The 72089-nt window shown below is 32.6% G+C and overlaps 3 protein-coding genes across 9 annotated transcripts in view; all 3 read left to right on the top strand.

The window, feature by feature from the left end:
• The window catches only part of LOC127709840 (sodium-dependent multivitamin transporter-like), a 50553-nt gene extending 48957 nt beyond the window's left edge, over positions 1–1596 (top strand). For all 7 annotated transcript variants that reach the window (XM_052215509.1, XM_052215508.1, XM_052215510.1 and 4 more), the window contains exon 15: positions 1–1596. This exon is cut by the window's left edge and continues 462 nt beyond it. The gene's annotated coding sequence lies outside the window, so the exon portion shown is untranslated.
• A 25965-nt stretch (positions 1597–27561) lies between these two features.
• Positions 27562–56077, top strand: LOC127707421 (alpha-L-fucosidase-like). The gene is made up of 8 exons (XM_052211928.1): positions 27562–27947; positions 30228–30334; positions 31371–31501; positions 50990–51123; positions 51930–52027; positions 52593–52725; positions 53025–53195; positions 54258–56077. Exons 1-8 carry the CDS (start codon positions 27592–27594, stop codon positions 54511–54513), a joined length of 1386 nt encoding a protein of 461 aa, XP_052067888.1. The 5' UTR covers positions 27562–27591; the 3' UTR covers positions 54514–56077.
• Positions 44578–50160, top strand: LOC127707422 (uncharacterized). The gene is made up of 4 exons (XM_052211929.1): positions 44578–44668; positions 45023–45191; positions 46738–46839; positions 48040–50160. The coding sequence occupies exons 1-4, from the start codon at positions 44660–44662 to the stop codon at positions 48606–48608; spliced, it is 849 nt and encodes a 282-aa protein (XP_052067889.1). The 5' UTR covers positions 44578–44659; the 3' UTR covers positions 48609–50160.
• Positions 56078–72089: the final 16012 nt, after the last annotated feature.

Here is a 72089-nt window from a genome sequence, read left to right as displayed (position 1 = left end):
AACCTTGAAAAGATAGTTTCCGTATTTATACGTCTTGGTAATTACCCCTTGTTTACTTTTTTTTATTTCAATGGTACTTGTAAAAGAAAGATACAAAAATATTGGAGTAAAATAAATAGGGTACACGGACAATCTTTAACTGCTTTATTCATATATGCATTCGCTTTAAGAGTATTTACATGACTTTAATGAAATTACGGGCGTGTATTTGATTATTATGTAGTCAAAATTGCCATTATCAACTTATTCAGAACATGATGTAATTATTTGGAAGTATTTAGTAGTTTCATCAAGTTCAATTACAATATTCCGTTTGTCGTTAACTCAGTTGTGTTACTTTTGGACAAATTTTAATCAATTTTATGTATGTTGCTGTGAGTTGTTGTATAACAGTTTGATTGTTTCATTGAGGTACATTGTAGGACGTTGTTGTTTACACTTTAAATACATATATATTTGCTGATTGCAGAAATAGTCGCGCAAGCGGCAAAAACAGTAAAAAAAAAAGGTTAAATTAAGGCGATAGTAGTTTACCGATGTTCAAAAACGTGCAAAAATTGTTAAAAAGTACGGGAAAAAATTTAAAGTGCACTTTTGTAACCGAAAGATTACACACCACATAACTTATGCCATTTTATATCAGTCTAAATGTCATGCACGCGTACATTCTAGTTGTTACGTGAGAAAACTCAATGCTATCTTTTTTCTTAAGTGTATTTCAAGAAATAAAATCAATTTCATAAAAAAAGAACGAGCCTAACAGTGACTAGGTTTGACCCAAGCCCTGATAAAAATAAAATGAAACATGATGCGAGAAATATAAAATTAAAATATACTAACAAATTTTTATGGCTTCATTAGTTGCGCGATAAGTCTCAAGACAGTGTCATTGAAATCCTTCCACGTATTTAGAAGCCGTTGTGAACGGACGAACAAACTGACAGAATGCTCGTTGCTAATTCTGATTTTTGATTTCATTTTCAATATTGCTAATTCTAGTACTTGCATATGGTGAATATATATCTATCAGATGATACTTGAATATCCTATTATTATTTCCTTGATATATAGGGTTGCTGCTTACATGAAAGCTCCATGGTAAATCAATACTTCTAAATTGTTAATTTGAAGTCACATCTTTGAAACGCCATCGCGACTCGGTTTTCTGTTTCGGAATATCGATCTATGTCATAGATTACCCTACATATATGTTCCTTTAGTCGGAGCCCAAATCCAACCTTCCTTTCCTGCACTATAAATTATCATTCAGTATTAACTTATCGCCAGAGGTAAGCTTGATATTAAATATTATCACTGGTGTCAATAGTGTAGCAGAAGCTGTCTGTTCATGCGGGAGAACCAGAGTTAACACTGAGTATTTACTTTTTATACTTTTAATTCTTTTTACTATGTTTTTATATCTCTTTCTTTGACATGAATTTTATATTGTCCCCTTGGTTTGGGAAATCTCAGCTGTATGATTATACTATGTTAAAATTTGTGAATGTATTATATTGTAAATCTTGATGAATTAAGCATCTTTTTTTTTACTATGTTTCGATCGTCTTCTCTTTTTCAATAAAAACATGTAATTTACAGCGTCTTGATTGGTTTAAACATTATTTTACAGCGACTTGATTGGTTTAAATTCTGCATAATGATGGAAACAAACTACCAGTGACATACACAATAGACAAACACAAATACTGTTATACTGTATGACGGTCTGGATTGGGTTTACCGAATAGAGAATAATGGGCAAAAAATGCAGAATAAAGGGCAATAAAAATAAAGAATAGAGAAGAATAGGCCAAAACATTCGAATAGAGAATAATGGGGTGTTAAAATATAAAGAATAGAGAATAATGGGGTGTTATAATATAAAGAATAGAGAACAATGGGGTGTTAAAATATAAAGAATAGAGAATAATGGGGTGTTATAATATAAAGAATAGAGAATAATGGGGTGTTAAAATATAAAGAATAGAGAAAAAATACCTAAAATATTAAAGATTACAGAAATAACAGAAATAAAGGACCCTCATCCAGACCCTCCTGTATCTTAGCAATTGTATTCACTTGCCAGTGTGGGTTATCTTTCTGGATCGACCTTCACCACGACCATGCATAGCCAAATGTTTAGACCGCCTGCAGTTGGTAGCAGATAGAAGGCAGACATCAGGCTGTTGTTTTTTCTCTTTTGAATTGTTTCACCCTTTGTTTTTCCGTGGCCTTCTAAAGCTTATTAAAAGGGAAGGTTTTTTAATAAAAGGCCTTACGGTGACATATAGTTACCTACATCTACTACGTTTGAAATCTGGTGTATAGTTCGAGTGTATAGGCTAGTGACAAGTATAAACCTAACATGAGATGAGAATGTAAAAGGTCACTGAAAGTTTCACCTTTTAAAACCCCGAATCTGCCACAATAGAAATGTCAATCCTTTCTAGAAAACACGATGAGGTGGTGTACAAAAGAAAATAGTAAACTTGATATAAAAAATGTCTTTCATGATGAGCTTAACTGTTTTGCACATTTCCAGCTTCAGACTGCATTAAGTATAGGTTTTTCCCTGTACAATACTCTTTTACATGTTTAATATCCATCGATATTTGTCCGAAATTTATGTTTTTGAAGATATTTATGTAGGAATAGTCAATAACACATAACATAACTGGCATAATCTTGATTAATATAATGTCATTGGCTGAAACAGTGTTGTTACTAAACTGAAGCATGACAAAAACAGTTCATATACTAGTTATAAAAGAGAGGCGAAAACTACCAAAGGGACATTCGAACTCATAAGTCGAAAATAAACTGACAATGCCATGACAAAAAAAAAACGATAAAAAACCAAAAGACAAACAACAGTATACAAAACACAACAATGTGAACTAAGGCTGAGCAACATGAACACCTCCAAAAAGGGCAGAGAGGGAGGGGGGTCGCAGGTGCTCCGGAAAGGGAAAGCAGATCCTGTTCCATATGTGGCACCCGTCGTGTTAACATAAGATAAAGCATAGAAATAAGGAAAAACACCTCAAGCACTAAGATGCATTTTCCTTTATTCATGCATTATAATACCATAGAAAAATAATATATTAAAGAAACATATCGTTCATTGAGGTTCCTTACCTTTCATTATATATTGCTGGAAGATCTTCAATGATTCGGAAAGCTCAAACTGAACAGAAAGATCAAGACAACTTCTACCGCCAACTTCAAAATATCTTTCTGAATCTCTTGTATTAAAATGTACGTATTGTAAGAAGAAAGAATTTCTGCATAGCTATTTAAGCACTTTGAATTTGCTTTACACCAACTATTGTGTCATCATTCTTTAATACGGTTTTATTTTTAAAAAAAAATCAATTGTGCTTTTGTTTTCTGTAATGCCGATTTTATAAAGTTGAAGACTATTTCTAGATTAACTGTTGTATGTTTTCGTGAATATGTACCTCCTATTAATGTCGATTTTATCGAGTTGATGCCTGTTTCTTGTTATTGTGTACCTTCTGCTAATCCAGTGCTTGAGATAATAAGGTGTGTTAAAAGTGCTGAAAGATCTTTTTAACTGCATCATATGTTGACTCTTTATTTCAAAGTTTAAATCTACATTGACTTTCTTTATTGATCGTGATCAGAATCCAAATAACGTATAAATTAGCAACTATAGGTCACCGTATGTTTTTCAACGATGATCAAAACCCCATCAACATGGCAAGCTATAAAAGGCGCCAAGATGACAATTTAATACAAATTCATACGTGAAAACTTACGGAATCGTATTAGGGCCATCCTTTTTTATTAATTTTTCTCAAATTGTCGACTTTAATCTTGGAATTATCAACTTATATCTTGGAATTTCAAGCTTTAATCTTGGAATTATCAACTTTAATCTTGGAATTATCAACTTTAATCTTGGAATTTCAAACTTTAATCTTGGAATTATCAACTTTAATCTAGGAATTATCAACATTAAACTTGGAAATTCCAACTTTTATATTGATAATTCCAAGATTAAAGTTGATAATTCCAAGATCAATTTTTGATAATTCTAAGATTTAAGTTGGAAATTCCAAGATTAAAGTTGATAAATCCAAGATTAATGTTGATAATTCCAAGATTAAGGTGAGGGGGTAAATTCGAATTGTTTTGGTAGTGGTGTGCTATGTTTGTCTAAAACAATGTACCCATTTTTATATAATATTAACTTATATTTGGTACCTTTATTTATATATAAAAATTGTGACCCGCCATGACATTTCCAGGCTTATGGAGGTAGAACGTCATTTTTAGAAAAATTATAAACATGATAAATATCGAGATTCAATGGAATACGTATGTGTGAAGAAGAGATGAACACTTTCCTTGGCTTCTTTTTTTGCGGACGCCGAACAATACATCATATATAAGTTTTGAAGATTTTTACTTTATCGTTTGAAGTAAAAAATATTTGAATCTACATTTTAAATTGATACAAAAAAAAAATCAAAATTCTCTGTTCTATAGATTTTTATTCATATATGGAGTCTGAAAATTTTCCATAATAAATGCACCGTATCAAATGCATATAAGAGAACACCTACTTATAAACTGTTACGCGTCGCATACTATGTATAGAGACATGCATAATAAATCTAAATTAAAAGACAAATTTAAAGAAAGGAATTCTTAAGACTTACTTTCACAAATTTTAAACTAACTTCATTTCAACAAGTTTAAAGTACATGTTCTAAAATAGAGCTTCAAAAAAATCAAAATTCTCTGCTCTATAGATTTTCTTTCATAAATGGAGTCTGAAATATATCCATAATAAATGCACCGTATCAAATCATATATGAGAACACCTACTTATAAACTGTTAATCGTCGCATACTATGTATAGAGACGTGCATGATAAATCTAAATTAAAAGACAATTTAAAAAAAGGAATTCTTATAGCTTACTTTGACAAATTTTAAACTAACTTCATTTCAACAAGTTTAAATTGCATGTTCTAAAATAGAGCTAAGAATTGTTTGTATTGTAGTAAATTTATTTCTTTGAACTTTTATTCAAATACGCTATTAAACATTACTAAGCGCCAATAAATTCAATGATTTTGTATTTTATAAATTAGTGCCTTCACTAAATAAAAGTCGTCATAGAACAGTCTCATTTTCATGCCGGTATTCGAAATGACTCGTTTCGTTGCTATTACAACAAATATGTCGTAATAACATGACAGAGAGTTTTGTTTCGGAATATTCTAGATAAATATACAAAAAGCGAATTTTAGACAATGTACCCTCTATAGCCTGGAAGTGGCTAGTCACGTATAGTTAACGGCGTTTTTCTCACAATGACGTTCTACCTCCACAAGTCTGGATATGTCGTGGCTAGTCACATATGTAAATATATACAAAGAATGACCTTTACTTGTGTACAATATTTTTTTGAAAATATAAAGTCCCTGATTGATTCAAATACCACAATTGGCCATTAATATAAGATTTCCATAACATATTTATAAAAGATATGTAGAGCATACCCCAAATCAATATAAAATTATGAAAGAACTATGCATATCAATATAGAATGTCATTAAAAAGTAGCGTCATAAATATAAAATCTCGCAAAATTATGGACAATATTTTTGGCATATCCACGTATACCCATTATTAGGAAGTTACAGCCCCCCTTTCATGGATATTAGACTACTTGAAACTATACAAGACTTTAGATACACATCTATTTTTCTGTAACATTTTACAAAATGTAGCCGAGAAAATAATTAAAATTAGATTAAGTATACGGAGAAACACAATAAACTATGGACTAGAAGTAAAATATCAGTCATTTTTAAGATTAAAGTTGATAATTCCAAGATTAAGTTGGAATTTCCTAGTTTAATGTTGATAATTCCAAGATTTAAGTCGGAAATTCCGAGATTTAAGTTGGAAATTCCAAGATAAAAGTTGATAATTCCAAGATTTAAGTTGGAAATTCCAAGATTAAAGTTGATAATTCCAAGATTAATGTTGATAATTACAAGTTTAATTTAGATTTATTATGCATGTCTCTATACATAGTATGCGACGCGTAACAGTTTATAAGTAGGTGTTCTCTTATATGCATTTGATACGGTGCATTTATTATGGATAAATTTCAGACTCCGTATATGAAAGAAAATCTATAGAACAGAGAGTTTTGATTTTTTTTTTTGTATCAATTTAAAATGTAGATTCAAATATTTTTTACTTCAAACGATAAAGTAAAACTTCTTCAAAATTTATATATGATGTATTGTTCGGCGTCCGCAAAAAAGAAGCCAAGGAAAGTGTTTATCTCTTCTTCATAAATACGTATTCCATTGAATCTCGATATTTATCATGTTTATAATTTTTCTAAAAATGACGTTCTACCTCCATAAGCCTGGAAATGTCATGGCGGGTCAAAATTTTTATATATAAATAAAGGTACCAAATATTAGTTAATATAATATAAAAATGGGTACATTGTTTTAGACAAACATAGCACACCACTACCAAAAATATTCGAAGTTACCCCCTCCCCTTAATCTTGGAATTATCAACATTAATCTTGGATTGATCAACTTTAATCTTAGAATTTCCAACTTAAATCTTGGAATTATCAAAAATTAATCTTAGAATTATCAACTTTAATCTTGGAATTATCAATATTAAAGTTGGAATTTCCAAGTTTAATATTGATAATTCCTAGATTAAAGATGATAATTCCAAGATTAAGTTGGAATTTCCAAGTTTAATGTTGATAATTCCAAGATTTAAGTTAGAAATTCCAAGATTAAAGTTGATAATTCCAAGATTTAAGTTGGAAATTCCAAGATTAAAGTTGATAATTCCAAGATTAATGCTGATAATTCCAAGATTAAAGATGATAATTCCAAGATTAAAGTTGATAATCCCAAGATAAAAGTTGATAATTCCAAGATTAAAGCTGAGAATTCCAAGATTAAAGTTGATAATTCCAAGATTAAAGTCGACAATTTGAAAAAAAATAAATAAAAAGGATGGCCCTAATACGCTTCCGTAAAAAACTAACTTCATGTAAAAATATTAAACGAAATGCAAAGATGATATACAGGAACAAACGACAACCACTGAATTACAAGCTTCTGACTTGGAACATGCACATACAGGATATAGCAGGTTAAACATGTTTCCCGGCGCCCAACCCTCTCCTAACCTGGAACAGTAATGTAACAGCACAACATTAGATAAAATTAGCATTGAAAAATCAGTTAAAAAGGGCTTAACTTATCAGATAGATTCAAAGCACAAAAACAACTGATAAAAACACGAAAGACATAAAGTACAGATTTGAGAGTACTTGCAGTTGCTGGAAGCTAGTTCAAAGCCATAAACAACTAATAATGTAAGCATGTATCTAAGACCAACATATCAATCAGAACACATCCAAAATCTAATGAATTTAGTGTAAAGACGTCATTAACAGTCAGAGAAAAACATAATTTTGTGCAATGCCAAAATATATAGGTATCGAACATTCTGTGGTATGGTATTATTGAGTATTGATTATTGGATACCATAAAACAAGTTTATTAGTTCGGCAAACAGTTCTCATTGTTTTTGCCAAAACATTCCGAAATTGATATGTCATAGGTACATCAAGAAATAATCTGGATCATAAAAGGTCAAATAAGAGAGGCAAATTATTAATTGAGCTCTGTAAAGAAACTGGACTAAGAATATTGAATGGTAGAACTATTGGTGATCTACTTGGTACATATACCTGTATAAAATATAATGGTTCTAGTGTTGTTCATTATGCAGTTGCATCTGCAAATTTATTACATGTTTATGCCATAAGTAGTTTTACCGTGCATCCCTTTATTAACATGATTATCAGATCATAGTACAATAAGCTGCACCTTATTAACTTCTTTTTATGATAATTAAATACCCAACAAGCATATTTAGAGCTACTCCCGGGTATTTATGGGATTTAGAGGCAACTAATCGTAACTCTACACTCGAAATACAGAATACGAATTCTTAAATCAAAATGCAAGAATTTCTGTGTAGAGAAAATATTAAAATTGTAATGAAGCTGTAAATGATCTAAACACAATTCTTCAAGGAACAGCTTAGGCCTCTGCCAAATTTATTTAGAGTGCGTATTAAAAACAAACAAGTAAACAAAGAAAAGCCTGGTTTTCAGGGTCCTGTGAAGACTTATATAAAACTGTTAAGCAATTTGCATTTCTTATAAATAAATTTCCATTTAATGGAGCTTACAGAAAAGAATACTACTCTCGTCGCTCAAAATAAAGGCGAAAATGTAAAGAAGAATAAACATATACAAAATAAATATAATCATATCTATCCAGCAAAATCAATACTGACCCAAAATCAAAATAAAAAATTAAACTTCTTTCATATATTTTATAAACAAAATATAAGACCCTCATATGTTGATCAATGCAAATCCAAATGTGATAGATCAACATTATGTAAGTTAAGGATAAGTACTCATACTTCATCTGTTGAAAGAGGGCGATATTTTAATATACCAAAGCAGAGTAGGATATGTCTTCGCTGCAACAATGGAGACATTGAAGATGAAATACATTTTCTTTTAAAATGATATACCTATAAATAATTTAGTGATAACCTCATTAAAAAATGAAATAATGTTCTATTGAACAACAAATTACTTTCTTTATCATATAACTTCGCATATATCAATTCTAAATAGTAATTCCCCAACAGTATTAAAATTGTTGTGAATTACTTGAATGAATGCTTGTTGGTAAGCAACTCATTGTCAAAGGTACTTGATTTTTATTTTTTATTTCTTAGTCATACTTATCCACTGTCATTCCTTCATTGTATATATATTATTGTAGTTTGTCTGTATTTTGTTGCCATAACCAATTATTGTTAATGTGTTAACTTAGTGCTAATAAAGTTATCTTCTCTTCTCTTATCTTATGTCTGAGGAAATATAATTTAAACCAAGAATTTGTATAGTATACTATACAAATCCTTGTTTAAACCCAACAGAAAATATAAAAATTAAAATCATAAAAATCACAAAAATACCGGATGACTTTTTTTTATATAGCCACAGTTCCGTTATTACCACTAAACTTTACTTAATATAACAATTAATGTTTCCTTAAAAGAAGAGGCAATATGCTTTAACAGAACTTTTAATCACATCTGTCATCGATATTGTGAGAAATAAAGGCAACAGTAGTATACCGCTGTTCAAAAGTCATAAATCGATTGAGAGAAAACAAATCCGGGTTACAAACTAAAACCGAGGGAAACACATAAACTATAAGAGGAAAACAACGGAACAACAGAAACACTGAACTGCAACAAAAAACAAACGCCAACATTCATAGAAACGAACTTTTTGATAACAAATGCCATATTCCTGACTTGGTACATGATATTTTACGAAAAAATGGTGGGTTAAACCTGGTTTTATGTCTAGCCAATTCTCCCATTTATATGGCAATGTTAAAAAATATCGCTAAAATGACAACACTACGTGACAGGAATACAGCACAAACAAACGCAAGAACACTCAGCACAGAGAAACGCACAAATTAATAATATAATAGTACATTACAACATGTAAACCGCAGAATAACAACGAACATCTTCCATTAACGACAGCACAGCACACCACAATAAGTGACGTATATATAATCTTGAAATTTATACAATTTTTTCACAATACTAGCCCAAACAATTATCATGATTATGACAGTATAGAAAGGCTATTTTAAATTAATGCTGTGACGACGTCATAATTATTAGGACTAACACAATACTTTATCCATGGAAAATGGAAATGACCTCGACTATACTGACAAATAAGACATATGTGAAATGTACCGAAAATACAGAATTCAAACCACAAACGATAAGACATAACACAACCCACAAAAGAAATAACATAACTAAATACTTGAATGTTGGATGTATAAATACCGAGACACGTCATATAGCAATGCAAATTCAATCTCGGCAAAACAGTCATATTCGGGAATAGGTCACGTTCGGTACTTAGCAGACAGACGACATCGATCTTAAACCACAATCTAAGACGTAGTAAAATGTCGTTAGTTAGTTTAGACACAGACACATCGTATAGATCAATCAATTCGTGATGGTGACCATAAAATTTCTGATGTGTCTCGTAGCACAATACCATGCCAACAAATTTAAAACAGTACAAGTGTGCTCTGCCGTAACAACTTTCGACATTTAGCACACTCCCGAGAATCTATGACAAAAATTTTCGGTCGATTCAGGTAAATCGAAAATATGTGATGATGACAAAATATTTAAGCAACCCCCAAAAATTGCTGGGGAACGGTAGCATAATACTAGGGCAACAAATTAATAACACCAAAGTTGTGCTCTTCCGTAAAACTTTCCGGTATTTAGCAAAAGTCGGAGAAAATGATCAAACTCCATGACGTTAGCGAGAAGTGTCATTTTTATAACGTTTTCGTATAAACGGCATACCTTAGATTGACAGACGCTGCGACCAAAATATTTGAGCCACCTCTAAAACATTGATATCGCCTTGTAGCACAATACCATGGCAACAAATTTATAACAGAAGAAGTGTGCTCTGCCGTAACAACTTTCGGCATTTAGCACACTTCCGAGAAATTTTGACAAATATTTCGGTCGCTTCCGGTAAATCGAAAGTATGTGATGTGGACAAAATATTTAAGCGACCCCCCAAAAATTTCTGTGGAACGGTAGCATAATACCAGGGCAACAAATCAATAACACCAAAGTTGTGCTCTGCCGTAAAACTTTCCGGTATTTAGCAAAAGTCGGAGAAAATGATAAAACTTAATGACGTTAGCGGGAAGTGTCACTTTTTTTAACGTTTTGGTATAAACGGCATACCTTAGATAGACAGACGCTGCGACAAAAATATATGAGTTACCTCTACAAAATTGAAATCGCCTTGTAGCACAATACGATGGCAAGAAATTTATAACAGTAGAAGTGTCCTCTGCCGTAACAACTTTCGGCATTTAGCACACTCCCGAGATTCTATGACAAAAATTTAAGATCGCTTCCCGTAAATCGAAAGTATGTGATGTGGACAAAATATTTAAGCGACCCCCCAAAAAGATCTGTGGAACGGTGGCATATCACCAGGGCAACAAATTAATAACATCAAAGTTGTGCTCTGCCGTAAAACGTTCCGGTATTTAGCAAAAGTCGAAGAAACTGATAAAACCCCATGATGTTAGCGAGACATGTCATTTTTTAACATTTTCGTATAAACGGCATACCCTAGATTGACAGACAATGCGACCGAAATATTTATCCACCTCTAAAAAATTGATATCCCCTTGTATCAAAATACCATGGCAACACATTTATAACAGTAGAATTGTGCTCTGATGTAACAACTTTCGACATTTAGCACACTCCCGAGAATCTATGACAAAAATTTTCGGACACTTCCGGTAAATCGAAAGTATGATTGTGATGTGGACAAACAATTTAAGCGACCCCCAAAAAATTGTTGTGGAACGGTAGCATAATACCAGGGCAACAAATTAATAACATCAAAATTGTGCTCTGCCGTAAAACTTTCCGGTGTTTGACAAAAGTCGGAGAAAATGATAAAACTCAATGACGTTAGCGGGACTTGTCATTTTTTAAACGTTTTCGTATAAACGGTATTCCTTAGATTGACAGACGCTGCGACCAAAATAATTAAGCCACCTCTAAAAAACTTATATCGCCTTGCAGCACAGTACCGTGGCAACAAATTTATAACATTAGAAGTGTGCTCTGTCGTAACAACTTTCGGCATCTAGCACACTCCCGAGAATCTATGACAAAAAATTTGGTCGCTTCCGGTAAATCGAAAGTATGTGATGTGGACAAAATATTTAAACGACCCCACAAAAATTGCTTTGCACGGTAGCATAATACCAGGGCAACAAATTAACAACACCAAAGTTGTGCTCTGCCGTAAAACTTTCCGGTACTTAGCAAAAGTCGGAGAAAATGATAAAACTCCATGACGTTAGCGGGACGCGTCATTTTTTTAACGTTTTCGTATAAACGGCATACCTTAGATTGACAGACGCTGCGACCAAAATATTTGAGCCACCTCTAAAACATTGATATCGCCTTGTAGCACAATACCATGGCAACACATATATCACAGCAGAAATGTTCTACCGTAACAACTTTCGGCATTTAGCCAACTCCCGAAAATCTATGACAAATATTTTCGGTCGCTTCCGGTAAATCGAAAGTATGTGATGTGGACAAAATATTTAAGCGACCCCCCAAAAATTGCTGTGGAACGGTAGCATATTAGTAGGGCAACAAACCAATAACACCAAAATTGTGCTCTGCCGTAAAACTTTCCGGTATTTAGCAAAAGTCGGAGAAAATGATAAAACTTAATGACGTTAGCGGGAAGTGTCATTTTTTTTAACGTTTTCGTATAAACGGCATACCTTAGATTGACAGACGCTGCGACCAAAATATATAAGTCACCTCTACAAAACTGATATCGCCTTGTAGCACAATACCGTGGCAGCAAATTTATAACAGTAGAAGTGTGCTATGCCGTAACAACTTTCGGCATTTAGCACACTCCCGAGATTCTATGACAAAAAGTTAAGATCGCTTCCGGTAAATCGAAAGTATGTGATGTGGACAAAATATTTAAGCGACCCCCCCCCCCCCCCCCCAAAAAAAAAAATATCTGTGGAACGGTGGCATATTACCAGGGCAACAAATTAATAACATCAAAGTTGTGCTCTGCCGTAAAACTTTCCGGTATTTAGCAAAAGTCAAAGAAAATGATCAAAACTCTATGACATTAGCTGTGACAATATGATGAGCTTAATATATATATATATATATTTATATATATATATATTTATATTTATATTTATATTTATGATTATATATTCTCAAAATGTCAAATGGTCAAAACATGTCAATTAGAGTCAACTTAATAGATATTCATCCATGTACCTTTAGAATTAAAACTATTATTGTTAAATTAATAGAAACTTTGACAAACTGTTATATTCTGTATATATACTTATGTATTTACTGTATGGGACACATCGGCTCATTTGGCGTAAATAAACAACTGTATAGCAAACTATCTTGTATTATTTTACAGTCTCGTTTTGGTGCCGTGACCAGGATGAATTCTATAGAAAGGTACAGTGAAATTTTATTTGATAATCTTTAATTATTATATTCTCAAAAATGGCTGAACAAGAATTTAATGTAGGATTAGTTTTTCAAAATTTAGCAACACAAGTTCAAAGTCTTACTCAAAAATTAACTGCAAACGGTGTCAATTCGATAGTTGAAGGCTTTGATGGTTCAAATTCAGAAAAATATTCTCATTGGATTCGAGATATATGCAATGATTACCAATTTAAATCCGAACGATTGTAAAATGGTATGTTACCAAACTTCTGTAGGGCCAGTAAGTGATTTCATTGCTAGGTGGTTAAGAGAAACAGATATAGGAAATAACAGTTGGGATAATCTAAAAACTAAATTGAATTTTCGTTATGGGCATATTCCTTATGCATCATATGCATTTGAACTTCTGAATAAGGTTCATCAGAAAGTTGGCGAAAATGTTCCCATATTTGGAGAACGAATTTCAACGTTAGCAACAGATGCTTTTAGAGGGCAAGATATCAATCAACCAATTGTTCAACTTCAATTAGTTAACTTTTTCATAAACGGGTTGTATCAAGATTATTTGAGAATGAAAATAATGCGTGAAAATCCACAAACTTTGGCTCAAGCAGTAAACTCGGCAATGGCTGAGACGCAATTAAGACGAAAATTTGACTTGAAAAAAAGTAACGGTAATGAACGTAATATAACACCAATGGAAATATCACATTACCGAGAAATAGGTGTAAAATGTAACTATTGTAAGCGATTTGGCCATAAGGCAAAATATTGTAGGGATAATAATGCAAAACTTCATGTAAACACAGTAAGTTTGCGTGCCGAATTACATGTGCCCGAAGGAATTTTAATGACAACACGCTAAGTAATAATGTAAATTCATATCCTCCTAGAAGGTTTAATTCTGTCCAAAATAAACCTAACTTAACAGGACAAACAAGAGGAACATTCTTCTGTTGGAACTGTGGTAAACCAGGTCATTATCAAAGAAATTGTAGAGCAAGACCAAATGAACAATTCGGGAAACCAAGGGAAAATTTAAACTAAGACGGTCTCTTTATGCTGAAGCCAATAGGGAGACTTTTAAGGGAATTAGGAGAAATAAGATGTCTGAGAGAAAAATTAATTATGGAAATACAAAACCTGTATATAATATATATGAATCATGGTTAAAAAATTTAAATAACAAATCAACAAACTTTAATAATGCATGTTCTAACAATTAAACCTATCACTGGAATCAAAGTTATTATAAACATTCTAACGATCGTAATTCAAAACCGGAAGTAAACAAAGTAAAAATGGCGCGAAATTTTAATTCAAAACCGGAAGTAAACGAAGTACAAATGGCGCCAAATTCAAAATTTAACAGAAATAAAGTAGTTAGAGCGCGAAATTCAAACGTACAAAATAGAAACATTGAACCTTATCATGAACAAATACCTTTGGATAACATAACCGAAAACAAAACTGAAAGTGTAGCTGATCAAGTAGAAACTTTTGAAATTAATTTAGCGGGAAATCCAAATTCTTGTTTGATTAAAATAGCACATATGAAAGTTAGAAGTTTAATTGACAGTGGAGCTTCAGTATCTTTATTGCATAATAAAATTTACAATTCAATTAAAGGATTACCAAAATTAGAAAGAAGAAAAGTCAATTTACAAGTTAACGGGGATTCTTTAAATGTTTTGGGAAGTATAAATTTAGACTTTAACAGGAAAGGAAACAAAATGAATCATACCTTTTATGTAGTATCTGACATGAACAGAAATGCAATTTTGGGCCGTGATTGGTTAGTTAAATTTGGTGTTAGAGTTTATTTTGATTTAGAGTGTTTAAGGGTAAATAAAACTTATGTACCATTAGTAGAAGATATTCACATAGCTTCAATTGTTAGACTTGCCCATACCACTGTCTTCAAACCTCAGACTAGCAATATCTGTTATGTAAAAGGTAATAAAAATTATACCTTTTCAAGTTCTAAATCTTTTGAAATTTCACCAATTACTAAGGGGCATTTGAGTTCTCAACCAGGTTTAATGGTTGCTAATTCAGTTGCAAAAAATAATGAAAAACGTCAAATGCCAGTTCTTATAGTTAATACTACGAATAGAACTTATAAATTTAGAAGGGACATAGCAATAGGCAGGGCTTCACCGGTTTTAGAAGAAAATGTTGTCTCACTTGAATCTACTCAAGAACACTCTCAGATTGAGAATGTTTATGAAACTGATCTTAATGTTCCTGATGCGTATAGGGGTAGGGTGTTACAAATATTGAACAATAATAGAGATGTTTTTGCTTTTAAGGATACTGAATTAGGTCAAACTGACACTGTAAAAATGAGGATTTACACGGGTGATAATCCCCCGGTTAAATTGAAACCATATCGAACTTCATTACATCAAAGGAAAATAGTCAATAAGGCAATAACTGACATGTTAGAAGCAAACATTATTCAAAGATCTAACAGTAATTATTCGTCACCAGTAGTATTAGTGGATAAAAAGGATAAAACCACACGTTTCTGCATTGATTTCAGAAATTTAAACTCTAATACATTAGCGATCCGATATCCGTTACCGGTTATCGACGATATATTGACCCTTTTAGGGGCTGCAAAGTTCTATAGCCTAATCGATCTTTGCAGTGGATTTTGGCAAGTCCAGATGGCAGATGAAGATAAATCAAAAACAGCATTTGTTTGTCATCGAGGAATTTTTGAATTTAATGTTATGCCATTTGGGTTACAAAATAGTCCTGCTGTATTTAGTCAATTGATGGAGATAGTCTTACAAGATCTAAAATTTGCTATCTCGTATATAGATGATATTTTGATATTTTCTGAAACTCTAGAAGAACATTTTGATCATATTCAGCAAGTACTTGACAGATTAAGGCAACATAATTTGAAGTTGAAATTAAAGAAATGTCAATTCTTGCAGAAAGAAACCAATTATTTAGGATTTAAAATCAATATCGACGGTGTAAAACCGGACGATGGCAAAGTCGAAGCAATAAAAACTTTACCAAACCCTGTTACAGTTAAGGAAGTAAGAAGTTTTATAGGGGCGTGTTCATACTATAGACGATTTATTCCAAATTTTTCAAAGATTTCTAAACCTTTAGTTGCTCTAACAAAAACGTATGCTAAGTTTCAATCGGATGAGGAATGTCAAAAAGCTTTTGATTTTTTAAAATATAGTTTAACTGTGACTCCTTTATTAGCATACCCAGACTTAAAGAAACCTTATGTTTTATATACTGATGCGTCTAATGATACCATAGGTGCATGTCTTAAGCAAACTTGCGAGGAGGAAGAAACTCATTTACCATGTTTAAGAAAAGAAAAACCTATTTATTTTTTATCTCATAAATTGTCTGATACACAGTCTAGATGGTCTACTATTGAAAAAGAAGCATTTAGCATTCATTATGCATTACAGAAATTAGATCATTATCTTCATGGGGCTGAATTTATTATCAGAACTGACCACAAACCTTTAAAGTACCTTTTGCTCTCGCCACAATGTAACAAGAAATTACAGCTTTGGGCTTTAGGTATTGCAAGTTATAATTGCAAGATTGAATAGCTTGCGGGCACTGATAATACTATTGCTGACTATCTTTCAAGAAGACCTCCGGGTCAAGAAAACAATCAAAACCAAAATGAAACAATTGAAGTAGATATAAGTGACAAGGCTTTTCAGATCAATACTTTGAACTCAAATCAGTTCAATCCAAATGATTTTGCAAGTTGTGACTATAAGGAAGATGACCAACTAAGCGTTAAGGAATGCACGATTCCTGGTTATGACATGAAAACTGAACAATCTTTAGACATAGAACTTTCGGAAATTATTAATCAAATTAACACAGGTAAAGCTTCAAGGAGTGTTGATAATAAACATATTATTATCAATGATATACTTTATTACATTTCTCACCCCGATGATGATTTAAAATTAAGGCTTTACATTCCATTACAATTAAGAAATGAGGTCATTAAAAGTTAACATGACAATCTAAGTCATTTAGGCATCGACAAATGTCACGATTTAATTAGGCAAAAATATTTTTAGCCAAAGTTATATAAAGAATTAAATTCATATATTAATTCCTGTGTTATCTGTCAATCTCAAAGTGCAGGTGAAACAAAATCTTTATTACAAATATCTGATATACCACCATTTCCATTTGCTAAGATAGGGGTAGATCTATCTGGACCTTATCCTACATCATTGTCAGGAAATAAGTATATTGTTAGCTTTGTTTGTCATTACAGCGGGTGACCTTTGGCTTTTCCTGTTCCAAATAAAACTTCGGAAAATGTTGTTCATTTATTAATTGAAGAAATAATTCCAAACTTTTCCGTGCCTTTGGTTATAGTGTCAGACAACGGCGGTGAATTCACCTCTAAAATATTTGAAGAAACTTTAAAAGAATTGAATATAAGTCACATAACAACTTCTTTTTATCATCCACAGGGAAACGCGAAAGTAGAAAGATTTCACAGGACGCTTCATGACGTCATGGCAAAGAAATTGCAAAGTGACGCGTCTACTTGGGACGTATGCTTAAATCAAACAATAGCAGCTATTAGGTTTCAAAAAAAAGAATCAACAAAATTTTCTCCATTTTTTCTTTTATACAATAGAGATCCCGTTCTTCCAATTGATAATCTGTTAAAACCTAGAAGAAAATATGTAGGTGAAGATCCGCACAAGATTTTGTTAGAACAACAACATAAATCTTTCGTTTTAGTTCATAGAAATTTGAAGAAATCTAAAGAAAAACAAAAACAAAACGCAGATAAAAATAGACAAGAAATAAATTTAGAAATTGGTGATCCAGTATATTACACCCCAGAGTACACGCAACTATCAAATAGAAGTTATTGCTTTACCTGTAATCAGCCATACAACTTTACAGTTGACCGACCATGCCACTACAACTTAAAAAGTTTGTTGATAGATGAAAATGAAAATCAACATTTTGATGAAAAAAAAATGAATTGAAATGGATTTTCTTCATCAAAATTAGGAATTTAATTATTTTAACATAAAAACAAATTGAATAATTCCCAAAGATTAAAAGAAAATTATTATCTACTCCAGGAATAATAAAAAAAAAGTATTTATAATGGGTCTCATCAATGATTTCTATAGAAATCATCGGTCTTATGAAATGGTTCTCAAACAGACATGCATAATATAGATCTAAGCATCTTTTTCTTTTCAGGAAGGAGTTATCGCAAATATTTATTTTTGATAAAAATTATAAAATTCAACACTCGAATTTGAATAAAAAATGTTTTTGGGTTGTTCTAAAAAATGAATAAGGTTTTTGAATCAAGATGGGAACAAATTCTTTGACCTAAACGAAAGCCCCCCCCCCCCCCCCTCTTTTTTTAGCCACACAAACCCAAAAGATGAATTGTGGGGTCCAAAAGAGATACAAGACACCTATTTTAGTAAAGCAAATTTGACTGACAGTTTTGCGAACGGCAAAAATCTAAATGCTGTTTGTCAATACCTTCGACTTATATTCCAAGTGAAAACAATTACTTAAATGTTTAATAAAAATAAATCAAAATAAAACTACATGGGGGATTATTCAGGGTATTCCAACTTAGTTGCACCAAAAGGGTATCTTACTATACCAAATTAATCCTTGATTCTTCAAAGTTTAGTTTAGCCATAATAAAAAGGAGTATATAACAGCAATAGAATGTCATAAACAGTGCAGAATAAGTCTGTTCACATTACAGGCGAAATTTATACTGTTGAGATAGTGTCAAGACATATTTAGGACTGTCAAGAATGTGTCGAGACATATTCAGACATTATTTAGAATGTCAAGAATATGTCGAGACAAATTTCAGACATTATTAAGAATGTCAAGAATATGTCAAGACAGATCGAGACAAATTTAAGACAGTCAAGAATTGGTCGAGACTAATCCAGACTCTTATCAGATGATACAGGAAGTGTCGAGAAATTTTAAGACAATGTTCTTACTCTCAAGACACTTGTCAAGAAAAATCAAGAACCTTATTAGACAAATTCATACTATGTCAAGAATTTTTAAAAATTATTCAGACAAATTAAGAATGTCGAGTAAAAATTCATGCAAATTCAGACAAAAATTGGTCTTTTCAGACTTTTTGACTTTTGTAGTGCATACTGTGCATGCATATTCCACTGCAGGTCTTACCATGGATACATATGCAGCTGCCTTTACAGGTTTTGTACAGCCTTTGAGATTTCTACGTATAAATCCCAACGTTCTATTACCTTTGCCTACTGTATTGTCTATGTGTTTGTCCCAGGTTAGGTTGTTGCTGATGGTTACTCCAAGATATTTGCTCGCTTCCACTGTGTCTAGAGTATGACAGTGTAGTTGGTATGATGTTTGTATCACTGGTCGATTTTTTGGTGATATTCTAATGACAAGGCATTTTTTGGCATTGAAACTCATCTGCCATTTGTTTTCCCAGTCTTCCAATGCTGATAAGTCTTTCTGGAGAAGTTCACTGTCTGCTTGGTTGGTGATGGTACGAAAGAGAGGGCTGTCATCCGCGAATAATTTGGTCCTTGATGTAGATGCTGTTTCTGGCATGTCGTTAATGTAGGCCAGGAACAGTAATGGACCAAGGACTGTGCCTTGGGGTACACCAGAGAGTACTGGTACTTGTGTGGAGACGGCTCCCTCTAGTATTACGCTCTGCTTTCTGTTATGTAGAAAAGAGCGAATCCATTTGTTGGTTTTGGGGTTGACGCCATAGTATGCCAGCTTGTGTAGTAGGCGGTGATGTGGTTACCTTGTCAAATGCTTTTGCAAAGTCTAGCAGGATGATGTCTACTTGGCTGCTGCTTTTAAATTTTGATGCAATGTCGTTGATGGTTATGATGAGTTGGGATTCGCATGATGGTCTTTTGCGGAATCCGTGTTGTGCATCAGTTAGTATTTTATTTTTGTCAAAGTGGTCCATGATGTTGCTATGTACAATATGTTCTAAGACCTTACATGTGATGGAAGTTAGAGATACTGTTCTGTAATTAGATGCTAAGTGCCTTTCGTCTTTTTTGAAAAGTGGAACTACATGGGCATCTCTCCAATCTTGCGGGACTTCGCCAGTGTTCAGTGATGCTTGGTATAGGTCTGTGAGTATAGGAGCAAGTTGTTCTGCTGCTGCTTTAAGTATAAAGGATAGTATTGAGTCAGGACCAGTAGCTTTGTGAGGTTTCAGGTTTTTTAACAATTTGTGGACTCCGTTGGTACTAATTTTTATGTCCTTCATGGTGGAGTATGGACTTCTTCCTTTATCTGGGAAGTTATTAAGGTTTTCTTTGGTAAATACTGACTGGAATTGGTCGTTTAGAATGTCAGCTTTGCTCTTGTTGTCACTTTGCAGAAATCCCATTTTGTTTTTTAACGGTGCCACTCCTGTCCATTCTTGACCTTTGCTCTTGATATAAGACCAGAATTTCTTTGCGTTATCTTTATAGTCGGAGCTGACTTCTTCCATATATTTCTTGTTGGCTTTATATTTATATATATATATATATTTATATTTATATTTATGATTATATATTCTCAAAATGTTTATTAAATTGAATAAAATAAATACAGTGGAATATCTATTAAGGAAATCATGACCTTGGGAAAGGTTGTTTTAATTGACCGCTACGTTGCATATAACTTTAAAAACATGTTTACATGCAGACCAGATGGTGACATGTTGTAATAACAATTAGTTAAAAGACTGGACATACGTGTATTCTACAACTTACAATTTCCAGCTTGGTCAAAACATGTCAATTAGAGTCAACTTAATAGATATTCATCCATGTACCTTTAGAATTAAAACTATTATTGTCAAATTAATAGAAACTTTGACAAACTGTTTTATTCTGTATATATACTTATGTATTTACTGTATGGGACACATCGGCTCATTTGGAGTAAATAAACAACTGTATAGCAAACTATCTTGTATTGTTTTATAGCGGGACGTGTCATTTTTTTTTAACGTTTTGGTATAAACGGCATATCTTTATATTGACAGACGCTGCGACCAAAATATTTGAGCCACCTCTAAAACATTGATATTGCCTTGTAGCACAATATCGTGGCAACAAACAGTAGAGATGTGCTCTGCCTTAACAACTTTCGGCGTTTAGCACACTCCCGAGAATCTATGACAAAATTTTTCGGTCGCTTTCGGTAAATCGAAAGAATGTGATGTGGACAAAATATTTAAGCGACCCCCCAAAAATTGCTGTGGAACGGTAGCATAATACCAGGGCACAAATCAATAACACTAAAGTTGTGCTCTGCCGTAAAACTTTCCGGTATTTAGCAAAAGTCGGAGAAAATGATAAAACTCCATAACGTTAGCGAGAAGTGTAATTTTTTAACGTTTTCGTATAAACGGCATACCTTAGATTGACAGACGCTGCGACCAAAATATTTGAGCCACCTCTAAAAAATTGATATCGCCTTGTAGCACAATACCGTGGCAGCACATTTATAACAGTAGAAGTGTGCTTTGCCGTAGCAACTTTCGGCATTTAGCACACTCCCGAGAAACTTTGACAAATATTTTCGGTCGCTTCCGGTAAATCGAAAGTATGATTGTGATGTGGACAAAATATTTAAGCGACCCCCAAAAAATTGTTGTGGAACGGTAGCATAATACCAGGGCAACAAATTAATAACACCAAAATTGTGCTCTGCCGTAAAACTTTTCGGTGTTTGGCAAAAGTCGGAGAAAATGATAAAACTCCATGACGTTAGCGGGACTTGTCATTTTTTTTTAACGTTTTCGTATAAACGGCATTCCTTAGAATGACAGACGCTGCGACCAAAATAATTAAAACACCTCTAAAAAACTGATATCGCCTTGCAGAACAATACCGTGGCAACAAATTTATAACATTAGAAGTGTGCTCTGCCGTAACAACTTTCGGCATCTAGCACACTCCCGAGAATCTATGACAAATTTTCGGTCGCTTCCGGTAAATCAAAAGTAAGTGATATGGACAAAATATTTAAGCGACCCCCCAAAAATTGCTGTGGAACGGTAGTATAATACCAGGGCAAAACATTTATAACACCAAAGTTGTGCTCTGCCGTAAATCTTTCCGGTATTTAGCAAAAGTCAGAGAAAATGATAAAACCCCATGATGTTAGCGGGACGTGTCATTTTTTAACATTTTCGTATAAACGGCATACCTTAGATTGACATACACTGCCACCGAAATATTTATCCACCTCTAAAAAAATGATATCCCCTCGTATCAAAATACCATGGCAACACATTTATAATAACAACTTTCGACATTTAGCACACTCCCGAGAATCTATGACAAAACTTTTCGGTCACTTCCGGTAAATCGAAAGTATGATTGTGATGTGGACAAAATATTTAAGCGATCCCCCAAAAATTGCTTTGAACGGTAGCATAATACCAGGGCAACAAATTAACAACACCAAAGTTGTGCTCTGTCGTAAAACTTTCCAGTATTTAGCAAAAGTCGGAGAAAATGATCAAACTCCATGACGTTAGCGGTACGTGTCATTTTTTTAACGTTTTCGTATAAACAGCATACCCTAGATTGACAGACGCTGCGACCAAAATATTTGAGCCACCTCTAAAAAACTGATATCGCCTTGCAGCACAGTACCGTGGCAACAAATTCATAACATTAGAAGTGTGCTCTGCCGTAACAACTTTCAGCATCTAGCACACTCCCGAGAATCTATGACAAAAAATTTCGGTCGCTTCCGGTAAATCGAAAGTATGTGATGAGGACAAAATATTTAAGCGACCCCCCAAAAAATTGCTTTGAACGGTAGCATAATACCAGGGCAACAAATTAACAACACCAAAGTTGTGCTCTGCCGTAAAACTTTCCGGTATTTAGAAAAATTTTGAGAAAATGATAAAACTCCATAACGTTAGCGAGAAGTGTAATTTTTTAACGTTTTCGTATAAACGGCATACCTTAGATTGACAGACGCTGCGACCAAAATATTTGAGCCACCTCTAAAAAATTGATATCGCCTTGTAGCACAATACCGTGGCAGCACATTTATAACAGTAGAAGTGTGCTTTGCCGTAGCAACTTTCGGCATTTAGCACACTCCCGAGAAACTTTGACAAATATTTTCGGTCGCTTCCGGTAAATCGAAAGTATGATTGTGATGTGGACAAAATATTTAAGCGACCCCCAAAAAATTGTTGTGGAACGGTAGCATAATACCAGGGCAACAAATTAATAACACCAAAATTGTGCTCTGCCGTAAAACTTTTCGGTGTTTGGCAAAAGTCGGAGAAAATGATAAAACTCCATGACGTTAGCGGGACTTGTCATTTTTTTTTAACGTTTTCGTATAAACGGCATTCCTTAGAATGACAGACGCTGCGACCAAAATAATTAAAACACCTCTAAAAAACTGATATCGCCTTGCAGAACAATACCGTGGCAACAAATTTATAACATTAGAAGTGTGCTCTGCCGTAACAACTTTCGGCATCTAGCACACTCCCGAGAATCTATGACAAATTTTCGGTCGCTTCCGGTAAATCAAAAGTAAGTGATATGGACAAAATATTTAAGCGACCCCCCAAAAATTGCTGTGGAACGGTAGTATAATACCAGGGCAAAACATTTATAACACCAAAGTTGTGCTCTGCCGTAAATCTTTCCGGTATTTAGCAAAAGTCAGAGAAAATGATAAAACCCCATGATGTTAGCGGGACGTGTCATTTTTTAACATTTTCGTATAAACGGCATACCTTAGATTGACATACACTGCCACCGAAATATTTATCCACCTCTAAAAAAATGATATCCCCTCGTATCAAAATACCATGGCAACACATTTATAATAACAACTTTCGACATTTAGCACACTCCCGAGAATCTATGACAAAACTTTTCGGTCACTTCCGGTAAATCGAAAGTATGATTGTGATGTGGACAAAATATTTAAGCGATCCCCCAAAAATTGCTTTGAACGGTAGCATAATACCAGGGCAACAAATTAACAACACCAAAGTTGTGCTCTGTCGTAAAACTTTCCAGTATTTAGCAAAAGTCGGAGAAAATGATCAAACTCCATGACGTTAGCGGTACGTGTCATTTTTTTAACGTTTTCGTATAAACAGCATACCCTAGATTGACAGACGCTGCGACCAAAATATTTGAGCCACCTCTAAAAAACTGATATCGCCTTGCAGCACAGTACCGTGGCAACAAATTCATAACATTAGAAGTGTGCTCTGCCGTAACAACTTTCAGCATCTAGCACACTCCCGAGAATCTATGACAAAAAATTTCGGTCGCTTCCGGTAAATCGAAAGTATGTGATGAGGACAAAATATTTAAGCGACCCCCCAAAAAATTGCTTTGAACGGTAGCATAATACCAGGGCAACAAATTAACAACACCAAAGTTGTGCTCTGCCGTAAAACTTTCCGGTATTTAGAAAAATTTTGAGAAAATGATAAAACTCCATGACGTTAGCGGGACGTGTCATTTTTTAACGTTTTCGTATAAACGGCTTACCTTAGATTGACAGACGCTGCGACCAAAATATTTGAGCCACCTCTAAAAAATTGATATCGCCTTGTAGCACAATACCATGGCAACACATATATCACAGCAGAAGTGTGCTCTACCGTAACAACTTTCGGCATTTAGCCCACTCCCGAAAATCTATGACAAATATTTTCGGTCGCTTCCGGTAAATCGAAAGTATGTGATGTGGACAAAATATTTAAGCGACCCCAAAAAAATTGCTTTGAACGGTAGCATAATACCAGGGCAACAAATTAACAACACCAAAGTTGTGCTCTGCCGTAAAACTTTCCGGTATTTAGCAAAAGTCGGAGAAAATGATAAAACTCCATGACGTTAGCGTGAAGTGTCATTTTTTTAACGTTTTCGTATAAACGGCATACCTTAGATTGACAGACGCTGCGACCAAAATATTTGAGCCACCTTTAAAAAATTGATATCGCCTTGTAGCATAATACCATGGCAACAAATGTATAACAGTAGAAGTGTGCTCTGCCGTAACAACTTTCGGCATTTAGCACACTCCCGAGAATCTATGACAAAAATTTTCGGTCGCTTCCGGTAAATCAAAAGTATGTGATGTGGACAAAATATTTAAGCGACCCCCCCCCCCCCCCCCCCCAAAAAAAAATTGCTTTCGAACGGTAGCATAATACCAAGGCAACAAATAATTAACACCAAAGTTGTGTTCTGCCATAAAACTTTCCGGTATTTAGAAAAGTCGGAGAAAATGATAAAACTCCATGACGTTAGCGGGACGTGTCATTTTTTTAACGTTTTGGTATAAACGGCATACCTTAGATTGACAGACGCTGCGACCAAAATATTTTAACAACCTCTTAAAAATTGATATTTTGAAACTTATAACACAAAGTTAAAACTATAAAATTGAAAATGGAAATGGGGAATGTGTCAAAGAGACAACAACCCGACCGAAGAACAGAAAACAGCCGAAGGCCTGCAATGGGTCTGCACATATTATAACTAGATATTATTTCATAGATTGTTATGTTTTAACCAAAGTATTTATGAAATTAAACACATCATAGAAAAAAAATACATGATATGGTTATTGTGTACGGGTTACACTAAAGACCTGAACGTAGACCTGAATAGACCTGAAGATATACGACTCGATTTATTCAAATTACAATAACTTTTTTATTATCCAATAAATTTTCTTCATGTTTGAGTTTTATTAAAGGTTAAGATAAACATTTTATTAAAAACAAAATAAATGAAATAACAAAAAAAATTTTGATGCCAAAATACGGACCTGAACGGAGAAATGAAAAGACCTGAACGGACCTGAAAATCTATGGTCGGACTTATTCAAACTTCAATAACTTTTTAAATTTTCAATGGATTTCCTTCAACTTTGGATTTTGTTAAAATAAAAAGTTAAATATTTTGTTAAAATAAAAGATTGAATCATGAAAAATATGTTTGGGGTACCAAAACTTGGACCTGAACGGGGAATTAAAAAGACCTGAATGGACCTAAAAAATACGTGTAGATTTATTTAAACTGACAGAACTTTTTTTGTTGTTTTTAAATTGATTTTATTCAGAATTAGATTTTATTGAAGCGAAAGACTGATTTTATATTTATAGAAAAAAATTATTATGAACAAATACCATTTTGATGCTGAAACCTGGACCTGAAGGGGGAGATAAAAAAGATTGTCTGTGAAAAATTATTCAAATTTAAATAACTTGGTTAAATTGTATTTATACAGACATCTATAAAAATAGATTTTACAACTATCTTATATCTTTATTGAAAATAAAAAATATTTGCACATAAACACCATGTAGTCTAAAGATGTATGTTCGTTGTTTGGAATGTATTAATTGCATGAATGTGCGCTGGCTGTAATTCACACCTTGTATTAGCTAGTGTCAGATAATTGAATCATCATTATTGTGGCCTAAATAAACATTTCATTTTATAATCTTTTAATTGGATTATCATTTAATCTTGTTTCATGACTTGAACATTGTTCAGTTACAACATTAAAAAAAAGTAATTGAAATTTGAATAAATCTACCCGATTTTTTCAAGTTCATTCAGGCCTGTTTAGTCTTTGTTCAGGTCCAAGTTTTGTCACAAAATTAATATTTTTCATTAACTTCTTTTTTTATCTTAATAAATAATTTATCTTTAACTTTAACAAAATCTAAATTTGAAGGATATTCTTTGAAAAATTAAATGAATTAAGAATAAATATATTAGTGGAATAATGGGTCCAATCAGGTTTTAATTCCCCGTTCAGGTCCGAGTTTGGGCACCCAAAATATATTTTTCCCTATTTGTTTTTCAATTTTCAGAAAATGTTAATCTTCTTATTTAACAAAATCTAAAATTGAAGGAAATCCATTGAAAAATAAAAAAGTTTTTGACGCAATAATAAGTCTAACCATAGATTATCAGGTCCGTTCAGGTCTTTTCATTTCTCCATTCAGGTCTGAGTTTTGGCATATAAATTAACATTATTATTATTAATGTTTTCGTTTTTACAAAATATTGAACTTTTCCTTTAATAAAACTCAGACAAAAAATCCATTGGAAAGTGAAAAAGTTATTGTAATTTGAATAAATCGAGTCGTATATTTTCAGGTCTATTCAGGTCTTTTCAGGTCCACGTTCAGGTCTTTAGTGTAACCCGTTGGGTACACACTCAGAAGTGTTCATCTTTAATTTAGCACAACCTTCACTGTAAATCATATGACTTGTCATGTGACTCCCTCAAACCATAAAAAAAAATGGTTACCAAATTCTGTCTAAACACTTTGTTAATTTTACTGATATCAAGCTTTCTAACTGTTGTCAGTGTAAGATATGAACCAGATTGGAAGTCTTTAGATTCAAGACCACTACCAAGTTGGTATGACGAAGCAAAAATTGGTATCTTTATTCACTGGGGAGTGTTTTCCGTTCCATCATTTGGAAGCGAATGGTTCTGGTATAGATGGAAAACTTCTAAAGAACCAGGAATAGTTGACTTCATGAAAAGAAATTATAGACCAGGCTTTACATATGCTGATTTTGCTCCTAAGTTTACAACTGAATTTTACAATGCTGATGAATGGGCAAATATATTTAAGGCATCTGGTGCAAGGTAAAATAATAATGGGAAATGGAAATAGTAAATAGAAAGTAATGTAAAGATAAATAACAATTTAGTTTAAGTTCATGATACTAGTACATGTAATTAAGAAATTCAAGAAAATCAATACATTTTTTTTATAAAAACAATTCATACAACATTCGTAACATATTGTATTTTAATGGCTCTACATTATACAGATAAGCTAATACTGGTCAGATATCTTAATCATTAATTAATTTGACTACATTTGTACATATCTGCATTTCAAATATTGGTATGCCCCACCGCAGCAAAGGGGGCATGCTGCAGCAGGGACATTAAGTATTACCCTTGTCCATCTATACAGACAGACGTACCCAAAACTAGTTTCCATTCTCTAACTTTCATGACTTTAGTTTGCCTCAACCAAATGGTTTGAAACTTATACACAATCTGAGACTACTATAACACATATATGTGTTATAGTTATGTGTTATAGTAGTCTCAGACACAATGCATATTACCACCAAACACAGATCAAGTTTGAATTTGGGTGGCATCACTAACACCATTTTCGAGTTATGTCCCTTTATAATTTTATTAATGGAAAATTGGCAAATTTGCAATTTCTGCAATCTAAATTTATTTGACTCAACCAAATGTTATTAAACTTATACACAATTGTTATTTCCATCAATCTCAGATCATGTTTGAATTTGGCTGGTGTCACCTTCACTGTTCTAGAGTTATGTCCCTTTATAAATTTTAAAATTTGCTAATATTGTCGTTTCCACACTCTAATTACCACCAGACACAGATCAAGTCTGAATTTGGGTGTCATCACTTTCACAGTTCTTGAGTTATGTCTCTTTGTAAATTGAAAATTGCAGAATTTGTCGTATATTTCCTGCATCTTATGGACACATTCTTTATTTATTTTATTATCAATTTGAATTGGGCAACCGTTAAAGCCTATATACATCCTCTCCCATTACAAGATGGAAATATCAAATTGTGTTGAAATATATACAAATTATTTACTTAGTATTAGTCCATCTACCAGTAATTCATGCAGATAAACATGTGACTATTCAATGATTTATTCAAACCTCACATTTTACAGTGGACACAATTAGAGAATCAATGTGATCTAATAATTTAAAAAAAAACTGAATATTGGAGTGAATAATTGGCTGATTTATAAAGGTCCAAAAAATTTATAAAAAAGAACAATATTATTGGTTAATTATTCACATGAGAGTATCAAATAATATTTTATTTGGATACCCGTGTTATAATACATTGTAATACATGTAGTTATCTTTATGAAATTTATTGCTTAGTTAACAAAGGTTAAGATCAACTGCAAACGAATTGAAGAAACAATAGACTTGAAAATAAAACATAGGAAAAGAAAAAATGCATGTAGCAAAACATTTGGTTTGGTTTTTGTTAAACAGCTAAATCCCAAGTTATCAGAGTCAAGACAGCAGTCATGGTAGTTAGATGTATTTACAAATAAATTTTTGTATTTTGTAACAAATACCCTTAAAATCTTTTATTACTACAATGTTATTAACAGCTGTAGTTGTTTCTATATTTTCCTCTGGAGACCAGTCCATAGAAATAAAAAGGAATGTTCCAATACAGAGGAAGTTTTGATATTTCCTTAGTTTATAACTTTATATAATAGCTGTGTGCCTTCTCTAGTAAAAGAGAGGCGAAAGATACCAAAGGGATATTTAAACTCATAAGTTGAAAACAAACTGACAATTCCATGGCAAAAAATGAAAACAACGAAAAGACAAACAGTATACAAAACACAACAAAGAAACTAAAGACTGAGTAACACAAACCCCACCAAAAACCAGTTGCTCCGGAAGGGTTAGCAGATCCCTAAATAGAGGACTAACAAAGAAAAATTGAAAATTGTCCTCAATTTTATTCCCATAAGTATACTGTGAGCTCTCAGATATGTTAGAATGAATAAGGTGATTATTTAAGTTACCGACTTTGTTACTACCGCTGTAAGCTGACAACAGGAATTATTTCTAAGTATGGTTACCTATAGAATAATAATTGGGAGGCATCTCGATTTCCTTATTCAACTTTTTCTTTTGCAAAGACATGGAAGGCAAGCTTTGTTAATAGATATCCAAGATATTCAACATATTCATTGAACAAGGGAAAAAAACTTTCTTCGTAAAACTGAGTTTACTTAATAATATATATATTTTGTCGTTTAAGTATTTGTTAAATTATAACTGCTATTTTTAAATCTTACCTAGTTTCCATTTAACTGTTTTGTAGATATATTGTATTGGTAACCAAGCATCATGAAGGTTTTACAAATTGGCCATCCAATTATTCCTGGAATTGGAATTCTATGAGTGTTGGTCCAAAGAGAGATCTTGTTGGTAAGCTTTCTATGGATTAGATAGTTTTAAATGTTTCCGTCATCATAGGAAAAAAAAAGATGCCTTTATATTTGGTTTCATCTGTTGAAGTTGGGACAAAACAACATTTTTTAAACAAAACTCAAATTATAAATGTGTAAGCTCTATGTCAACATACAGTACGTACAAATTGTAGCTTACATTTTTGAACTTCTGGGGTTGGGAATAAATAATATTTTTGGACTACTGGGGCTGGGAATGAATAAGATTTTTGGACTACTGGGGCTGGGAATGAATAAGATTTTTAGACTACTGGGGCTGGGAATGAATAAGATTTTTGGACTACTGGGGCTGAGAATGAATAAGATTTTTGGACTACTAGCGCTGGGAATGAATAAGATTTTAGACTACTAGGGCTGGGAATGAATAAGATTTTTGGACTACTGGGGCTGGGAATGAATAAAATTTTTGGACTACTGGGGCAGGGAATGAATAAGATTTTTGGACTACTGGGGCTGGGAATGAATAAGATTTTTAGACTACTGGGGCTGGGAATGAATAAGATTTTTAGACTACTGGGGCTGGGAATGAATAAGATTTTTGGACTACTGGCGCTGGGAAGAAATAAGTTTAGAAACAAAAAGTATTAACTCCAAGGTAAATTCCAAAAGAGGGAAGTCAATAAAACCGGACAAAATCAAACACTTAAATACAGCAAACCAACAAAATGACTGGAAAATAACTGCCATATTCCTGTACAGCCATTTTCTGTAGAAAATGATGAGTTAAACCTGGTTTTATAGCTAACAAAAACCTTCCACTTGTATGACAGTTGTTTATAGTTCTGTTATATTGACAAGTTCTTTATATTTTTTGTTGACAGGTGATGCTTTAAACCAGGCATACAAAAAACAGGGATGTATATACACAATTTAAGTACAAGTAGTAAGCCACATTTAATTTTCAAATAATGGTATATGTAAACGTAACTGAATTAAATTTTGACTAACACTGATATTATATATATATGAACTTCCTATTTATTATTATATTACAGGTGAACTAGCCACAGCTATAAAGAGTAAAACAGATTTACATTTAGGACTGTACCATTCTTTACTGGAATGGTTTAATCCACTGTATATGGCAGATAAAGCCAGTGGATTTAAAACTCAGGGTTTTGTGAAAGTAAGTCAGTCTCATTTGTTGTTCTTGATCATGGAAACTGAAGGGTTTAATCAAATTTCATAGAATACATTTAGGGGGGAATCAAAGACTAGAAAGAATTTGAATAGACTCCTTTGTGATAGCTTGTGAGTACATCAACATTTTTAAACAACAAAAATTTAAACATTTGTAAAAACAATTAAACATTTACAAAAAAAACATTTAAAAAAAACAATTTAAACATTTAAAAAAACAAATTTGTATATTGACCAATACAAGAGCCAACAGACGGACAGAGCATTATCAAAAAAATACATAGCTTATAAATTCATATGGTTATTGTTTAAATGCTAAAATAACATTAAAAATTGCACAGATAATAACATAGAATATACAGTAACCAAGGGAAAGAAACTGAAAATGACACAACTTGACACCACATTATATGTTTATATGGAGGAAGTACATTCTAATCTGATAGAGGGGGAAACATGTTAAGAGCAATTCTCTGTAACCACCAAAATCCAATGGCACACACCAAACCAAAATGCCCCATATTTGATGTAATTGTGTTTAGTAGGCTAAGATGAGAAAAAAATTATGTTACACAAAAATGATATGTTTTGTCGTTTCCATGGTAACTGAGTCTGAACATGTCACAATGTGGAATAATGGCCTGAGATCCAATTTGCAGAAATTACTGTTGCTGTGTACATGTTGAACACAAAAAAGCACCTCAATATCAATATCTACTACAACTTATTATGAAATAAAGAAAAATTCTTTAAAACTGAGAATTCATTAATTGTATACTTGATTTTTCCTAAAGAAAGTAGTCTTCATCAGCTATTTCTATTCTCAGATTTCAAGAAAAGCCAGCCATTTCACAGTTAATCATAAATATATTTGAATTGAGCATTATATTGTTAATAATAAATAAAACAAACATTAATGGGCAAATGAATCCCTACTAAAATATTTCATTGTAACTATGGTAAACAATGAGCGTTTGTTGTGATATTTTTGGTTATTGGGCCCACCAAATTACCTCCCTTTTAGGAGGTCTTTTGCTGCAGGCTTACAAGAAAAGAAAGTTGAATGGAGGGAGAATCACAAATTGCCTAAATATTTTCTGGTGGGTAGATATAACCATGTGCACTGTGAATGAATATTTGAAGCACAATGATATATGCAATGGTGACATTTCCCCACTGAAATCCTTTTCCAACCATGAAAAAATATGTATTTTGTCTGAGTGTTCTTTGACTTTGTTGCAATCTGGTTACACGGACAAGCTAACAATCTGCAATACACATAAAGAAATATGTGCGGAGAATTTAAAAAGGAGAAGAAAAAGGCAGACATGTGGTATTTCTGCAGTCAATCCATTGATTTGCTGCCACACCTCTTCAAAAGCTGGTGACCGCCATGTCAGTGTGGAGATGCACACCAATAATGCCAGGAGTACAGGTGTTTTCATTCCTGTTGGGACACGTTAGTATATACTATAGTCAGCAATTATTGAATCAACAAAAAAAATAATAAGTTTGATTCAGAATGTGAGAGAAAAAATAATCTGGTCAGCAAGGGAAGAAAAAAAGAAAAGAATTAAATTTGAAAAAAATATTGTCATGCAGCGTCCCAAAGAAAATTCTGACAAGAAATAAAACTGACCTCCCTTTTTCAAGTTAAATGGTCCTTCCAATATGGCAATAACCCTCTCTCAGAATACTTTTTTCTTCCTTTGCTGACCAGAATATTTTTCCCCACACTTCAGAATCAAAATCCGTTTTTCAGAGAAAAAAAACATGCCCGCCTCCCTTTTCCAAGTTAAATGGTTGGTTCCTTATAATTCTGGCAGGCCTTTAAAAAAGAATCTGTTTGCCGTAATGTTTAAGGCCTTCTAGGCCTTGTAAGGAAGTATATCTAGGAACCTTTCCATACTGTTCAGTGTTGTAAAAATATGCCCACTTGATATGGAGTTGGCAGTGTCTGCTCGTACCCGCATGCAGGTACTCTTAGCCAAATTGGCTTTCATAGGCTATGCTTACCTGCAACGGATTATATAATAAACTGTCACATCATCCGGAATGAAACGTGAAAGATACACGAAAATTATCGGTTATTTCCTGATTTTGCGAATTCAGTGAAGTTATAATGACAAATAATATTTTTTAATTTGTATTTAATGTATTAGTTTAATTAGAAATTAAATGTAAATGCACATTAATAGACTAAAATTATACTAAATTTGAATAAATACTAGAACACACCCGCGAAATCATGGGTATTTAGAGCTTGGTTGAAAGTATGTAAACTGTTGTAGGATGATTTTTTGTAAAGATTTTATGTCTGGAGAATTTCAGAAAAGGTATCAAACTGAGTCATAGGCACTTGGAGACAGGACAATTATTTTAAGCCCTCTCCCTTTTTCCAAAGTCCGTTATTTTTTTGCTATCTGTTAAATTCCATGATTTTCGCGTTTCTGTATACTAAAAACTTACATACAATATAAATAAAATGTGTTTGCTATTAACTATCAATTCCAAGTTTCTTCTCCACGGCGATCACTGCTATATTATATAGAGAGTCTCTATATATTATAGGATTATAATCATAGTATACATAAAGAATAACGCAAAACTGAATAATCATAATAATGATTATTATGGTACCTATAGAACACAGAGGCATGCTGATTAATTTATTGGGGTAGAAAGTGAAGCGACACACAAAATGAGGTCTTCTCGTTTAATAGTATAGATATGTTAAAAAACTCGAGTTTGAAAGTTATTTTCTAATATAATTCGAAACCAGAAACAAAAATTTTAATATATATCTAAAACGACTAAAAATAAAGTTTGAGTGTATACACAATTTAAATCAATACTATAAAATTCCATACAATCTAAAACTAGATGCATTTGATAATTATGTACAAATGTATCCATTCAGAACTCGGGATTTATTGTTTGCTACTTCTACTGTTGCACCTGAAATATGATAGAATATTTCAGGTCTTCATATATAGGTTAAAATGAAAATTAAGTGTTATGTATGATGGATAAATTTATTTGAATTAATAAATGACAATCTATTTTATTTATGATCATTTATGCTAAGAACTTGAAATGTTCTTATTTTGTTTTCTCACTTGTTTGAAATGCCTTTTTAATTTGATTCTCATCTAAAAAAATATCGTATATTCCATTATTACATTATATCAATAATTATAGTTAATATTATTTAAAAACTAACCAGGAGCGTCTCTAGGAAAGCGTATTATGGATGTAGTAAAAATAAAATCGGTTTTGAACTTTTTTTTTCAAAGTCGAAATTTGACATTTCAAATCTTAAAATCTCTGTGAGTAATAATTTATTTTTCACTTATTGCGATAATTTCTGGATTGAATCAAATTGTATTCCAGAATCGAGGAAATTAAATTATAAAACCGGAGGCGGGAAAGCGTAGCCTAATAAGGCCAATTTGGGGTTGGTGCTATCAAGATATTTACTATGATAAATATTTGAATAAGGTGATTTCATAAAAAGAAACAAAATCTCACATTTTGATTAATTCTATCAGAAGCTCAAGCATAACAAATCGCCCCACTGGCAATTCGCCCCACTTGCGAAAAGGGCATAATCCTGTTAAATTTAATCCTGCCAACTGGCACCACTTAATGAAAAAATGTTAAATCTAGATGAATATATAATTTTCAGGTCTGCTAACTCGCCCCATTTAAATGAAAACTAATATCGTAGAATTGTTTATGGTTTGAAAAAAATGAGAAATTTGGTGGCATGGTTTTAAAAATTTTAAAAAAGTAAAGTAGCCTTCTTTTTTAGCTTCGGGCCCCATGTGAGCTTATGCCATCACTTGGCGTCCGTCGTCGTCTGTCGTCGTCGTAAACTATTTCAAAAATCTTCTCCTCTGAAACTACTGGGCCAAATACCTTTAAACTTTAACTAAATGTTCCTTATGGTATCTAGTTTATAAATTGTATCCGAAGTTTTGATCCATCGACAAACATGGCCGCCATGGCTAAAAATAGAACATAGGGGTCAAATGCAATTTTTGGCTTATATCTCAAAAACTAAAGCTTTTAGAGCAAATCTGACATGGGGTAAAATTGTTCAATTGGTCAAGATCTATCAGCTCTGAAATTTTCAGACGAATAGACATGATAGAACAACCCATTGTTGGGTTGCTGCCACCGAATTGGTAGTTTTAACAAAATTTTGCAGTTTTTTGTTATTATTATGAATATTATTATAGATATATATAAACTGTAAGCAGCAATAATGTTCAGCAAAGTAAGATCTACAAAAAAGTTAATATGACCATAATTGTCAATTGACCCCTTAAGGAGTTATTGCCCTTTAAAGACAATTTTACACAATTTGTTCATCAGGTTTGCTAACATTTAAAAATCTTCTCCTCTGAAATACAGGTGAGCGATTCAGGCTCTTGAGAGCCTCTTGTTATATTTGTCATGCATTTACTATGTCTACTGTGTATCCTTGTGCTTTTCTGTGATGCTCACATGAGTCATGAGTTAGCTTTCTTAATTAATCGTGGTTTTATCTATCCCAGTAGTTCTGTCATGAGTGGGGCAAATCGGCAGACCTTATTTCAACTGGATTTTAAACCTTTTCATAAGTAGGACAAGTTATCCAACCTATTTTCAATGGGATTTTACCCTTTTTCATAAGTAGGACAAGTTATCCAACCTATTTTCAATGGGATTTTAACCTTTTTCGTAAGTGGGGTGAGTTGGTAACCAAGAGTGGGACAATTTTTTAGATGGTGGGGCAAGTTGTTGAAAAAGTGGGGCGATTAGGTGTGGGGCGATTTGTCATGGATTCCTTCTATCATTAAAGAAAGCCATTGAAGTCCAGTCACACTGTTTGTCCGTCCATCCTTTTTGTATTGTACTGTAAAAGAACAGAGGGTTTGTATGCATGCTGTAAAAATGACACTTCTGTCCAACATTTTCTCTCATATCCAACACAATTGAATATTAATGTAGTGTTTATATATCATGTATATAAATGTGATTTTAAGTGTTTATCGTGTTTTATTTATTTACAGCAATTTGTAGACTTTGTCGTGAAGAAGTCATCAAGGCTACAACAAATTATAATTGTCCAGTGGTTGACAAACATGAAACTGTAACTGAAGCAGAGCAGACACATTTGCAGGTAAAATTTGAGTGATAACACTACATAATATTTGAAGACCCTAGGTTGTCAATAGTCAATAATTTTCCAGAATTGAAATTTAGGCGGGGTTGGTTCTTCCTTACATCATTTTATAGTTTCAAATAAAAATCAGCAATACAGAATGAAATCATAACTTGATCTTTAACTCTTCATATCAGAATTACATACTAAGTATCAGCAGATTATCTGAAACCATTTAGTAGAAATATATAAAGGAAACTGTTTTTTTTTTTAAATCCAAGGGGCCATTATTTCAGCAATACCATTATTTCAGCAATAAACAGTGAAGTGGAATGAACTTCAAGATGATCTACAATTCATCATAGAACATTCAATGCATACAATATAGCAGCTCAATTATCAATTTCTGCAAGCGTTCCCCCAAAAAAGGCAGGAAATTTCGAAAAACTTTCCATATTTAAAGACTAGTTATTATTTCAGCAAAAACTAATGGCGTGCAAGGAAACTGTTATTATTTTAATCTATGTAACATTACATTTTTATTTAAGGAGATCAGTGTATATACAGGACATGAGGAAGAGGAAGATGTTTCTTTGGCAGGGAGAAGAAAAAGGGTTTGTATTTTGTTTCCGTTTTATATTATCCAAAATTGAAAAGGCATTTTTATGGGTATTGCCTGTATATCTGAGACAGCTACTATATGCATGGCAGACTTGATATTTGGTCAATTGATAGATTACAGTTAAACTAGGCTTCACTATGATGTAATTTTCAGCATGAGCAACTTAATTAGGTTTTGGATTAAGGATCATATCTAGATGTAGATAGCTGATATTTAAGGAGTACACAAGAATTCACTAAGAAGTAGGTCACTCTGCCCTATATTTGCAGCTATTACATTTTTGATAAGGAGTGGGACGTCACGTGTCTCATACACAAATTTTCTAATTCATGTATTAAAATTTGATAAAGGAATCAATGGTTCTAAAAATTATAGCTTTTGCAATTGTCCTATTTTAAATACATGTATTTGTTTCAAATGAAATTCTTGACATATATATTAAAAATGTCTTTGTTTTATTTTTAAAGACAGTGGATTGCCTTGACAGAAATGATCAGTTTAAAAGAATTTGTGTACATGTAAGTATTCATGCAGTACCTAAAAAATAAATATATTTTCCTACTTTTTATCCTTCAAAAAATGTTACGTAGGTAGTTTAGAAATCTTTTTTTTATTCTTTTCATTTGAAGATCCAGAAAATTTGAGGTTGTTTGCAGGTTTTCAAAAATCTGGTTTTAGACTATCCCTATTTCCTCTTTTACTTTAGATAAGTTTCCTTCCCCCAACTATATCTCCCCTGACAACTTGCTTTGAAAACATTTTATTACCCCAATTTTAGCATCTTGGCTATAGAAAAAAAGGTAGGGTTGGCGACATAAACAAGGGGTTGGTTGGGAAATGGTAAGCACACATTATCCTTTTACTCATTCATCTAATGAGCTTTATTTAGTAAGCTGTTATAGAAACACATATGTATTTAACAGACTATAATAGCATGGTGTTTTCAAATAGGAAACAACATGAAACGTTAGAGTAGACAACTTACCCATATCTATTGATTTATGCAGCACCCCATATTAGAATAAAAATAATTAACAGTAAACATTGTTGAACAAATATAAGAAAAAAAAAATGCATGATATGCACAAAATTTTGGTTAATAAAGTTTTATTTGTGGTCAGTAATATACTTATTCTAATACATTTCGACTTTACCGTTTATTATTTAAAATTATGATGCTTTATTTTTTCAGGATGTTGAAGAATCAAGCCAGAGTAGCACTATGAGTTCTTTGCAGACAGCAGATAGTCAAGAATCATATGTATCTGTGATGAACATTTCCAGATTAGAGAGTCTCAATACCTTCTTGCATAACTGTAATATTAGCCCAGTTAAAAGTTTATCAAACCCATTAGCAGTAGCAAGTGAAAGAACTAAAAGACGCTACATTGATAAAGCAAAAGAATGTGTGTTTGCTGTTTTGGAAACCATTGCTCCAAAAGAAAAGATTTGCTATTGGAATCCATTATTTTTGAAAAAAATGAACAGGAGCAGCCTGCTGACGATACCCTACAGATCCTTAAAAAAATCTATATCCAAGCAGAATCATGGCAATTCCAAAGACAAGTGTTATCTATCATTGTACAACAGATGTCTTTTGAAGGAGCTCAGAAGGTAATTCAGTGAAGTCAATTAAAAACTAAGAACTCACCTTCTTGAATTTCTCATTTGATAATTATTAACTTATTAAGGTGGTACCCAACACCTTGACTAATATAAATTTGGCTCGTTTAATTTTCATAAAATTTTGACAAAATGTTTACTTTGACCCTTTGACAAAAATATAAAAATTTCAAAAAATTTGAACCAACCACTTTATCAGAAAAATTTCATTGGTTATATAGCAGTTTGACAAACACTAATTTTGATCATTGAGAAGCTTAATATTTCCTTAACAATACAACGTAATTAAAACGTTTAGCTGATTTTTACAGAGTTATCTCCCTGTAGTGTTAGGTACCACCTTAAAGGTCACAACAATCAACATCTTTGATAGACAAAACTGAAAATCAGAGATGACTAATTATGTTGGTGAGAGTTATTCCCTTGTGTCCATCCAAAATTGTTTAGGAGTTGGAGAAAACTCAGAAACTGGAGACTATGATTGAAAATTGTTTAAACACATGTAGTGAACTCAAATAATGAAAAGAAACAAAGACAGAAATCACAAAATATAAAAATCTAGCACAGGGCACCCCAACCCTAACCCTTAACTGTGTCAAAAGGAAACATTAAAATTACATTAGTACTAGAAATATGAATATGTCAGCTGCCAATGTATATATATATATATATATCAAAGATGATGTGTTTGGTATCAAGTTTTGTGGTCTAAAAATAGAAACTTTATTAAGAATGTAAGACGTTTAATTTCTCATTTTACAGTTTATTCCTGGATTAACTTCTTGGAGGTTTTATGAGGCCAAACGACATGCAAACATTGAAGGACCGGGACTACCAGTGAATGTCACAGTTGAGAAAAGGGAGAAAATAAATGCCAACAGTCTCGATCATTTCATTGACTTTATCACATCAAGTCACATAATGAAAGACCTGCCATATGGTCAAAGAACTCTTAAGCTGGACTCTGGTGAAATTATCAATATACCCAATGTTATCAGAAGTCTGTCATCTAGCTCACTCATCAGCCAATATTTGCAGCTATGTGAAGAAGACAATATTAGCCCTTTAGGTAAGGTTATTGTTTGTCTTCAATGATCAACACAATGAAAATGCATCAATGCAAATTACTTTTGTTTGACACAATTTTTGCCTAAATCAAATTAAGGAAGTTCACTACTCAAGTTTCAAAATAACAAGCTTTTCATAACAATAGTATATATTGATAGGGGTTTAATAAAGGAACCAAAAAAGCAAAAAAAAATATATAGGTCAATGTGCTTGTTTTCGAGATATTAGCCATTGAAATTTTGGCTGGAAAATGTTCTCTCTTGATTTTTCATAGCATTATCATTGACAATTTAAAGGTCTCAAAAACTTTTGAAAAATAACAAAGATTTTATAAGACTTTTACAGATGGCTAATAATTATACATATAAAAGATTTATAAAAAGAAAAATGGGGGTCAATGGGCAAAATTTTTTAGGCATTCAAATGGATAAAACCAGAGGATTCCGAAAATCTGACAAAAATCTCAAAACATGACAAGTGAACATCCTTAAAGAATACATCAAAGTTATTTTATGCACTTACATTATGTACATGTAGGTTCAAAAATGACCAATTTGGCATTCATTTCAGCTTAATTTTGTGTTTATGTCCAATTCACTGAATGGAAGTTTATATCAGGAATTCTTAGCCAATGACCAAATGTGGCACATTTTGTAAAAGAATCACCTCAGTCTGCATTAAATGCATGAGCAACTAGGTAGGGTTAAAATTGTATGTAACAAACAAAAACAAAACTATGTTCGAAAGATATCTGGTGCCCGCGGGCCTCGCTTTTTATCAAACACATCCTCTTTCTTAGTTTAATGGAGCATGACTTTGATGAGGTAGATGAAATTTTATGCTGATTTTCAATTATCCTTACATGAGTTTTTTCATGATAGCATGATAAGATTCCTTCATGGAAAAGAAACTTTAACCTAAAGGTACAATGTAAACATGAGTTTTGGACGGACAGACGAAAGGGCAGACATACCCTAAACTAATATGCCCCCATACTTTTGTATGCAGGGCATAAAAATAATGACATGATGACAAATCTTAACCATGCTAATGCTAGCTTTTACTGGCACGGCCATTGGTGGTCCTGAAAAGTATACATGTTGTATAACAGAATCATTTATATATATATATATGTTTTATAATCGATGTTACTTTTAAGGGGAAACATCATTTACATATATCATTAACATAATAATTTTCAGGTAAGAGCACACTCTATAAAATTCTATCAGAATGTGCTGCATCAGTACGAAAAAGTGTTGAGGGCCTTGACAATTATGTAATGGAAGGATCCCGTGCATTTCAAACATTGGAGGAAATATTTATGGATGAGAATAACTTGAAAACAAAGTTGTTAGAGGCAAAACGATATCTGAAAGCAGATTTTAAGGTTTGTAATATAGACAGTATAACTTTAAAATACTCTTATTGTCAGAAAGAGCCCAAGTGACCAATCTGATAATATTGGCTCACCTTTTTAAGCTCACTTGGCTAGAATGTCCATGTGGGCTATTGCCTATTACTTGCCATCATTGGTCACCATCTGACATCTTAGATATTTAAAAAAAAATCCAAAGCCACTGAACTGGTTGTAACCAAACTTTGAAGGAAAGATTCTTTGGGTATATAAATTATCATTTGTGAGTAACTTATACACAGGTCGTCAATCAAAATGAAAAAAATCATAGTTGCTGTTTTAAACCTAGAACATGGTTTATCTTACATTTCCAAAAGTATATATGTACATTACAGAAAAAAAGTACACTTCAAAATGACACTAGTCTAGGTAAAGAGGTACCACTGTTGAAAATTTCAGGAGATTTTAAAATTATTGCTGAAGGTGTTATTGCCCCTGATTTTTTTTTGGGGGTCAAATTTTGCAGCTATATATCTTGAAATATATGAGATGTCATTGCAAAGTTAATCAACATGCTCAGTTATTCCTGCCAATAAAATATCATAAATTATGAGATACTGCAGTGTATTATAGGATTAAACACCTTTTTAAAGGAATTTATTTGTGTATAAATTCGACCAATTCACTCACAAACAAATAAAAGTCCGAAGGACTTTTATGATATGTTTGTGAGCAACTTGGTCCAGTTTATACACCAATAAATTACTTTAAAAAGGCGTTTAATCCTTATGATTCTTTAAAAATGGAGATAAGGAATTCATTTTCCCACACTCGTAACCTCTACCACACGCAAATTGTATATTTGTGTCATTGAATTGGTCTGGCGCATGAATATATTTGTTGGTAAACGCAAAAAAATGTACTCCATGAAATTTCCTATCTGATAATAAATAAACTGCAAAAGTTGTTATAATCATTCAAATGAATGTTTTGTGTTTATAACACGAAGTAAAAATAAATTTTGTTAACGTCGAGCCGGATTGTATTATTATCGCCGCCATCTTGTTTACATTGGTTACGAAAGGCAGTTTGGTCAACGTCGTCTATCGAAAAATAAACAACTTCAAGAACAACTATTGAAGTCCTCTCGACCAATCATATCAACGTATGCCCTAATATGTAAATCATATAAGAATTGTTTTTAAATGTAATGGCATCAATTAGATGATTTGATGTTTGCAAATTAGTTTGTAATCCTTTTTTCTAAACCTATATTATGTCCTCTGAGCATGCACATTACATCTCATGTTGTCAATCCCGTAATTGATGCCATGAATTTTACTTTGTGGATCAATCAAGTTTGATGTAATATTAAATTGCATGTATAATACAGGATTAGTGTTTGGAGTTATGGCATCTGAAAATTCTATTTTATACTATTTTTACACTTTTTAAATATTATCCATTTTGTATTTTAGATACATTTAGCCAGGCAAACCAATGTTATACAGCATTGTTTGGGATTTGCACTGAGTGTTCCAGGAATTGAATTTCAGCTTCATTGTCAGCACATTCATAGCCAGCATTGTCAAAGCTGTATAGACTTAGATGAAACATTACAGAAAGTTCTTGAAAATGCTGAGAAAAAGCAGATTGAAAATAAAGATGCTCTTATGTTTAAGGTAATTATCATAATGTTATTATACGGGCCCGTGCGACACTTGGTGTTGGACACCCCATATAGTAATTAGTTTGTCTGTCAGTCACAGTTTTCGTTGTTGTACGATAACTCAAGTTTGCTCCCATTCAAACAGGCCATTTTTCTAGTTGCATTACAATATGGAATTTGTTTTCTATATCTAACCACAAGTGGTCTTTGACTAATATAAATGACATTTATATTCCTAACAGACTTCACAACAAACTTTTTAATCTGCAAAACACTCCATTTTGTTTAAAATGCTTTTATCCTTAATACACAGATCAGCCAGATTCCATGTATGTTTATTTTCAAGTTAGTCCATGAGGGTCATCCGTGTGTTTCAGACACATTCTTTTCTTAACTTAAGTTTATGATAACCTCAAGTTTTATATAGATATTTTGTCTTTTGTAACCATGGTGGGCCTCAATATTTGGTTAAACCTACGACAACTGCATATCTTCCTCTGTAACAAGCCAAACTAATCTCTGTGATTTAAACATAGTATGACATTGTTAAAACAATACTTTTGATGTAACACTTCTCCTGTATTCATATATTTAAAGAAAGTCACATTTTTTTTACTTTATAGGTAGAGAAGGCTGTAAATGATATCAAAAACCTCCAAAAACACATTGTTAGATCAAAGAACCAAGAATTTGCCAGGAAGGATATAGCTGACAACATGGAAATAAATGATGTCATTATCACATCAGACTGGGCAATGAAGTTTTTGCCAAGACACTATCGAGAGGGACAGTTAGACTGGTTTGCCAAACGGGGCATCAACTGGCATGTGTCTGTCTCCTTGATAAAACTACAACATAGAATGCAAACTTTAACCCACCTTCACATCTTCAGCTCACAAACATCTCAAGATGCTGCAGTTACTACCGCGGTAATGACAGATGTGGTTCAGGACTTGAAGACAATCCTTCCAAATCTACAGAATGTCCACATATTTAGTGATAACGCAGGTTGTTACAAGAGTTCATTAACATTGTCAACTCTAAGACATGACATTGGGAAAGCACTTTAGTGAAGCTCAGAATGGGAAAGGTAACGTAACATAATCTTGATAATAAAACCCTACACCCTTGCAAACAGTTTGGGCGATTCCTCGTAAGCTGTTCAATTGTATTTAATGAAGCTTTACCAAAAGGAGGTTCATAATATGTAGATGAGAATAAAGAAGTTTTATTATACCCTGAATTTGCATGGGATATATCGAGTGGGGTATTGATGAAACTTTGCACAGTTGAAGAACACTACATGGGGTGTGCATGAAAGAAAAAAATAATAAAGGGAGATAATTAACTTGTAATATGTGCTTTATTATCATATTATTTACAATCTAGTTCATATCACAATCTCAGCACTCATAATTAGTTGGATAATGTAACTTATACACAGAAACATTTGCAGTAGTACGGTTGCATTCTTATGAAATTAGATCACTGTGACCTAGATTTGAAGCTCATAATATGTCATATTTATTAATGCAGGTAGAAATAAATTCATTATGCTTTTTTGCAGGTCCTTGTGATAGAAGAGCCGCCCATGCCAAATTTGTCATAAAAAGATTTATTAATGAAGGAAGAGACGTCACTTCTGCACTTGATATGAAAAAGGTATTATTCAAAGCATTATTTAAAAAGTGGATACACAATGAAGGAAAAGATAGTCGGACAAACCATGTATCTATATCCTGATGATCTTAAAAAAAACAGACAGACAAGGGTAAATTAATGTGCCATCAAACATTTGTCATGTGAGCATAAAACCAAGATATTAATATTGGGGTACCCAATGTTGGATAATTCTATAAAACTAAACATTACCTCAATGTAAAATGATTGACTTTTTGATGGAATTTTTGTGTTTGGGCCCTGAATTATGTCTATTTCAATGAGTAAAATTATCATCACATGATTATATGAAATACTTTTTTCTTGAACATAAAAGTTATTCTGTTATTTTTTCAGGCCCTAGAGAAATTTGGACAGAAAACATACAGAGTAAGAGTAGTTGACACCGTTTTAGATCTGGATGCAGAAAAACATAAAGAGTCAATAAAGAATGTCTCCAATTTCTACAACTTTAATTTTGGAGATGATGGCCTGAGAATGTGGCAGGCATACAACATTGGTGAAGGTAATACAATATATACTGCAGCTGTGCTATTTGAGCAGTCAAATTGCATTGACCGTATATTCATATGTGATATACAGTCACTGACCGTATATCGCCTTGTTGATGACATTAACAATGTGTTTCCGTAGAGTTTTATTTATGACGTCAATAAAACATACAGGTTCCCGGAAATTTTACGTCTTCCGCTCAAAATTAAGAAATGATGTTTTTTACCCTAAATACTTCATTATACCCCATGCAACGGGTTGCGGAGGGTATAATGTTTTTGACCCGTCCGTCAGTCCGTCAGTCCTGTTTCTTGTCATCGCAACTCCTCTCAAACCACCCAACAGAATTTCACGAAACCTTTTTAGATAATAAGGACATACTATGTAGTTGTGCATATCGACAGGAAATTGCGATTCAATTTTTTTTTCTAGGAGTTACGCCCCTTTGAACTTATTTACTTTAATGTACTACTGCAACAGTTTGACATCGCAACTCCTCTCAAACCACACAACAAAATTTCATGAAACCTTTTCAGATAATAAGGACATACTACGTAGATGTGCATATTGACAGGAAATTACGATTCAATTTTTTTTCCAGGAGTTACGCCCCTTTGAACTTATTTGCCCAATATACTACTGCAACCTTTTGTCATCGCAACTCCTCTCAAACCACACAACAGAATTTCGTGAAACTGTGTAGATAATAAGGACATACTACGTAGATGTGCATATTGACAGGAAATTACGATTCAATTTTTTTTCCAGGAGTTACGCCCCTTTGAACTTATTTGCCCAATATACTACTGCAACCTTTTGTCATCGCAACTCCTCTCAAACCACACAACAGAATTTCGTGAAACTGTGTAGATAATAAGGACATACTATGTAGATGTGCATATTGACAGGAAATTATGATTCAATTTTTTTTTTTTGGTACAATTTTTTTTTCTTACACTTATTTTATTTCTCCAATGACAATGTGGGGACGTGGGGTATGTGAGCGCGCTCACTAAGGTTCTTTCCTTTAGAACAGTTATAAGAGTTGCAGTATATAAAGAATAACCATACATTGTCTCGAAATGTCAATGCTATTTGTACTCGGCTCGAAACAGGTAGAAATGCTCAGCACAGCCTTGCTTTCTACCTGTTTCTAAGCCTTGTACAAATAACATTGATATTTCCAGACAATGTATGGTTATTCTATATATACTAAACTTGTTTCGCAATTATCAGTATGAATGACATCTACATGTATCAATTGTATCCAATAAAAAGTCTCAATTCAACAACATTTTATTTAGTTCTTACTGTATTTCAGGATGGGTTGCATTATTGCAATGATGGGATGGATACATATAACAATATAAAAATATCTGTTTGAAATTTTATGAACTTGGTCAAAGTCCCATAACTCTTACAAAATTTGATAAGCAACTACTTTAACAATGATCCTCTGACATTATGAATTTTTTTACAAAAAAAAGAGCTATTTGTGTTCATGAATGTCCCACAAGAGAAGAGACAAACTTTATATAATGTACATTCATTGTTTACAGGGAAATTGGTGCAGTGGGATTCCCTCAAGCCATCTAAGAATGCTGTGCAGTTAAAGGTCATCAGTGATTGGACTGACATAGCAATATCAGATTCCTATGAAGGTAAGCTTTGATATTTGGTAGTATATATTGTTATGATATGCAAGTCTAAATTCAAAACAACAGTCATTCATATGATTGTGTTGGATAAAAAACGCAAATTTTTATACATCATGCATGCAAAACAAATTTCTTGGTTGAGGGGTCTAAATACAGCACAAACAGTGAAAAAGTATATTTTAACATATTGTTATTATATATACTAGAACACACCCGCGAAATCGCAGGCATTTAGTGCGTGGTTGAAAGTATGTAAACTGTAGATAGTATGAATTTTCGTAAAATATTTTATGACTGGCTTATTTCAGGAAAGGTATCAAAAGTCTTAGCCTGCGGGTGCCGTGTTGACAGGACATGATTTTGTTTTAGACCTTCCCCTCTTTTTCCAAAGTCTGTTATTGCTTGTTTTCTGTTTTTCTCTATACTATGAACATACACATGATACATATACTAAAAATAAAAATTAATTTGCTATTTACTACTCAGATTTACTATCAATTCCTAATCTACTATCCATGGCAGTCACTGATGTAGTATCATTTAGAGACTCTTTATATAATATATCAGCGACCGCCGTGGATAGTAAACTTGGAATTGATAGTAAATAGCAAATACATTTTTTTTTATAATATATGTATGATCATAGTATACAGAAAACCGTGAAAATAATTGTCCTGTCCCAAGTATTTTTGAAAATTATGTGCTATTTTTAAACATTTCTAAACGGAAGTATTGTTTATGACTTAAAAGTCTGTCGGATGACTGAAACAATATCCGGATGCCTTTTTTTTTCGTTTTTCTCCCAAAATAACCCAAAGTGAATAATCATAATCGTGGATGACAAATGCGACTATGCATGGTACCTATAGGACACAGGGGAATGATGATTAATTTATTGTGGAAGGAAGAGAAGCGACACACAAAATGAGGTCTTCTCGTTTAATAGTATAGATACTCTAAACCCCATTTTGATTCATCAAATCGTATAAAAAGTAATTTGACTAATGAACCATTTTCATCAGTTATGAAATGGAAACTACATTTTCTTTTTCATTGACGTCAACATTGATTGTCTCAGTAGGAATTCATTTCCCACATGTGATTATACAAGTTCGTTTATTAAGTAGATATTATGATAAGGCTGCTATTTTATTCTATGATATATATGTATATATTAGTAACTTTTATATTTATTTTCTGTAGATCCAGTACCAGCAACAACAAAACACAAACAAAATTTGATATGCCCTTTGGAGAACTGCATCCGTGAATTTAAAAATAAAGAAACACTAGATCAGCACATCTTGCAAGGACAATGTGAATATCAGTTAGAAAAAGAGGCATTGTCTGACAAAAGCAAAATTATATATGCTAAGAAATTATCAAATGCTCCTTTGTGTTGCCCAGATATGACTGCTGAAAATGTTTTTGAAGATGACAGTTTGGTCAATAGGTGTTGTGGATGGGCTTTGAAATCAAAAAAGAAGAAAACAGTTTTCAATCAAAAGCAGAAAGACTTTATGATTGAGAAATTTCAAATTGGCAAAAGAACTGGCAGTAAGGTTGATGCCAACACAGCTTCTGAAGAAATGAGGTCAGGTCACCTTGGATTTTCTAAGGACGAATTTTTAACAGGCCAACAGATTGGAAGTTATTTTTGTAGACTTGCTCAACAAGACAGAAAATCAGACAGCAATGACTACCGTGCTGCAGATGAGGAAAACAGAAGATCTATTTTGAAAAAAGAGATCACTAAAACTATTGACATTTAGTAACAAGAACTTTTGAGGGTTATGTGCTTTATTGGAAATAGATTTTTTTTTTACTTTTCTACTTCTATACTTATATATTATCATTATTTTTTAACCTAATAACTCGTCATCAACAACATATTAGTGTGGCCTGCACATTTTATGTGAACCGACATATCATGCATATAGGGATCACTTTAGTCATGGTCGATGACGTCACACTTTTCCATTTCCAATTTCTCAGCTTCTACTGGATGGATAATTAGATATTTGGTACATGACTTTGACATAGTCACTTGCAGCCCCTTTTCAGGTTCGTTGCTTATCTACTTCCTGTTTATTGATCAACTTTGTAGTTTTTTAGGTGCTGCATAATGGATATTTCCGTTACAGTTTTCCAAGATTCTTCTTTAGGGAATACTTGGATATTTGGTACATGGCTTTAACATGTGGGTGCCCTTTTCAGGTGTCTGCAATACCAACTTCCTGTTTTTCGAATACTTTGAAATTTTCACATAACACTGGTCATACATGTATATATGCAAAAAATTACGTAATAATTGTAAAAGGTAGGCAACACACGTCTTGTCTTCCATTCACATCTAAGTTTAAGGTTTCTGGGTTATGCCACTGCAAATAAGTTGTCTTGGGATTGGTTTTCTCCTTAATTTGATGTGCAAGCATGTGATTATCTCATCTGCAGGTCATACCAATTTGAACACACATTTGACCCTTCTCTGTAACAGAGTTTTGCTTATTTTTCAGTAACAGGGAAACATTTGAAGAATGATGAACTTGTATGCCTTTTTGAAATTGTTTTCAGATCAATCAATATATTTATGATAATATGTTAGCATTCAAGAATAGTTTGGTCACTATGGTCTACATTCTACAGGCTTACTTGACTTATACTTTGATATTTGTTTGTATAGTTAACATGATCATGATGATATGCTAAGTTTGATGTCAATAATGGAAGTTATTTTCAAATAGGTTCTTTTAGTAATTATTGTGGGATAAAGGTTACCGTATGTAGCAACTACTATCCAAACAGATCTTTTTTTTAAGGAACATGAAGTATGGTTACTAATATGACTATTTTCAAATACTTATTGTATTTAGTAAGAGGATGACATTAATAATAGTATAAGAGAATTTTGTAGGCAATATGAAAATATTTTGGCGGGAAACCGAACTTCTCTAGATTTTTCATCAGTTATAATGGATATTTTCATGAATCTTTAAAGTCTTATAAAATTTTAAGATAATTTATAGAATGTTCTCAAACTATCTTACTAAACTTGTTTTTATGTTTCTAACATATACATGATATAAATGAAAGATAAAGGGCTGATGAGGGGAAAAAATATATATACCATAGTTTAGATGGATAAACCCTGAGAATTTTGAATAATTTGTCCAAAATTAAAAAGTCACCATCCTTAAACTATCAGTATATGTCATTGTTATGTTATTTTCACTTTAAGGGCTGAATATGCTCGTATTTATTTGTGTTTATCATGTAGTTTAATGTGTCTGATGATCTTTTTCAAAAATTTCAAAAAATAAAAAATTGAAATTCTTGACAATTTATTTTGAATAATTTTTTTTTTTGCCCTAATTTGCCCATGGATTTTTTTTTCTCATTTTGTAATACTATCTTAGTACTACCCAGGTTTATGATACATAATACTCCATGATGCTGGCTTTTCATAGAAAAATGGGTCCAAAGTTGGCATTATTTCACTTTTTCCCGAAAATTGACAAATAATGAATCAGGGGTGTCATATGGCTCTGTTCGTAAATGTATGTTAAATGTAAAAACTGAAAGTATGTGCTTAATCCAAGCAATATATATGATTGTTTTACATATTATATCTGGAAAATGTTTATTAGTTGTCTAAACTATTATTATTTAAGTCCGAAAATGTCAATATTGGGCATTTTTCTGAGATTTTGAGCGGTCAAAATCAGCCATAATGGTAACCATAGCAACCACACGCACCATCCATAAAATCTTTCCAGGTGAGTTTCTATTGAGTGGTACTAAGTATAATAATAAAGTTTCATCAAAATCTGAGACCCTGTGTGCCAGGCCTATTCAGAATTTCTTTGGTGATTACAGAGAATTGCTCTTAAATGTTATTACAAATAACAAATCGATATAAATATTTAAAACCTGTTTTTATTATTATTTTTGTATCTTTTTCTGATATCAATTATTTGTAATTATATGTCATATCTACGTCATATTAATTGAAATGCCATCAGATGGTCCTGTAATGAGGTAAAAAGATAACTGTATGATGAACTGTAGGTTAATTGTTAGTTTTTTAGTGTGACCAATGTCTGCCAAGATCCAGAAGTTCGGAACTTTAGTCATTCTTTTTTTTTCAATTTAGAGTAAAACAATGCCAGAACTATATGAGTTAGTGAATACTTACAAACCTGACGTGATATGGTCTGATGGTGACTGGGAAACAACTGATGTTTACTGGAATGCCACACAGTTCTTAGCCTGGCTTTATAATGATAGGTGAGTGAAGTGTACATTCGGATTCATTGTACTAGATGTTTACTGGAATGCCACACAGTTCTTAGCTTGGCTTTATAATGACAGGTAAGTGAAGTGTACACTGAGATTCATTGTACTAGATGTTTGCTGGAATGCTACACAATTCTTAGCTTGGCTTTATAATGATAGGTGAGTGAAGTGTACACTTAGATGCTATACTTTTATAGGAATACCAGACCCTTTTAAACCTTGGTGTATAAAGAAGGTAAAGTACAAATATATAACATACTGCTGAACCAAATTTTATGTTTCCATCAGTGCATTTTGTCTCTGGTGGTTAGTTGTCTCATTAGCAATCATACCACATCTCCTTCTCTTTATATTACTTGAAGGAATTCATATGTAATAACTAAGAAATTGGCAAGTTCATTGCTATGTAAGTAAATAAAAATTCAATTAGTTTTCCATCAGATTTTTATAAATGAGTACTGATGCTAATGACTATATGGGAAATATAATTGAAAAATAGCTTCAACAATGAGCAAAACCCATTCCACACAGTAAGCTATAAAAGGACCCGAAATGACAAATGTAAACAATTCAAACGAGAAAACTAACGGCATGATTAAAGTACGAAAAAAATGAAAATAAAAACAAATGTAATATTCAGCAACAAACGACAACTACTGAATTACAGGCTCCTGACTTGGGACAGGCACATACAGAATGTGGTGGGGTTGAACATGTTTGGTATACCAAATGATAAAAACTGCTATCCATACTTTACCCAATATAACTACATAACACTGAAATACATTATTTTGCAGCCCTGTGAAGGATACAGTATGTGTGAATGATAGATGGGGTAAAAACATCAGATGTAAACATGGAGGATTTCTGAACTGTAATGATAAATATAACCCAGGTATAGTATACATAGATTTATATATGTCAAAATAGGTTTTAACAAATATATCAAACTCCAAAGTAAATTAAAAAAAGGTAAGTCCATAAAATATCATTAATGATGTGTAATCTGCTGCAACACATGTTGTGTATGTATGCATCTTTACATGTACAAATTCTGTTTTTGTGTTGAAACTGCTTTCAAGAATGAATATATGGTCCCATATTGTTTAGATTACTTCATTTCATTGTATCTTTAAACTAAACATTAAGCAAACAGCAAAAAATAAATCAACCTTAAAACAGCTGTCTTGATAAGATCCATTAGACTGTAGTACCTTAAATTCACAAACTATTGTGCACATTTGTAATTGTGAATTCTGATTACTGATAAATATGTGAGATCTAATTTATGCAATTGCAAATATTTTATGAAAGAAAATCACTTCTGAATTTATAAATACAAGTTTAATATAGCAAACCTGATACTGTCAAATAATAAAAATTAATAAAAACATAGCAATAATTTCTGAATGTACAGTATATAGGGAGTGTACAGTGATCATATAAATTATTCATTGAAGGAAAGTTACAAAAGAAGAAATGGGAGAATGCTATGACAATTGACAGATATTCCTGGGGATACAGACGTAATGCGCGGCTAGCTGATTTTCTAACCTTACATGACCTTTTATCTGAAATTGTTTCCACTGTTAGGTTGGTATATGTAAATTGTATTTATGCAACAAAAAATGTACTGATTACATATACTGAAGGATATATGGTGACCTATAGTTGCTTCCATTATGTCATTTGAACTCTAGTGTTTAGCTGTCTCATTGACAATTATACTATATTATATTATTATATAATATATATTTATAAAGTTAATCTCCACAGACATTGGCAACTTTGGGAAATATTTAGAGAAATCTTTTTGAATTATGACAATAGGAAATGTTGTAAACGTAGACAATTAACAATGCTACTAACTAGATCATAATTTTATTTCACAGTTGTGGCGGAAATATTCTAATAAATATTGGTCCAACTCATGATGGTATGATAGTGCCCATATTTCAAGAAAGACTACGACAGCTTGGTGATTGGTTAAATGTGAATGGAGAAGCTATATATGGATCTAAACCATGGACTCATCAGAATGATACAGTTACTAAAAACATATGGTAAAGTTCTTAACTGGCCAGAGTCTAGAAAAATTGTGAATGAATTTAACAGTATCTGTTCTTACAGCTGTGTGTCTGTTTGTACAGCTGTGTGTCTGTTTATACAGCTGTGTGTCTGTTTGTACTGCTGTGTGTCTGTTTGTACAGCTGTGTGTCTGTTCTTACAGCTGTGTGTCTGTTTTTACAGCTGTGTGTCTGTTTGTACAGCTGTGTGTCTGTTTATACAGCTGTGTGTCTGTTTGCACAGCTGTGTGTCTGATTGTACAGCTGTGTGTCTGTTCGTACAGCTGTGTGTCTGTTTGTACAGCTGTGTGTCTGTTTGTACAGACATGCATTATCTATCTCATGCTTTAATTTCTTTTTGGTTTTCACTTACATTCATGTGAAAGACTTAAATTAGCAATAAATTTAGTTAAAAATGTCCATGGATTCATTCATCCATTCATCCAACAATTTTACTTCTTAACAGAATGAATTCATATTAAGTCAGCAACTTTGCAGTGATGAGGGTGTGAGTGCTTTTTGGATCTTTCAGACACCTACTGTTTTTTTTCCAATACTTTGTACAAGAGAAGGGTATGCAGGACAACACATGCATTCTTGTTCATTTATTTCAGTTGAGTAATTATGAAAGATTAATATCAATATAGTTAAAAATTGTGCTTTTTTATAATTTACATGTGAGTTATTGCCATGAAAATGTTAACTGTACAGACAAACGAAATATAAGGATTTTATGCTTATATTTGTATACATATTTGAATAAAATTGAAATGGGAAATGTATATTACCAATAGTTCAATTGAGTTTTGCAGATGAATTCCTCTTGAAAATTTCCATGCGAGTCAAGTAAGATAATTCTACATAATAATTCTGCTAAATGAATAGGCAAAATGGCTACCACTTTCTGTTGAAGTTAAGCTACCAATAACAGCACATTATATTTAAATGGAAAATGAATGATGAAAAGTTTCATTGCTAACAAAACTGTACGCCATAATAAAAATTATTAATTGTATTATAAATATATTCATAAAATAAGTCATAAAACTTTTATTATAGGTATACTTCACAGAAATCCAGTGTTAGTTTAGATGTGTATGCAATTCTACTTTCCTGGCCTGAAGGGAAGGTGTTGACCTTAGGGGCACCAGTACCATCATCTACAACTGTAGTCACAATGCTGGGATACAGTACAAAGTTAGATTGGAAGCCTGGTACCAAAGGAGGCATTGACATTAGTATACCAGTCATTCCATCTAATCAGCTACCTTGTACTGATGCATGGGTGTTAAAGATCGAAGGTCTCAAGAATTAGACTGCAAAAATATTGTTATTCATAGTTTTTCAGATGTTTCTTTTTCTTCAAGAAAACTCCATACTAGATAAGGATGAACATATTTGTCCACGAATCTCTGTCTGTAAATTTAGATCTTGTTTTTTATAATTTTACATATTTTTTAGATTTTGTAATTCAGAATTTACTTTTCTGGATAGTTTTCTGTCACTATCAAGGATAACAATATTATGAATCTTTGTAACTTCCAAAATTTGTAACCATTAGGACAAATTTGGGAATTTAGAATTGCCGACAGGGGAAAGCATCTTAAATTTAAAGAAACATTTAAAGAAATATACAATTATTGACAAATCTTCAAAGAAGCTTTGAATTTGCCAGGGGGGAAAACTTTTGCACAAAATGTGCTCAATTCAAGGGAAGTTAATTAAACTGGGTATAACTTCAAATTTACACTATGTTTATAAATAACAAGAAAACAGGAATCAGTAACCTTTATTTTCTTTGTATTCCCTGAAAGCAATAGCTCCAAATAATGTCCCAAAAACAAGTTATCAAATTCTCTTTGAATGAATCAGAATCATTTTTTACTATTGTCAATATATAGATGTAAATTTTAAACCACTCACTTCTTGAAAATTAGTTTAGTCTTGCAGGAAAATTTTATAACTATATGTTTTCTATTAATATTAGCCTCTATACTCCTTTACATTTTCATTCCTATATTTAAGGATGTATTCTTCTGACGTTTCAGTTTCGTTGAAATCTCGTTCTGGAATTATTTCCAAAACATGTGATACAAGTGGAAAATATCAATATAATTAAACTTAATTCTGTGAAAAAATTGTGTATTTACAATAAGTAGTTTTTGAGTAAACAATTTTTCAAATTTTACGACCAATCAAGTCAGTCTTTTTAGCCAAAATTTTGAGAAAATGGGTGAGGGGTACAAAAAATGATTTTCTCGGAATCATGTACATCCCATATCATTTTTTCTTTTCAAATTTCTTAGATATGTATTTTTTCAATCATTTATAACAAAAAAGTTGAAATAATATGCATTTTGTTCTTAAAACTGAGAAAAATCACAAATTTACAAAATTGACAGCATGGTAAATTTGACACAAAAAAGCATCAAAATATGATAAACTTTCTTATATTAGCACCTACCTATAGTGATTTTTAGCTAAATTTATTCAGATTGGTCAACTTCATCTTTATTGAAAGTATGAAAAAAAAGTTTAATTGTGGAACTGCGATTTTTTTTCACGATAAAGCCCAAAAATAGGTAAAAATTGATGAAAATGGGAAAATCATTAAAATTGGGTTCTTTCAAAGGGCCGTAGCAAGAAAAGAAGTGCACCACCATAAGATTTTTTCTTCACCAATTATTTTTTTACAGTCATATAAACCCAAAAATCAGGTTAAGAAAAAAAGTTTAATTCTAGAAATTTTTGGCTCCTCAGAGGTGTACATCCTTAATGTAACTTTAAAACAGAGAAAGATATCATTAGTAATTTTGAACTTGAATATCTGTTTATAAATGTGACATTCTTTCTGGATTAATTAAATTTTTATTTTTTTATTGAATATTTTTGAAAGTATATCAAGACAATTTGAATTATAAATTGTTTTTATATTTCTTTCATTCAGTTTCATAACGGTAAAAGGGAGGAAATTTGAATAGTAGAAATCCAGTACAGTTTGTTTTTGGGAGTTCTCATAAAAGTTCTAGATGTTATTTGTCATACATGGTCCATATGAAAGGCCTTACTGTGAGTTTGAGATGAAGGACAGCAATAAAAGTTTTTTTTTTTTTTTTGAGTTTTGTTGAGTGCATGTAAGGATGTTGTGTTATGAATTTATACTCCATATCATTTTTTCTTTGCCATTGCAATTTTTTTTATTAAAATAGAATTGAAATGTTCCAATCTGACATCAATGTTTGTCATACTAGAATTAAGTTTGATTGATATATTAGCTAATGTTAATCTGATATCCATTGGAGAAGGAACAATTTATTAAGTACTGTGGATTCATTTATTTTCGTGGATACCAAATTTCGTGGATAGAGGAAAAACTGCATTTTCATGGATATTTAATTTCGTGGTTTTGCCAGAGTCCACAAAAAATCCTATACAAAATTTTACTTCGATGAACATTTAAATAGGTAGTTAACCTATGCCCACAAAATCCACGAAAATTGGTACCCCCTCAAATAATGAATCCAAAGTACCCTTTAAATTAATGGATTATTAATTGATAAAGACAACAGTATTGTATTTCCACCAACAGATTCAGATCACTCTTAAAATAATGATTTATCATGTAACATTCTCAAATTGTTTGTACTTATGGCACATAGATACTTAAACAGGTCTGTAAATGTAAGTATTTTAAAATGTTTAGTAATCATTTTTCTTTTTCTTTCTTTTTATGTTGTGTTTATTAATTGTTAAAAAAATAATCTCAAAAATATTTTTTTAACTTTATATACAATAAAGTCATATAGATACTGAAATTGACAGTTTAATAATGACTTAAAAATGTCTTATGGAAAATCATTCCTTTTATATTATGATATAACAATATGTTTTTCATTAACTGCTTTACTTATTGATGTTATTGGCATATTAATCATCAGACACAGCTGATACTGCAATCAAATTTATAGAAAGAAACAAATTTGATTTTGTGTAATTCCCTTTTTATAACATAATAAAATATAAAATCTTCTACCTTTTATTGGTAATTAATCCTGGATGTAGTACATGTACATTATTCCATGTAGAGAGATGACTTTAATAAAGTAAAATGTAAAAGTTACTAATGGCCGTCTTAAGCTTTTGCTCCAATATTGAGGGCCTCACTGTGAAATTGAGATAGAAAAAAGCAATAGAAGTATTGGTCCTTCCTTAGGGTTTTGTAAAGTGTTTGTTGGCATTTTGCATCATGAATGAATACATCATATTCCATGTTTCTTATCATTTCATTGTAAAATTGCAATTATTACAATACTAAAAAAATGGTTGAAGTCCCATTTCTCAAATAAAACTGGTCAAGTGAAAATGACAGTATAATATGGTCAACTACACATGTTGGCAAACAATACTCCCAAGTATGACAGCTTTCTGAAAAACTGTCTGCGAGGAGTTATGTTCTCAAGGTGGTGCCATCATGTGTAGGTGACTATATTGTACTACAAATTTTTGTTTGACAATTTTTACGGGAGTTATTGGACTTTGACCATATGTTGGAATATTGTAACAGCAACACCATGTGAATGCAACTCCTCTGAGACTTTTTCAGAAAGCTCTTATACTTGGTAGAATTGTTTTCCATCATTTATAGTTGACCACTTTTGTGCCGACATTTAATATTATTGATATCTTCATTTTCTGTAAATTTACTGTTTACAGAATGTATAAATATTCAAAACACTGCGGATTTTCTACCCCGAGGTATAGATTGTCTTAGTCGAATTTGGTACAACTTTTCGGTATTTTTGGTTATTAAATGCTCCATAAACATAGTTTAGTGTTCTATGATGTGTTTACCGAGCTGTATGCCAATATACACATCCTCCAAAGAGACATTGAAACTCATAAGTTGAAAATAAACTGACAACGCCATTGCTAAAATAGAAAACGATAAACAACAGTACACAAAACACAACATAGAAAACTAAAGACTGAGCAACACGAACCCCACTAAAAACTGACAGATTAAGTTTATCCTGCTTTACATGTCACACACAAACCTCTTTCGAAATTATTAACATCTATTTTATCAGCAATCAAAGCCGGGCTCCAAAGTTATTGTGAAACTGCCTATTCTAGAGGTGGCGTGAATCAGATGTGGATACTAAAAAATTCCAAAGATCTTTTAGAGTACATACAATCTAAGACTCTCTCATCTTGCAATAGTATTAAAACATTTGACTTTTCTACACTTTACACAAGTATTCCCCATTCCAAACTAAAAGACAAATTGAAAGAGTTGGTATTACTTTTTTTCATTAAAAAGAATGGCAAACGTAGATACAAGTATCTTGTCTTGGGGAGGGATAAATCCTACTTTGTGAATAATCAGTCTGATTCAAACAAAAAATTCTCTGAAACTGACATTATCAAGATGCTTGATTTCTTGATTGACAACATATTTGTTACGTTTGGAGGACGTGTTTTTCAACAGACTGTCGGAATTCCAATGGGAACCAATTGTGCCCCTCTTCTTGCCGACTTGTTTCTTTATTGTTATGAGGCTGACTTCATACAGGAACTTCTTAGGAAGAAAGATAAGAAGTAACAATATTTAAGTGCTCTAAAGGGTGTTTAAGTTGTCACACCTGTAATGCAAAACTCATGAAATCAGTTGTTCTAGAAGGGAAAGCATATTCTGTTTGACATGCCATATTTGTGACATTAGGTAATAACCATCTTACATCCAATAAGGTGCTGTAGAAGGGATCTCATATCCAGTTTGACATGATAAATCTGTGACATTAAGAATATACAAAACGCACTTGAAATCAGATGTAGAATTAAAGCAATAGCCTGTTTTACATGATATGTCTGTGACATTGGGTAATACAAAACTTACTTCCAATCAGGTGTTCTAGAAGGGAAAGCATACTCTTTTTGACATGCCATATCTGTGACATAGGATAATGCAAAACTTACTTGAATTCAGGTGTTGTAGAAGGGAAAGCATGTCCTGTGTGACACGAGGTAATACAAAACTCACTTGAATTCAGGTGCTCTAGAAGGGAAAGCATATCCCACTTAACATGTCGCATCTTTGACATTGGGTGGCACACACTTAACATCAAACAAGTGCTCTAGAAGGGCAAGCATATCACACTTTACATGTCACATATCTGACATTGGGTGGCACACACTTAAACATCAAACAAGTGCTCTAGAAGGGTAAGCATATCACACTTTACATGTCACATATCTGCCATTGGGTAACATACTATTCACTTCAACTTATGTGCTCTAAAGGGTAAGTTTATCCTGCTTTACATGTCACACTTGTGACATTTGGGTATAACATAATTCACTTCAAATCGGATGCTCTAGAAGGGTAAGTTTTTCTTACTTTAGATGTCTAACCCAAATTCAATCTGGGGCTCTAGAAGGAAAAACATATCCCACTGAACATGGTACCAATGTGGCATAGGGTAATACAAACTCAGATAAAACAAGGTGCTCTAGAAGGGTAATATCTGTTTGACATTCCATATCTGTGACATAAGGTAATGCAAAACTTACTTGAAATCAGGTGTTTTAGAAGCGAAATCATACTCTGTTTGACATACCATATCTGTGACATAGGGTAATACAAAATTTACTTGAAATCGGGTGCTCTAGAAGGGATCTCATATCCAGTTTGACATGAAAAATCTGTGACATTAAGAATACACAAAACGCACTTGAAATCAGGTGTTGTAGAATTGAAACAATAATCTGTTTGACATGCCATATCTGTAACATGGAATGCAAAACTTACTTGAAATCAGGTGCTGTAGAACGGAAGCCATGTCCTGTTTGACATGCGTGTGACAAGAGGTAATACAAAACTCACTTGAAATCAGGTGCTCTAGAAAGAAAAGCATATCCCACTTAACATGTCGCATCTTTGACATTGGGTGGCACACACTTAACATCAAACATGTGCTCCAGAAGGGCAGGCATATCCTACTTTACATGTCCCACCTCTGACATTGGGTGGCACACACTAAACATCAAACAAGTGCTCTAGAAGGGCAAGCATATCACACTTTACATGTCACATATCTGCCATTGGGTAACATACTATTCACTTCAACTTATGTGCTCTAAAGGGTAAGTTTATCCTGCTTTACATGTCACATTTGTGACATTTAAGCAATACCTGTATTGTATTTGAAGCTTTGCGGTAGTTTTACTGTCGCAAATTGGGTTTACCTGGCGACGCGTATAAGAAGTCAGGTGAGGTTATTAGTCTCAAACTGGAAAAAGATAATGCAACAATAAATAAAGGCAACAGTAGTATACCGCTGTTCGAAATTCATAAATCGATTGAGAAAAAAACAAATCCGGGTTACAAACTAAAACTGAGGGAAAAAAAGATCTAAAATAAAACTAAACAAAAATTAAACAAAACGGTTGCTGAGCAGCTTACAATGTTAGGGCTTGACTCAGGTGAAAACGATGAAAATTTATTTGCAACTGCTAAATCTGTTAAAAAATAAAGCAAGTGATGAGTCTTCTCAGAAAAGAAAAGGTCAGAAAAAATCTGCACTCGTAAGTTAATTTACTGATAAGGTTATAAAACCACACAGTCTTTCCCGCACAAATATTTACAGTTTGAATATGTCAATAAAGATTTGAAATTTAAGCAGTTGAAGTTTGAATAGTTGTCGCAGGTGAATTAGAAATTATTTCAATTCTTTGCAAACACAAAGCAGATAAGGAAGGTAGATTAAATCTTTTACAAAAAGTTGCCTAATTTTCATTCGTGTTTTAGTCAGCTATTCTCGATTTTTATGCTGCATGGTTACGACAGATCGAAATTGGTAAGAAAACGTGGGAAGATGACCCTCAAGTGTTAAAATCTGATCCAGTGCGAAAAATAACCAAGCGTCTAAATCAGATACTAGTATATGGTTTTGTTATAAATTTCAAAGAAACAAATGTGAAGAAAAAATCTCATCTCATTCAGCCACTTTTCGTGGTGAAGTCAGGACTATTCACAACATTAGTGCAACTTGTTTTCAGAAAGATGGAACATAGCAGGCTAATATATATGTTCTAACTCTTTCAGGTCATTTTTTAGTAACAACAGTAAAAAGAACAATGTCAATTGGACCTGCTTTGATACCATAACTTCCCTTGAATTTTTACTAGATAACATTTTTGTTCGCTATGGAGATTCCGTATATCGTCAAGTTATCGGAATTCCAATGGGGACTAACTGTGCACCACTTATTGCGGACCTGTTTCTGTATTGTTATGAGTTACAATTTATGACTAAAATCAGCAAAGACCCATCGAAACAACATCTGATACAAAAATTTAATAACACGTTTAGATATTTGGTTGATATATTGGCTCTCAATAATGACAACTTCAGTATGTACACCAAAGAGATTTATCCTGCTGAACTGTCTTTAAATAAAGTTAATACTAACAATGAACACTGCCCTTTCCTGGATCTTGATATATATATCTTTAACGGGAAGCTTAATACCAAAATTTATGATAAAAGAGATGATTTTCATTTCCTATTGTTAATTATCCATTTTTAGATGGTGATGTTCCCTTGTCACCATCTTATGGTGTTTATATATCTCAACTTGTTCGATTCGCTCGTGTATGTAACAACTTATTTGATTTTAACGAAAGAAACCTCTGTATTACTGAAAAATTATTACACCAGGGTTTTCGATATCACAAACTAGTCAAAACATTTACTAAATTTTATCATCGGTACAGGACATCATTCGTAAATATAACTCAACATGCAGACATCTTATACGTTCAGGTATTTCACATCCAATCTTTTATGGTAATATTCTATACAAAGCACAAAAATGTCGACATTCACCTCAAAAGCTAACCAAACCTTTAAACAGACTTATTCAGAAGGGATATAGTTACGTTACTGTTGTCAGGTCATTAAAGATGGCATATTTTGATATTAATATTGATTCACTCATAGGGTCTTTGCATCGGAAATAAACACATTTATTCTAAAACCAGTTGTTGGCATAATACGGGTTATGTTCTTCTCATATATTTTATGATGGTATAATACTAAACCCCTAACAGGAGGGATTGTGCCTGATATTCATATGATGAAGACATAATCTTTCAATCAGTTTAATTGAGGTCTGGAGCTGGCATGTCAGTAACTGCTAGTAGTCTGTTGTTATTTATGTATTATTGTGATTTTGTTTATTTTCTTTTGTTTCCTATTCTGATATCGGACTCGGACTTCTTCTACACTGAGTTTTACTGTGCGTATTGCTGTGTGTTTGTTTATTCTACATTGGCTAGAGGTATGGGGGGAGGGGGGAGATCTTACAAAACATGTTTAACCCCGCCGCATTTTTGCGCCTGTCCCTAGTCAGGAGCCTCTGGCCTTTTTTAGTCTTGTATGTTTTTTAATTTTAGTTCATTTATATGGTTTGGAGTTTAGTGTGACGTCCATTTTCATTGACCTAGTACATATTTTTGGTTAGGGGCCAGCTGAAGCCCGCCTCCGGATGCGAGATTTTCTCGCTGTATTGAAGACACATTGGTGGCAATGGGCTGTTTTCTGCTCTTTGGTAGGGTTGTTGTCTCTTTGATAAATTCCCCATTTCCATTCTCAATTTTAATCCGGAATGTTCAGGCAAATGTCCCAATAAAGACAAATGACTACAAAGTTTACATAGTAGTATTACTTTCTTTGAAATGTAATATTGTTTTGTGTGTCATTAATTATTTTCTTTTTCTGGTGGTCTGAATTCTTGCTGATTTTTTTTCTTCCCATTTTAAGTAAATCCAGAAAAGCTCTTTGAACGCATGAATTTATAACGTGTTGTTTTCATTTTTGATAGCACTGGGTCGATACCTCTGCTAGTGGACTATCAGTCCATGAGGGTATCATCAGCTCAGTAGTCAGTACTTCGGTACTGATATGATTTATTACAAATCTTTCTAAAATTGTCCGTTTATAAATTTTGTAATTATTTAGAAACTAAGGTTTCAATTCCCACAGGCAAAGTTGACCTTATATGGATTTGGCAATTTTTTAGGTACTTTTTGGTTATACAGCTCTTCAACTGTTCTGGTTCTTATACATCCTCGGCTTTCAAATATTCGACTTTGCGTTTCTGATGAAGGTAAATCCAGAAAAGCGATTCGGACGCATGAAATTAATTACGTGTTGTTTTCATTTGTTTCATGAATTTTTCTAGAACAATGAATATAAAGATAGCTCATTTATGAAAGTTCTGGTTGGCTAATTCACCCCGCCCCCCATTCTTTTTTACGAGTAATTTGATTCGTGCTTATTAAAACTAGGTTGAGTGGCAACTATTTACAAGAAAGGCTTTGTTAAATTCTTTCCTCATTTTATAGCAGGGGAAGAGTTTTGTAGCAGATTTCTCTTTTGGTTTTCAGAGGGCTGACTTTAGCAGATTCCCAATCGTATCCGTTATGAACGCTAGGGAGCATTGTTTCTTAGCTGACTCTATTTATATAAACCATAAGTGTATCTCCTCAGTAATATTTTGACACTTTCTTTTTGGCTGACCTCCGGTTTGGCCGGTTGATTTCATACAATTTACATTTTCAAAATTGTAACCTTGATAATTCTTAGAATTGTTTATTGACTTGAACTATTGTGTTGTGAGATACCATTTCATCAGCCTTATAAAATGTTTTTTTTTATTATTTCGAAAATTAATTTGTAATATTTTTTCTTATAGTTGTTTTCCCCCGCTTATGTTTTATTGCTACTAAAGTTTTGTTTTCCAAAGTTTTGTTTCAACTTTTCTAATTGAATCATCAGTTGAAATCTACTCACCTGCAGAAAGTTGATGAGCCAAGGTTATGTCAAAGAACGTATCGTCCTTTTTCTAAAAAGTTCATTGGAAGATACCAAGACCTTGTTGATAAATGTTCCGTATCAACTTCACTAATAATACATGATGGTCTTGAAGTATAGATTATAGGTACTGACGTTTTCTATCATCTTAATAGCGTGTTAAAATTCCCCCTTTTTTGTCCTTGTATATTTTTAACCTTTACTGTTTAGTCCATTTTTGAGTATATACTTATGGCGTGGCTCGGTACTTATATATCCCGCAATTGTGTTATTGTTCTATATGTAATCTGTCTATATGCCATTTTGTGTTTCTTTGTTGAAACATATATTTGTTTTTATCGTAATTAAGATTATATTACAAACCAAATATGACAGTTGTTTTCCATTCGTTGGATGTGTTTGAGCTTCTGATTTGGCCATTTTGTAGAGGACTTTCCGTTTCCATTGGCGTTCGGTGTTTTTGTTGTTTTGTTTTTTACCTGTTAAATTACATAGAAAATAATAGTGCATTGACTTGACATATCAACGATATAAGGATGAGGCTTAGAAACGGGGAAATGCGAGGCTCTGTCGAGCTTTTTCCCCGTTTCGGGCCGAATCCTTATATCGTTGATATGTCAAGTCAATGCACTATTATTGTCTTTATACTGCAATCTAGAAAAAAACATTTTCAATTGTTGTTTAATGTGTTAATGATATTTTTGTGATTTAAATATTGGGAAAAAATCCCCCTTTAAGAAAGCCTCATATCAGGCGGAGAAATATACAACACAATGAAATGTACATTATCTGTTGAAACCCGCAATCAATGGTGAACGAATTCGTTTGAGTATGGACTAAAATATCAACAATAAGCATGAAACATAGTGATTTATAGGTTTCAAACCAAATAAAAATTTACAAATGAAATATGTTTTTCCAGAAATTGTAAAAGAAATAAGTTTGAGTCATTCCACGCATCGTTGTATACATTGGAAATAAGAACAGGTTGAAGAGGTCGTATGAAAAATTAAATATAGTTTCGGCAACATTTATTTAAATATTCATGAGGAAAAGTGATATCGGGTCAGTGACTGTATGTAGTAGAGAATTGATAAGAAGTAGTGGATTCGTAAACGATAATCAACGAGCGACTTTAGTCGCAAGTTGATTATCGTTTCCGAATCCACTACTTCTTATCAATTCTCTAGCTTAACCCATTTCTATTAAAACGACTGCCTGTTTTACGTTTTGACAATGAATCAACGATATTTCATAAAAATAGTTTAGTATTTTGTCTTTTTTATTCTATAATAGCTGGAAATGATTATATCCACACGGTTCGCATCTATAATTAGACATTTGACAAGTTAACATAAGTTTAAGATAACTTAAATGGGGTGTTAGCTCCCCTTTTTAACACCAGATTTTAGTTTTGTATATACATATTTCATTTAATGTTTAATCATTACAAATTATTTATATTGAATAGATTTTGGTATATTTAATTTATTCAAAAAGACATATATTAATATACAGAATGTATTTATCTTGTTTTGAAAAGTTAAAAAAATTTAATTACCAAAATTTAGAACCTTCAAAATTTATATATATAATATATTATAATATATGTGCTTACGATTTAAATTGAACAATTATATTCAAATCTGTTTAAGCTGTTTCCGTTTCATTAAGTTACGATTATTTTAACGTTATTACATTTGGCATATATCGTTCACCGGTAAATAAACTAGTTTTATCTGAGGTACGCATTCTGAATCCCCATCAGAATTGCTCTTGCTACGGATGTACAATGAATAATTATCTTGATTTCATAAACTTACCATCAAGCTGTTCGTAGCTGTGATCGTCTAGTCGTTGGTAACGAATGTCATAACGGTGATATTAACAGTGCAAAGTTCGAACCTTGTATCCGGAATGAAATTTTTTCATTGTAATTTTTTTATCGATAAAAATAGTTTTAATCTTAGAGGTATTATATACTTCATTTTCATTTAAAGGCGATGATTTTGTTTCTGGTTTTACAGTCAAAGAAGTAGTTTAACGGTCGTAGCTTATATATCACACTTTACTCAAATTAGAGTCCGTTCAATGTTGAAGGGATATAAATAAATTTGAAAAGAACATGAACAAATCCAGACATAGTATATATATTTTATTAGATAACAAAAGCGAATTATCTCTGAGATAGAAATACAGTTGATTGACATGTATTGACAGTTGTGCGCTTTAAGAGTGATATTTAAATAATGATTTATGTGAGCACTCGTGGTATAGTGGTATCATGCATAGACTGAAGACTCTACTGATTATGAAGAAAATACGCGCGAGTTCGAACCCTTCATATGCCACTCGTTTTTGAGAGGATAAAAAATCGTAAGTTAAAAGTTTAAAGTTATAAAATAAGTTATCTTAAGGATGTTCGCTCCTCTTGTTTTTGAATTTTTGCCAGATATTCGGAATCCTCCGGTTTTATCAATGTAGTGCCATTAAAAAATTTTGCCCACTAACCCCTACTTTTCTTTTCATAATTTGATTAAATATAGTTTAAAATGCCATCTTTGAAAATCTTATTAAATCCTTGTTATTTTTTTATACTTTTAGATAGAAAAAAGGTGCCAATGTTAAATGTATGAAAAATCTAGAGAGAATCATTTCCTGCCAAATTTTCAATGGCTTATATCTCGAAAACAAGCACACGGACCCTTCATTTTTATCTGCTTTTTTAGTTCCTTTATTTATATACTATCAATTTATAACAGTTTTTTAAAAAGCTTATTATTTTGAAACAGAGTAGCGAACATCCTTAAGTTAACGAAGTGGTCGGTGGATTCTTGAAAAATAATCCACTGTAAGAACAATAGAATGACGTCAGAGAAATGGGTTAAATGACATAGAAATATACAGCCAATGCATTTTGACTGCTCTAATAGAACGACTGCAGTATAAATACTTGTAATATTCACTTCAAGATTGGTTTTCACACGGTAAACACGTATTTCTTTCATATACAATGTATTTGATTTCGAGTTGAAGCGTCAATCAACAATTTCGATTGATTTGAGAGAAAAAATCCCCCTGCATATCATGCTCTATATTCATCACCTATGAAATTGGTATTACTTAACTCACATCGAATCAGGTGCTATAGAAAAAGAGGCGGAAGATAACAAAGGGATATTCAAACTCTAAAGTCGAAAATAAACTGACAACGCCGTGGCAAAAAAAAAAGACCACAAGAGAAACATAGTATACAAAACACAACATAGAAAACTAAAGACTGAGGAACACGAATCCCACCAAAATCCGGGGACGATTTCAGGTGCTACGGATGGGTGGGCAGATCCTGTCCCACATGTGCCATCCGTTCGTATTGCTCATGTAAAAACCCGGTGATAAGCCTAATTCGGTAGGTCACATTAAAGAAAAAGAGAACTGGATTGTATCCCACTGCACATGTCACACTTCTAGCATTTGGCAATACAATAAAATTGAGAATGGAAATGGGGCATGTGTCAAAGAGACAACCCAACCAAAGAGCAGAAAAAACCCAAGGCCACCAATGGGTCTTCAACACAGCGAGAAAATCCCGCAAACCTACACCAAATCAGGTGCTCAAGAAGCGCAGTTTTATCAAGTGTTTCATGCCAAATCTGTGACATCAGGTAATAATTGCCTCACATGAAATCACGTGCTCTAGTGCTCTAGAAGGAAAATATATCTTGGTGTTCATGCTAGATCCGTGACACTGGGTAACTATAACTCACATCAAATCAAGTGCTCTAAAGAATGTTGATCTTGCTTTACATGTATCACCTGTGCTATTGGATATGCACAACTCACATCCAATCAGGTGCTCTAAAGGGTAAGTTTATTCTTCTTTACATGCCACACCTGTGGCATTGGGTAATATAAAACTTACATCCAATCAGGTGCTCTAGAATAGAATGTCACACATCTGACATTGGGTCTTACAAAATTCACATCAAATCTAGTGCTCTACACTACCAACAATTTGCCTAACGTTTACATGTACATTACAGGGGCGGATCCAGAACCTCGATGTCTGGGGGGGCACTATGAAACCAAAATTAAAGATTTGTTTAGATATGTATATATGCGAGTGTAGGTGGTGGTGGTGTCACGTATTAGGGATGATGGTGGTCGTGTGTGTGTGTGTGTGGGGGGGGGGGGGGTCGGGTCTTCATTTCTAATCTTTTAATGGCCTTCAACAATGAGAAAAACCAATACCGAAAGGTCGGCTATAAAAGGCCCCTACATGAAAATATGAAACAATTCAATTGAGAAAACCAAAGGCCTTATTCATCACAAAACAATTTACGAAAAACAAATATGACAGGCATGAACCAACGACAACCACTGAACTAAACAGGCTCCTGACTTGGGACAGGCACATAAAGAATGTGGCGGGGTTAAACATGTTTGTGAGCGTTCAACCTTCCCCTAACCTGGGACAGTGGTGTAACAGTATAACATAAAAACAAACTATAAAAATCAGTTGAAAAAGGCTTAACTCATCAGATAGTTTATCACACCCTTTAATCTGTTTTCTATATTTTTTGGACCCATTTTTTTCTAGTCTTTACTTTTTGACCATTATTCTCTAATATGTAAATCCCATTCATACCTTCATTCACGGTAAACCATTCATACCCTCATTCACGGTAACATATTCATACCCTCATACATGGTAATTGAAACAAGAAAAAATATACAGATATTACTGTACTATACGTAGGTTTTCTAAAAATACAATATCATGTTATTAATGATTATGTATAAGGCACAGACCATTCATGTTTTGTGGAGGGGGAAGGTTTTTTTTAAAGACAAATCGTTGGTTTCCATAAAAAAAAATAAGGGGAAAAGAAACACGACATTCAGTTTAAAAAAAATGCTGTATGCATTGAAAAAAAATCGTTTGTTGTTTAATAAAGTTTGAAAAAGACTGTTCTGAGAAAGACACATTCCCCAGAAACCGTATACAATGTGAGTGTTTGGTAATAAAGACATATTCATATTGATACTAACATTCTTGACACTAAACATCTTTTTTTACATATTCTTTTAAGAACGATTTCAGTTGGTAATTTCTTTCCTGATCAGAAATTTTCACTTGTTAATCGATCTTGATCCTGTAATATTGTATTAAAAACCAATAAATATATTCGTATACATTTCAATCAGCATGTACATGTAGTTTACATAAATGCTTTTGGATATAGACATTACACAAAGGTGTCAATATTTACCCACCCATCGATAAGTTGTCATAAATCACGCATGTTGAAGCTGGGGTTAATTAACGACCAATTTAGGAAGTCAAATCAAGCTGTGTCTTGATTTTCGATCTAGATATCTAGATAAGCAGATACAGTAGCAATAAAACTATGTTAGAAAAATTTTTGGTGACCCCGACTGGGGGGGCACGTGCCCCCTGTGCCCCCCCGGTAAATCCGCCACTGCATTAAATGCCGCTATATAAACAGTACTTTTAGGAAACATCACTAATCAGTACATTAAATGCCATTATATAAACAGTACTTTTATGAAACATCACTAATCAGTACATTAAATCCCGCTATATAAACAGTACTTTTAGGAAACATCACTAATCAGTACATTTCTTACCCATGTATTTTCAGTACATTAATTTATATATCATTTTTAGTAATGTTGAGAAAAAGTTGTTTTCAGTACTGAAAATTTCAGTCATTTTTCAGTACTGTAAATTTCAGTCATTTTTCAGTACTGAATATTTCAGTCATTTTTCAGTACTGTAAATTTCAGTCATATTTCAGTACTGAATACTTCAGTCATTTTTCAGTACTGTAAATTTCAGTCATTTTTCAGTACTGTAAATTTCAGTCATTTTTCAGTACTGAATATTTCAGTCATTTTTCAGTGCTGCATTTTCCCGTAATTTTTTCAGAACTGCAAAAGTCAGTCATTTTCAAGAACTGATACTGAGTTTCAGTACTTTAATATAGTTAATAAGATATAAATCGAAAGCATAAGGATGATTATGCAAATATGTTCATTGTGAGAGTTTGTCAGAAAAGAAGACATTGCTATCTATGACATCAAAACGGTAGATCAATAAAAGGTAACACAATCTTTTTTAGACTTGAAACTATTTTATTTGTATAATTACTTACGTTAAGTGATAATGGACAACTTGCTTTTCATTTAGAAACTATATACAAAGAAACATAAACTAAAAATGATTAAAGACATCATAGTGATCGCTAAATGATAGCAATCATAAAGTACGATAAAGCAAAGACCATAGAAGAGGGGCGAAATTAAGATACCAGAGAGACAATCAAAAGTATTCAGGTAAAACTCTATTTTGATTCGACATACTTGTCACCAGGAACATATATATTGACATATACTGTTCCCAGTTGTCACCAACTGGGACTATTATACTATTAGTATAATAGTCCCAGACACCAAGTAGATCTAAAAATAAACTGAGAACGCCTTAGCTAAAAAAGAAAAAGACAGACAAATTGGAATTTTTAATCCGAAAGTATACATGCTTCCTTTATTTTTGTGACATTTCGACATGTTGTCATTAAAAGAAGTTTCGTTGATGTGATTGTTATCAGTTACACAATACAAACCCCTCATCACTCTGTATGTCAAGATTTAGAATCCTGTAATTCAGTGTTTGTGTTATTGTATAAATATCATATTTTGTTTTTGTTTATACGTACATCAGGCCGTTAGTTTTTCTCGTTTAAATTGTTTTACATTTGTTATTGCGCGGCCTTAAAAGCTATCTATGCAGTATGGGTTTGCACATCGAAAAGTCTATACAGTCACTTTTGATTATTATCTTCTACGTCTTTTGGTCTCCAAGTGTTGTCTCATTGGCAATCATACCGCATCTTCTTATTTTTACATTAGTACAAATTCCGTGTTATGATGTCACAGAGTTGATCAGAATCGATAACATACATGATGGAACATTTGTAAATGATTTGAACAGCCTTACCGGTAATAAATAATAAAATTTCGAGGTATATTTTTGCCATGGTTGCTGTTTTAGCCCTGCATGTCAAGCGGTTTCAGAGAATATTTTCTGAAAGTTAATTGTCTATCAGGTTTTCTGTAGGTTTCAACTTAATTCTCATCTAAATTATTTACAACAGAAAGAACAGATATTTTAGCGTGCATAGATCTGAATTCTTACAGGTTTACATGCTGGAATTCTTTCTTTAACTGACCAAACCTTTCTCTGGTATTACATGGCCTTGATAATATTTCATAGTTTTTTGTGGCTTAAGACACAAATTTGTGTCTAATGTATAAATTATGAAAGTTAGTTAAATAGAAAAAAGTTTCAGAGTCGATGGACCATAACTGATGGGGCCGGCCAAATTATCTCCATGGAAGTACATGAGATGGGAGCTGCATACCACATATCATGGACATACCATTAGTGGTTCCACTTCAACTGACATTTCCTGTTTATAGCATACCTAAGTCTCAAATTTAATCTCTTGTCGAGGAGAGATAAAAACTTGTTTTTTTCTGTAATGATGTGCAATAGAGTTATAATGAATAAACATAAATTAAACAAACAGACACAGTTTTTTGGTAGTTTATATGCATGTGTATATACAATATCTTTCTACATATAAATTACGAATTATCAAAATCACCTTTGAGCATTACTCAAATCAGGTTAGGGCTATTACAGAAAAAAAATATGGGTGTTAGAATGCTTTAAATTATTTTTGTATGGGTTACAAAGTTCAAATTGTTTGCAAAGTTAAATGCAGTTGTGTTGGTGATGGCCATAGAAAAAAATAGGGAATGTGTTCATTGGACACAGATGATACCACTGCTTGCATATTATATAAAGGGACATAAGTATTGTGTATAAGTTTCATAAAATTTGGTTGAGATGACTTAAGTTGGAGAACAGAAACAAAAACATTTGTATAGAGGCATAACTCTACAAAAAAAATTGGTACACTCCC

The sequence above is a fragment of the Mytilus californianus genome, unplaced genomic scaffold (assembly GCF_021869535.1).
Source record: "Mytilus californianus isolate M0D057914Y unplaced genomic scaffold, xbMytCali1.0.p SCAF_7, whole genome shotgun sequence".
Classification (NCBI taxonomy): Eukaryota; Metazoa; Mollusca; class Bivalvia; order Mytilida; family Mytilidae; genus Mytilus; species Mytilus californianus.
This window is presented reverse-complemented; position numbering and strand designations above follow the sequence as displayed.

What these genes read in the sequence shown, in the direction of transcription:
- LOC127707421 (XM_052211928.1), top strand. Translation starts at nt 27,592, where the DNA reads ATGGTTACCAAATTCTGTCTAAACACTTTGTTAATTTTACTGATATCA. An exon ending in AAACTCAGGGTTTTGTGAAA is followed by an intron (nt 31,502 to 50,989) that starts GTAAGTCAGTCT and finishes TTTTCAATTTAG; the next exon opens with AGTAAAACAATGCCAGAACT. An exon ending in GCCTGGCTTTATAATGATAG is followed by an intron (nt 51,124 to 51,929) that starts GTGAGTGAAGTG and finishes ATTATTTTGCAG; the next exon opens with CCCTGTGAAGGATACAGTAT.
- LOC127707422 (XM_052211929.1), top strand. An exon ending in GGCATACAACATTGGTGAAG is followed by an intron (nt 45,192 to 46,737) that starts GTAATACAATAT and finishes CATTGTTTACAG; the next exon opens with GGAAATTGGTGCAGTGGGAT. An exon ending in AATATCAGATTCCTATGAAG is followed by an intron (nt 46,840 to 48,039) that starts GTAAGCTTTGAT and finishes TATTTTCTGTAG; the next exon opens with ATCCAGTACCAGCAACAACA.